Source organism: Trichosurus vulpecula, chromosome 3 (genome assembly GCF_011100635.1).
Source record: "Trichosurus vulpecula isolate mTriVul1 chromosome 3, mTriVul1.pri, whole genome shotgun sequence".
NCBI lineage: Eukaryota > Metazoa > Chordata > Mammalia > Diprotodontia > Phalangeridae > Trichosurus > Trichosurus vulpecula.
The window spans coordinates 103,685,613-103,757,701 of record NC_050575.1 but is presented as its reverse complement, the minus strand read 5'-3'; the positions used below and the strand labels follow the sequence as shown (position 1 = coordinate 103,757,701).

The 72,089-nt window shown below is 40.2% G+C and overlaps 1 protein-coding gene and 1 pseudogene across 1 annotated transcript; both read left to right on the top strand.

Annotated features, from left to right (window-relative positions):
- The first annotated feature begins 54,875 nt into the window (after positions 1-54,875).
- LOC118841915 (60S acidic ribosomal protein P1-like) lies at positions 54,876-55,307 on the top strand. Its single transcript, XM_036749611.1, has one exon. It carries the CDS (start codon positions 54,926-54,928, stop codon positions 55,271-55,273), a length of 348 nt encoding a protein of 115 aa, XP_036605506.1. The 5' UTR covers positions 54,876-54,925; the 3' UTR covers positions 55,274-55,307.
- Positions 55,308-61,465: 6,158 nt separating this feature from the next.
- LOC118841914 lies at positions 61,466-62,124 on the top strand (annotated as a pseudogene).
- Positions 62,125-72,089: the final 9,965 nt, after the last annotated feature.

Genomic DNA, 72,089 nt, shown 5'->3' with positions numbered 1-72,089 from the left:
ATGTAGGCATCTTATTCCCCTAAAAGAATTTCCCCTTGCTTAAGACCATAATTTCCTTATGGTCAAGAACAGTGTCTTTTTCCTGTCTGTATCCCCAATGCTACAAGCCTGCCTGCATAACCATCCTTAGCAATATCTTAATTAACTGATAACTAGTTACCATTCAGGGTAGAAGGGCAGATGCTTTTTGATCCTGATTTCTCTTGTCCTGCCTCTCTCTTCCCTTCTTGAGGATCAAAAGAATAGAATTCTCTCTGTTCTGTTCTTTTTTTCTTGGTAGGTCAAGAAATATCCCATGGACATTCTACTTTTCTCCAGTGAACGAATGTTAGGACAGTATTGGTTGACAATACGTTGCCATGCACTTTGCAGAAATAATTATTTTCTTAAGTATCCTATTTTTATTATATAGAAGTCAATTTTGATAGACTATAGTCTAGGAATTCCCTTTAATGATCCACATGCTTGATAGCTTTCAACTTACACTGGGTTAGTAGGATTGTCATTAAGCTAGAAAACGGATTATCAAGCTCAGTGGAGAGAGTCAGAAAGACCTGAGTCCAAATCCAGCCTGAGACACTTACTAGCTGTGTGACCCTGGGCAACTCACTTAACCTCTGTTAAGTGGAAAAGAATATGGCAAACCACTGCAGTTATCTTTTCCAAGAAAACCCCACGGACAGCGAGGTCCACAGGGTCGGGGTCATGAACAGCTGGACGCAACTGAAAAACTGAACAATTAACACTGAGCTAAGATTTCCTCTAGAGTCACACGCCCAAGAGTTTGTTTCCCTTAAACCCCTCTCTACCAAATATCTTACTTCGTTTTGTGGGATTCAACTCCGTGGAGACTCTACGGGCCAAAACCTATAAAATCCTGAGAGTCCTGGCTTTCATCATATTGGGGGTGTGTCTAGATCAGTAAAAGACACCGGAAAATAACCTTTAAGATAAAAAATAAACAACTCTGTATAGCTGTCAAAGCCTTTCACAAGCTAGACTGGCCAATCTTCCAAGCATCCTCATATCGTACGTCATTCCTCCTCCTGCGCATCCAGACAAACTCACATTATTTCTGCTCCTTCAACACGGCTCCCCTTCTCCTTCATTTGTTCTGATCATCACCCGTCATCCCTGGAGTGTGCTCCCTCTGCCCCTCTGCCTCATTTAAGCCAAAACTCCTGTGACACCTCTTAGACAGAGCCTTTTCTGATTCCCCCATCTGATAGAGAGTGGCCTCCCTCCCTCTTCTTTTTAATCTTTGTTCTCTTTATATTTATTCCCTATGTAATACGAATATAATAAACAAGACTGCTACGTGGCTCTGCGGATAGAGCACTGGGCCTAGAGTCAGGAAGGCCAGAACTCAAATTCAGCCTAAGACACTTGCTAGCTCTGTGACTCTAGGCAAGTCACTTAGCCTCAAACCTCAGTTTTCTCTTCTGAAAAATGGGAAAAAATAATAGCAGAGTTGCTGCAAGGATAAAAAGTTTGTAAAACTCTTTGCAATCCTCAAAGCACTATATAAATGCTAGTTATTATTATTATTATTATGAATATAATTACTGTATCTTCCATTAGAACCTAAGCTCTTGGAGAGGAAGTATTTATTATTTGTGTTTGTTTCTTTGTCTTTGTATTTATATCCCTTGCAAAGTGCCTTGCACATAGTAGGCCCTTAATGAATATTTCTTAAATAACTGAAGAGGAGCATGTAAAGTTTATTGAATAGTCTCTCCCTATGATCCTCCCCATGACCACAGCTAGTGGTAAAGACAGCATCTCCCTCAGAAGCCCCCTCTTCTTCTGGTCTTGATAACATTAGTACGGGTGCATAACAAATGTATGTTGAACTAAGTTGCCAGAATTGAATTTGATTTGTCTGTCTCTAGATCCAATGAATCTTCTACTGTACCGTGCGACCTCTGCACAGCAAAATCTTTTTCCTTCTAAAGGAATATGTGTATAAAATCTGCATTATATGCTTTTGTCTCTGTTACAGAATACCTATCACCATAGCGCCTAAATGCTTTGCGTTATTAAAACTATCATTCACTGAGTACCAAGGGAAAATGGGAGGTGAAGGAGACAAGTTCCCCCTTGGGACGCCATCTGAAATTTAACCAAGAACCCTGTCATTGGGCAGAAGCCAGGTCAGTCCCAGAGAGGCTTTCAGTACCAGGGGCCTGCCCGAGCAACCAACTGCTGGATGCTGCAAGAAGCTAAGAGTCAGGAAGAAACCACAAGAAGGTTGTTGCTGCACATATTTCTGCCATGCCTCTATTAGAATGAACCTTCCTACAGAAGGAATATTATGAATTTCCAGAGGACTCCAGAAGGACAACAGGAAATGCATTATTTGCATGTTTTGAAAAGTATGTTACTTTCTATACAGTCATGGGGGAAAAGGGGTATGTGTCAAATCTCTCTAGAAGAGTACAGAATTGGGGTTTTTAATCCTTTCCAGAGAAGAAGGCCATGTAGTCTCTGATACCCCGTGTGGTGACGAGGAAAGAGTTCTGAACTCTGAGTCAGAAGATCTGGGTTCAGGTCCTGTTACCCCTACTTACAAGTTCACTTCTCTTACACTCAGTTTCCAATATGAAAAAAAGAAGAAAAATGCACTCCCTACCCACAGGAGAAGATCAATTGAGATAATATGTGACAAGTACTTTATAATCATAACGTGCCATAGAAGTGTTCAATTGTCATAATTACCATCCTTAAGGGTAGGAACTCTATCTTACTTGTCTCTTGATCGTCCCTAATACCCAGCCTAAGTCTCTGTACATGGGAGGTGTTTGATTAATGTTTATTTAACATTCACAGATACAGACTTCAAACTTAAATAGCTTCCATATCCTCTTCTGACCAAACAACACAGCACGCTACACTGGACACATGCTAACCACCACTTTAAAAAAATTAATCAGAAAGAATCAGCCTGGCTAGGTAGAAAGATTACTCATTCCATAGTCAGGAAAACCTGAGGTCTAGTTCCTTCTTCTAACAGACACTTGCTGTGTGACCCTGGACAAAGACAAGCCCTTCAGTCTTTCAGCGGCCAGGACAGCTATTTAAGACTATGGGCTGCAAAGTAGTTACTCACTTGCATCAGTAAGGGTCAGGGTCCTTTACCTGGAGTTCCTTATACCAATGAAATCGAAAGACTGGACTAACCCCTAACCCTACCCATATGAAAGATCCGAAAGAACACTAGACTTGAGAATTAGACTGGGGTTCTAAACCAAGCAGGGTTCAAGACCCAACTCCAAGACTAAGAAGTGGTTTGATCCTAAAAAGGTCATTTAAATTCCCTAAGCTTCAGGTTTTTTATTTATCAAATGGATGGGAATAATAATTCTTGCACCATCTATCTCACAGGGTTGCTATGAGGAAAAGTGCTCTGGAAATCTTAAAGGACTGTAAAAATGGGAACAATTAATACTTTCAATCAGTGGCCCAAGGTAGAGCCCATTACCACCTCACTAGGGACTCCCAAACATTTATTTCCTCTCTTTATGCCTTGGTTTCCTGATAGGGAAAAAATTTCTAAATCCTATGATCTCATAATTTGAGTTACTTTTTTTTCTGAGCCAATAGCACTTTATTAAAGGCTTCCTCCAATGAAGTGGATCTTAGATCTTCCTCACAATCTGAAATGCCCCCTTCCTACAAGGCCTTAGTTTTACAGTGCTTGATGATACAGTACCCAGATGATACAGAAGAGGCACAGTAAAAAACAAAGTCTTATTGGTTGATATATCTTGGCCTTGACCCTCCAAGATGCTCTACACAAAGAACAGAATCCCATTGGTTGACAAGCAAGCCAATAAGCATACCTTAACAGACCTATCTTGAACTTTCAGGAGGTCCTGCAGAGCCATGGGCTGGGCTGATAAAGAGATATCAAAATATGTACATGTTTCAATGAGCTAAAAGACAGGCAGGCCACAGACCAGCAAACAGGGCTACTTGTTGATCAAGTGCTCATGAACATCACCCATCTTGGGCAACAGAGGGATGATAAGGTACAGAGGGGCAACAAAAAGAGCTGGAGGACTTTCCACTCTGCCATGCTGGACTCAGTCAACATAACAAGGCAAAACAAGGGTAGAAAGAGAAGTTAACTTCCTAAACTTAAGCAAAGGAACTTACAATCTGCAGTTCATAGCTCTGGGGTGTAATATACAGAACTTATAATCACTGTTCCTACGGAATCATATCAAACTGATTAATACTGATTGGAATAAAATAAAGGTCCAATTAATCATCCATCACAACTCATACTGAGCCTGTAGTACAATAAAAACTCTCGGGTATCTATCTCTCTTAATCGTACTTTCCCTGTTATGTACTTATGCAGTTATTTTTTTGAAACTAAGTGTAGGACTTCATTTTAGAATAAGTCCCTATTTAACTTCATTTTATGATAGCTGCCTCCTAGCTCCAACCTTTACATTTTTTAAAGATTATTATTTAATATTTTTAGTTTTCAGCATTGATTTCCATAAGAGTTTGAATTACAAATTTTCTCCCCATTTCTACCATCCCCCCCCAAGATGGCATATATTCTAATTGCCCCATTCCCCAGTTAGCCCTCCCTTCTGTTACCCCACTCCCCCCCCCATCCCCTTTTCCTTTACTTTCTTGTAGGGCAAGATAGATTTCTATGCCCTATTGCCTGTATATCTTATTTCCCAGTTGCATGCAGAAACTTTCCTTTGAACATCTGCTTTTAAAACTTTGAGTTCCAAATTCTCTCCCCTCTTCCTTCCCCACCCACCCTCCCTCAGAAGGCAAGCAACTGAACATAGGCCACATGTGTATCATTATGCAAAACCCTTCCACAATACTCACAAGACTAACTATATTTTGCTCCTTCCTATCCTATCCCCCTTTATTCAATTTTCTCCCTCAACCCTGTCCCTTTTCAAAAGTGTTTGCATTGGATTACCTCCCCCCCATCTGCCCTCCCTTCTATCATCTCCCCTTTTTATCTCCTTCCTCCTTCTTTCCTGTGGGGTAAGATATCCAATTGAGTGTATATGTTATTCCCTCCTCAGGTCAAATCTGGTGAGAGCAAGATTCACTCATTCCCCCCTCAACTCCCCCCTGTTCCCTTCCAACGGAACTGCTTTTCTTGCCACTTTTATGTGAGATAATTTACCCCATTCTATCTCTCCCTTTCTCCCTCTATAATATATTCCTCTCTCTTCCCTTAATTTGATTTCATTTTTTTAGGTCTCATCCCTTCATATTCAACTCACCCTGTGCCCTCTGTCTATACGTGTGTGTGTGTGTGTGTGTGTGTGCGCGCGCGCACATTCCCTTCAGCTACCCTAATACTGAGAAAGGTCTCATGGATTACACACATCATCTTTCCATGTAGGAACGTAAGCAAAACAGTTCAACTTTAGTAAGTCCCTTATGATTTCTCTTTCTTGTTTACCTTTTCATGCTTCTCTTGATTCTTGTGTTTGAAAGTCAAATTTTCTATTCAGCTCTGGTCTTTTCACTGAGAAACTTGAAAGTCCTCTATTTTATTGAAAATCCATATTTTGCCTTGGAGCATGATACTCAGTTTTGTTGGGTAGGTGATTCTTGGTTTTAATCCTAGCTCCATTGACCTCCAGAATATCATATTCCAAGCCCCTCAAATCCCTTAATGTAGAGGCTGCTAGATCTTGTGTTATCTTGATTGTATTTCTACAATACTCAAAATGTTTCTTTCTGGCTGCTTGCAGTATTTTCTCCTTGATCTGGGAGCTCTGGAATTTGATGACAATATTCCAAAGAGTTTTCTTTTTGGTATCTTTTTCAGGAGGAGATTGGTGGATTCTTTCAATTTCCATTTTACCTGCTGACTCTAGAATATCAGGGCAGTTCTCCCTGATAAATTCTTGAAAGATGATGTCTAGGCTCTTTTTTTTTGATCTGGCTTTCAGGTAGTCCAATAATTTTTAAATTCTCTCTCCTGGATCTATTTTCCAGGTCAGTGGTTTTTCCAATGAGATATTTCACATTGTCTTCCATTTTTTCATTCCTTTGGCTCTGTTTTATAATATCTTGATTTCTCATAAAGTCACTAGCTTCCACTTGCTCCAATCTAATTTTTAAGGTAGTATTTTCTTCAGAGGTCTGGTTGGTCCAGGCGCAGCCCACAATGGGCTCTGCGCAGCTCTGGTCCCAGCTCTGTGCAATAGACCTTACCCAGCGACCACCCAGGCTGTCCTGGGCTGGAGCCTTGCTTCCCTCTGCTATTGCGTGTGTTCTGAATTTCTAGAATTTGTTCAGAGCCATTTTTATAGTTGTTTGTAGGGTCCTGGGGGAGAGCTTTAGGCAAGTCCCTGCTTTCCAGTCACCATCTTGGCTCTGCCCCCTTGATTTACTTTTTAAAGAAAAAATTGGGGGTGTAATTAAAACCCCAAATGCAGAATTTTTAAAAAATTCTACACTGGAAAAGTACTTAGAGATCATCTAGGAAAGGAAAATACCAGAGCAGAAAGAACTCTGGACTTGTGTGTCAAGAAAACCTGGGCTCTAGTACTAACTCTAACCCATTCAAGCTGGGAAACCATAGACAAGTCATATAACTTCACTGAGCCCATCTCCTCTTCTGCGGCATGGGGCACTACTATTACTAACTACCTCTGTGCCAAGGAAAGTACTTTGCAAGCCTTAAAGTTCTATATAAATATGAATTATTATAAGTCACTGTAGAGAAAGGGAGGGACATGTAGAAGGTCATTCAGGAACCCAAGAGCCAAGTCCGGAGAAGACTCCACGACTCCCGACTTCCAGTTCAGTACCTCTACCCCAACGTGCGTTGATGCTATATGACGTCTACATCTTCTTCCATCCAGAACCCAAACATAGCAGGCAATCTCATCCATACACATTCACTTCATGGGTTGTAAGGACTTGGCAATGTGGAGTAGGCCACAGATGTTCAATGCTATTAGAACACTTCAGGGAAAGCTCATGAAACACAGGTCTGTCGAGTTCACAGCTGCTGCTCCCTAGAAGGCCCTGATGAGTCTGGCACACAGACTCTGCTTTCAATTTCAACTTTCAGGAAATTTGAAAACAAGGAAAGTATGCTGAACCCAAACCTACATTTCATCATTTGCTCTTAAATATTTCCTCCTACCATTCAGTCTAAGTGGAATCTCTCAGAAGGAACATAATAATAGTAGAATCAAAGCAAAAGGGCACTTGGATACAAAATAAAGTGAAGCAGATTTTAGCTTGATATAAAGATAAGCTTCCTCACGTTACACAACAACAGAAAGTGCTGCAACATGAGGTAACGAGTTCCACATTACTGAAGGTATGTAATAGAAGCTACTATTTGTTTAAGGAAACTGTCAGAGCAGTTCATGCTAGAGTAAGAAACGTGTCATTTCAGATGTGATAATGTTCTTCCTTTACTCAAAAGTCCTGAAAAATTTGCCATTTTCACTAAGCTAAAGTCCAAACTGCTTTATCTGGCATTCAAAGCCTTCCATAATCTGTGTCATACTTCCTTCTCTTTTCACGCACACCTTGCTTAAATTCAAATCGGCTCTCTCTTGCCTTAAATTCGATGCCCGCTTATGGTCTTGCCCTACCTGTACTCCTGCTCACATACTAGGGGACCTTCGAGGTACCTCTTGTATGTCCCATAAATACTCTTAAGTTCCCAATTCCTCAATCTTATAACAGTTCCCATAACCTACTCTCTATTCTACCTCAATTATGCTCAAAGATGGTTATACCCTTTATCTTGCCATCTTCCACAGGTGTTCTCTTTCCATGTTCATGAACTCTAAAATTCCTTTATTTGGTCAGAGCCTTATAAGCCCTAACTTTGTCCTTCATCTTCACCATGACCTCCATTCTCTCCACTCATCAATTCTTTCCTAGGCCATCAATCTAGCACTAACTATCCTCTTCTTCCTTGCCCTCCATCCTATCACTAGTCAAAACAAACTCCGACTTATTCCCACCATTACCTTCTTCCCTCCTGTTTATGAGCTGCTGAACTTCAATAGGGGAAAATAATGGAAACATGCTAAGTGGAACGACTACAAATGCATGCCACACCTACCTAACTGATTCACTATACTACTCACTAACTTGTTTTTTTCTTTCTCCTCCCTCCCTCCACTGCCTCAGCTTAGAACCTCATTTCATACTTCACCCCCCAAAAAATTTGAGGCCATTTACCAAGAACTCCCTCTCTTCTTCCTTCTCCTTTCACAACATTCGGACATCTTCCTCCACTATTGCCTCCATCCACCTTGTCTCACATGAAGTATTAGCCCTTCTCCTTGCCAAGGCTCTCCCCTAAAGGCACAACAGATCCCATGGTATCCCATCATGTCTTCTCTATCAAAATGTCCCCTTCTATCACCCTGACTCTCTTTCTATCTCTAATCTTCAATTTATCCACTGTCTCCTTCTGCTACCAACAAATATGACTGTCTCTCTGCCATCCTTAAAAGAGGGGAAAAAACCCTCACCTACTCCAATCATCTTTATTAGCTTGCAAGAATCTTCTCTCTCTCCATGGCTAAATTCATCAAGAAATCCATCTACGCTAAATGCCTCCACATCTTCTCCTCTCACCCCCAAATCTTCTGAAATCTAGCTGGCAATTTTCTAACTGCTAACTCCAAAGTGGCCAATGACCTCAGTTGTCAAATCTAATGGCTTTTGTTCAATCCTTCTTGGCTTTTCTTCAGGCTCTGGCATTGTCAATCATCTTCTTTTCCTGAATACTCTTTCTTCTCTGTGTTTTTGTGACATTATTATCTCCTCTTTCTCCTCTTACCTGTCTTATCATTCTTTCTCAACCTTTCTTTGCTAGATCTTCATCCAAGTTATTCGCACTAATTATGAGTATCCTCCAAGGTTCTATCCTGCAATCTTTTCTCTTCTCCTTCTATATTTTCTTGTTTGGTTATCTCTTCGGTTCTGACACATTTAATTATGCATATGATGCTCAGACATATTTATTTATCCCTAATCTCTCTCATGAACTCCAAGCAGTCCTGAATCACTTACTGCCTTTTGGATATTTCAAACTGGATATCCCATATGCACCTCAGACTCAATGTGTCCAAAACAGAAATCATTACCTTCCCTCCCTCCCAAGAAAATAACCTCCACCTTCATTTCTTACAACCTTCCCTCTTATTGTCAAGATCACCACAATCCTCTCACTCAACCAGGCTAATAACTTGTGTTATCATCAGCTGCTGACTTGCAGTTATTCCACATATCTAGTCTATTATCAAGTTCTTGCTTTCAAAACATTCCTTGTAAACACCCCCTTCTCTCCATTCACAAAACCACAATCCTGGTGCAGGCTGTCATCACCTTCAACCTAAATTATTGAAATAGCCTTCTACTTGGTCTCTCTGACTCATTTCTCTCCCTACCCTAATGCATCCTCCATTCTGCTGCCCAAGTCTGACCATGTCTCCTCCACCCTACTCAGGAAACTCTGGTTGCTCTCTATCACCTCCAGGCTCAAATATAAAATGCTCTGATTGGTATTTAAGGCCCTTCACTACCTTTCCAGTGTTCTTACCCTTTCTTTCCCCCTCCATTTACTCTGTCATCTAGAGACACTGACCTTCTTGCTATCTCTTTAACACAACATTCCACCTCCCATTCCTGTGTCTATTCATTGGCTACCCCTCTTGCCTATAATGTTATCCTTCTTCACCTCTGCCAAATTTCCTTGGCTTGCTTCAAGCTCTAGCTCAAATTCCACCTTTTAGAGAAGATTTCTCCTAATTGCCCCAGCTGCTAGTGCCTTCCCTCTCAGAATACCCCACCATCCGCTTGACATATATCTTGTATGTACATTGTTACTTGCAAGATGTCTCACCTATTAGAATGTAAGCTCCCTGAGGGCAGGAACTGTTTTTGACTTTTTCCTATATCCCTAGTGCTTAGCCCAGTGCCTGGTAAGTACTTAATACTTATGTAAGTACTTAATAAATGCTTGACTGTCTCCCTGCCACCTAATCACATACAGTGCTGTCTTGTCTTATTTGCTGTCCCTTTGCCTAGAATGTGCGCCCTCACCCTCTCAGTTGAATTCCCTTTAAATGCCAAGTAGATTGTCATGAAGTTTTCTTCGATTCCCACTGCTGGCAACAACCTTTTCCTTCAGGCATTCTAGACCCCTTTGCTGCATATCTCTAATGTACTTATGTAACTCTGTGAATTGCATGGAATGTACCCTGCTCCCTCAGTCTCATCAATTTCCTGAAGCACCAGCAAATGAAGACTTTCTTGATGCCCCTCCACTGCCAATGCCTTCTCTCCTATTTATTTCTGTAGTTACTTGCATTTATTCTCTTTGGATTTATTCTGTATATGTGCCTATCTGTACTTGTCTTCACTATCAGAATCTAAGCTCTTGTGAGTAGAGATTGGTGATATATATATATTGGTAGAGGGAGTCTGATCACCAGGAGTCCCCTAAATCAAAGAAATAATAGGTGTGGTGCAACCATGATAATAAATATTCATGTACGTGTAAAATTCTATGTGGGATAACAAAAAAATCTATTTTTTTTCTTTAAAATTATTTAAGAATCAGCATGCCATGATGAATAGAGGACTAGCCCTGGCACTGGGAAGATATGAGTTCAAGTCCTTCCTTTAGCACGTATTAGCTTCTTCCTGGACATTTCTTCACTAGGCTGTTTTCACTCCAGCCATAATCCTCATTTCCCCTTGTGATATTGGACTCTGCCTCTCAGGCGCCTAGCTCAGTTACAGCAGCTTTCAGGCCAGGTCTTCAAGCCACTTACTGGCCATCTCACTACATAGCTTTATCTCCCTCTCACCATGTTTCTCCTCTCCTTTGTGTGTTGTTTTCTCCTATTAGGATTGCAAGCTCCTGAAGGCAAAGGCTGTTTCATTTACCTTTATTTGCATCCCCACAATTAGCACAATGCCTGGCAAATAGTAGGTCCTTAATAAATGCTTTATCTAGCTAACTGGTTAATGATCTGTGTGACCATGGTCCTTTCAGAACATGACTCTAAGCTAGTGCAGACTAGCTCTATTGGTAGAAGAAGTTTTCTCACAGGAAGTCCCTCATACTTATGAAATTACAAGTCAAGACAAAAAAATACTCAAAATCAATACCCTAATATATAGGAGGTATTGCAATGGCATGGTTAACTTGGTCCAGGTAGCTTTTGTGAGCTCTTAGAAAATTACAAAGTAAACCGAAATATCTATGATGAATAGGCTGGTAGCTAGGGTGCTTTGGCAAAGCCTCCACCTTGAAGTGAGTCCACATCTTGTCTAATCTCAGAACAAACACCTGGAAGTTCTTCCACTTCGTGTCATGGTTGTTTGAACTTTGGTCCATATAACACCATGGTCTTCCAATAGATTATTCATTAGGTTTTTGATGGAGTAGAATTTAAGTTTCTTGAGGGTTGCAATGATTTTAATTGTTGTCTTTGTATCCCCAGAGGCTAGCACAGTTCTTGGTATATAACAGTTGCTTAATAAATGCTTGTTGAATTGAAATGAGTTCTTCATTGATCTAACAGGAATAATGATACATTAGAGAAGACAGGCATTTGCCAAAGAAAGATCATCTATCAAATGAGTAAAAAGTTGATTATTTGTAGCAGGACGTTATTTGGGGAAGCAAAGTAGAGGATATAGGAGACATGCAAGATGGCAAAAGCAAAGGGGGAAAGAAGAGAAGGCAAAGAAAAATACTGGCCTGCACAAAATAAAACTACTCAAAAAATGGCACTTTGGGAAACAGGAAAGAAAAACCAATTGGAGAATGCCCACGTTTCCAATAAACTTTAAGGAATTGTTTAAATCATTCACTTACTTCTTGGTTCTTTGTCCTACTGCCTTCACATCCCCCTTTGAAATACAGATTCAATTAAGAGAACTTTTGGCCAAAGGTTAAGATATTTCTTGAGAGAATACGTCCCTTTAAACATTCAAAATTATCCAAGCTAAAACTTCCCATGCTGGTCTAAACTTAGACTATTTCACACTAAAATCTGACCTGTGTAATAACCTAAGCCTACACTATTATCATGTTCTTGTAAGAGAGCCAAAAAAAGTGTTAGAAAGTGATAAAAATGAGTAAACCATCTTTATCTGAATGGAAAGGAACATACAATAAAACTCTCATGATGAATATTTCTAAATATTATAGTTTGCATAATTATCTCTCAGTGCATATTTTTCCCTTTCAAAGAAATCTCATTTTAGAGATATTTTATATTCAGGGAAACATGTACTCAACGTTAATATGACATACTGACTTTAAAGTGTATACTCTTCTCTTTAAAAGGATAAACATAACCCCAATACACACACCTGAATGTGTACTGAAATTATAACTGAGGCCATCAGTTCTTGGAGAAACAGGAGTCAAAAGAACATTTTTTCCTTAGGTTTCTAGATCTACAACCTTTAACTTTAACAGGCATGAACATTTCTAATTTCTACAGAAATGAACAATAGATAAGTAGCTATGAACTAGGTCACAGATCCAATATGAATTCTATGTTAGGAGCATGAAGGCTTACAATCATAAAACTTGGATCAACTCACAAAAGTTGGAAAAGGCATTTTGATCCAAACAAAATTCAGGTGGATTATTCAACTATAATACAACAGGCTGTCTTTGGTTACTTCCTGAAAAGATGTTAACCTCACCCATAATCAACTATGTTGACCAGGGCTATGGAATCTCTGCCCCATATAAGCAAGTACTAAAAGGAAATAATTATATTTTTTGCCTACAGTTGTCAAAAACATAACTAGATTTTATCATTTTTATAGCAATAGTATTCTATGAAGACAAAAGATGGAGATGTTATTCAGTTAAAGTAGATTTCTCTTGCTGTAAAATGAAGGCATTTCCCCTGAAATTGTGGAAAAGAAAGGCAATCAGTAGAAAGTAAAGATTCTAAAATGGTGCCCTGAAAAAATTTTAGCTTCAAATAACATACACAATAATTTCACTTATTTTGGAATATCCTGGCATGAGGATCAACACTCAAAGTGCATGTATAATACACCAACTGGAAGGTTTTCTCCATTGAAAAATAAAGAGATTTCAAAATTTGGACAAGACTTACCTTTTATAAAAATATTCTGGTAATCTTTATTCTTTTTTTCTATCAAAAGCAGAATCTCTCAACATTTTTTATGTCACAGTCCCCCCTTTGGAAGTCTAATAAACCTATGGACCCATCTCAGAATAGTATTTTTAAATGCAGGAAATAAAATATACAGAACTACAAAACAAACCATCTATACAGAAATACAAAATCAAAATATCTTTGTTTCAAATTAATTCATGGATCTTATGTTAAGAAGACTTGTCCTAAAATACTGCTTATTTCTTTCAAGTATAAAAATATTAGCAACATTTATTAAGTGCCTACTGTGTTCTAAGCACTGTGCTAAGTGCTAGATTGTAGTGAATATAAAAATTATGTAGTGATTACATAGGAATTACTGTAACCAATTTTCAAGTCCTATTTCTCCATTTAATGTAAGGTCCTTGTAGGTAGGGGCCCCTAGCACCTAGCTGAGCATATTACCTATAGGTAGGTCCTAAGTAAATGTTTGTGGAATAAATGAATCCTTTTCAGTCCAAAAGAAGATTAAATTTGAGAAAGCTAAATTTACCTCAATGATCCATCCAGGATGATAGCAATTCATAATTGTCAATAAGTGAAATAAGCATTGTAAAAACCATCCAAAGGAATTTTGGATTTGTTTGTCTTTCTGTTGTCATAGGATTCTGTCACACTTAAAAAAAGAGTCTGGGTGCAGACTCAGAAGACCAATGTCCTTTCTACCCTTGAAATACGGTAATCTGAGATGCATTTCAGCACAGGAGTAGTCAAATAGCCTGGGGGTGATTCAAGCATGAGAATCATCATATCAGGCATTAGGGATGTGAACATTTAATTCTTTTTTTAATCTACTGGAATTGGGTCCTAGTGAAGCTGAGAATATGTATGTGCACATAAAACCCTTCAGGGAAAAAATCTTGAGCTCCAATGAAATTAAACCCATTTCTTTCTAAAGGGTTTGTTCACTGAGGGCTTTCCCAGTCTGTCCTCTCTGCCCCTCACCTCAATACCCAACCCCTCCTACTAGCTTCATTAGGACCCAAATAGGCCTCAATTGAAATTTTTAGATATAAAAGAGAATCAGCCCAGGACAACAAACTATTCCAAAATTTTACTTTCTGATAGAACTGATGGTCTGGAATGGGTTCAAAGAATGGTGTAATACAGGTAATGTGAAAAGCAACCAAAGGAACTGAAGACATCTATCATGCAGAAATGAAGACTGAGGGGAAAGACAAAATATTCCAAGACTAGTTCATAGGAAACAGATTAGACTTTTTTGGATCGATCCTAGAAATAATGGGCGGAAACTGCAGAGTTAGATCTTGAATCAATTTAAGGAAAAACCCCAACAATTAGAGCTCCCTAGGAATGGGTTTCCTTAGGACGTAGAATGTAGGACCATGCGGTACAACAGGATTTAAAGTCAATCGTTGTTATTGAATCATTTTCAGTCACATCCAATTCCTTGTGACCCCTTTGGGGGTTTTCTTGGCAATGACATGGGAGTGCTTTCCCATTTCCTTCTCCAGCTCATTTGACAGATGAGGAAACTAAGGCAAACAGGGTTAAGTGACTTGCCCAAGGTCACACAGCTAGTGTCTGGGACTGGATTTGAACTCTGGACTTCCTGACTCCAGGCCCAGCCCTCTATCCTCTGTGCCACTGAGAGTCAAGAGACCAGAGTTTAAGCCCTAAGTCTTCTACTTACTACCTGGATTACCTCGGGCGAGTCAAGTCACTTTCCCTCCTCAGGCTTCAGTCAGTCAGTCAACAAGTATTTATTAAGTGCCTACTATGTGCCAGGCACAACACTAAGCCCAGGGAATACAAAAAGGGGCAAAAGACAGCCCATGCTCTCAAGGAGCACACAGTTTAATGGCAGGAAACAACAAGCAAACGAATATGGACAAACAAGCTATATAAAGGATGGATAGGGACAGGAAAGGCACTGGAATTGAAAGGTTGAGAAAGACCTTTTGTAGAAGATGGGATTTTAGTGGAGACTTGAAGGAGGCCAGGAGATGGAGATGGGGGTGAGGGTGAGGGTGGGGAGAATTTCAGGTATGGGGGACAGTCAGAGAAAATGTGTGGAGCTAAGAGATGGAGCATCTTGTTTGAGGAAAAGCAAGGAGGCGGCCAGAGTCACCAGACTGAAGAGTACGTGAAAGGGAGTAAGGTGTAAGAAGCCTGCAAAGGAGCTAGGTTAGAAAGGGCTTTGAATGCCTAACAAAGGATTTTGTATTTGATCCTGGAGATACTAGGGAGCCACTGAAGTTTATTGAGTAGGAGGGTAACATGAGCAGGTCTGTGCTTTAGGAAAATAACTTTTTGGCGGCTCAGTGGAAAATTAATTTTCTTCTTTTGCAACATGCAGTAACAACATGATTGCGAAGGTGCCTTCTGGCTTCTTCTATGATTTTTACTACTAAAGCTATTTACTGCTAGAAGTGTGATGACCACTTGTCTAAAACGTTGAAAAGAGAATTCCTATTGAAGTGAGAGTTTGACCAAATCAGGGGCTTTTCACTTGGTGTACCTGAACTTTTAAAAAAATATATTTTAATAATTATTTTAACATAATTGGTTTCCTTTGTATTTTATTATATGCCTTTAAAAAATATGGGAAGGAATTCATAGGCTTCTCCAGACTTCCAAAGTGGTCCAGGAATAAAAAAATGTCAAGAATACTAATCATTGTGTGCTAGATGATCTCTGTTGTCCCGACTGGTCCTGAGAGGGAAGTGATAAGTTTTCTTTAAGAAAAGCAATGGCCAGGACTTTCAGACAAAGTATGTTGAAAGTAATTTTTTAAATCTGAAGTCATCCAACACTTAGTTGTGTGACCTTGGGCAAGGCACTTAACCTCTGTTTGCCTCAACTTTCTCAACTGTAAAAATGGGGACAATGATAACACCTACCCCCCAAGGTAAAACATTTAGCACAGTGCCAGTACACAGTAGGTGAATGTTAACTAATATTTATTACTATTCCTTCTTAGGTAAAACCTTTAGGAGAACTTGGATTAAATCAACTTTTCAAAAAATAAACCTATATTTTTAAAATAAGCATAAAAGCAATTCCTTAGCATAGAGAAGATTATTTGAAATTGTTGGTGAAGTTACTAATTTTCAAAGGGCAGTAGCAACCTGTGACAACTGAAGTGAATCGCAGGGTGGGACACGAATACATGCAAAATAAACTCTACAGATGCTAACTATAATCATCACTTCTGTTCAGTTCTTGGTTTGTCTATCTCACTTTATCTCACTTATTGGCAGTGTGTGGTTGTCTCAGTCTATAAGTCTTCCATCCTGAGTGTTTCTGTGTATGTCTATTTCAGGCTCTCATTCTAAATATACGTATGTGTGTGTTTCTCTCTTGCCCTTTTTTATTTCATTCTACTTTTATTTCTCTTTTCTCTACGCACTCAAACCGTCTTCATCCCTTAATGGATCATAGAAAAAAATTGTCTCACACACACACACACACACACACACACACTCTTCCTCTCAATCCCAGCTTACCTCCTTAAAAAGTCCATTTGCCCTTGATACCTCCATTTGCTCTTCTCTCACTTTCCTCAAAACCCTGTTATCTGGCTCCTGACCTCATCACTTAAGTGAAACTGCCTTCTCCCCCAAATTAACAATGATCTCTTAATTACCAAGTTAAATGGTCATTTCTCAGTCCTCAACCATCTTGATGCCTCCACAGTGTTGGACACTGCTGACCACTTTTACCTCCTGGATACTCTGTCCTTTCTGGGTCTTTGTGGATCCTCTCTCTTGGATCGGACTACTCCTCAGTCTCCTTGCTGATTCATAATCCATGTCATGGCCCCTACCTGTGGATGTTCCTTGAGGCCCTGTCCCGAACCCTATTCTCTTTTCTCCCTACATTCTCCCGATTTCATCAGCTTTATGGGTTCAATGACTCTCTAAACTGATAACTCCTCGATCTATATATCCAGCCCTACTCTCCTAAGCTCCAGTCCCACATCATGTACAGGATATTGGACATTTCAACTTGGATATCCCTTAGGCATCTGAAACTCAATGTATTCAAAAACAGAGCAAATAACCCCCCAATAGACCTCTTTCACAGCATCCTTATTAAGGTCAAGAGCAACCTCAGTATCAACCTGAATTTCTCACTCATCATATCTGATCAGTTCCCATATCTTGTTTCCTTCTTCCCAAGATCTTTTTCATACATTTCTTCCCCACCTCTAATACAGCTACTACCCGGATTCTTGCAACAGCCTCTTAATGGTCTCCTTGCCTAAAGTTTCTCCCCACTCCAATCCATCCTCCATCTATCACCAAAGCGATTTTCTTAAAGTGCAGGTCTGATCATGACACCCACTTCCAAATTCAATTAACTCCAATGACTTCTTATTACCTCTAGAACCAAAGACAAATTGCCCCGTTGGCATTTAAATCTCTTCACAACCTCACGCCATCCTGTCTTTTGCATCTTCTTATACTTGACTCTCTTTCACACATGCCGAGATCCAGCCATACTAGTTACATGCAGCCTCACACACAAAAAACTCCCATCTTCTGTCTCTAGGCCTCTGCATTAGCTACCCTCCATGCTTAAAAAGCACACCTTCCTCACTTCCATCCCCTGGAATCCCTGATTTCCTCGAATACTCTATATGAAGCCTTTCAGAATTCCCCAGGGGCTACTGGCACTTTCTCCCCAAGCTGCATTTATTAGTTTTGTAAATATTTCCATATCCACATATTTTCTTTCTAGTCAGAATGTAAGTTCCTTGAGGACAAGGACTGTTTCAAAATTATCTTTGTATTGCTAGCACTTAGCCCAGTTCACACTATATTGTGTTTCATATGTGCTACCTGATTGATTTCTGATTCCCTCTATCTTTCTCGTTTTTTCTCCAGCCACTCCAATCCACTTTTTTCCTTAACTAGATATAATAGTTGTTGCTGTTCAGTTGTCTTGTTGTGCCCTGTCCCCCAGTTTACCCTCCATCTTGCCCCAACTCACCCCACAGTTTGTGCCCCCATCTCCATGGAAATAATCCTGCCCCAGCTTGCCCACAGTTTGTGCCCCTATCTCCACGGAAATCAGTTTGTGTTTTTTCCCTTCAAATAACCTGACCCTACCCCTGCTTGGAGCTGTTCTATTTGAGTCTTTACTCCAAACAGTCGTGCGCTTGAGTAAATCCACATCAAAATTTATATCCGGGTCTCCCTCGCTTTTTTTCGGCACAACGGTTTTTCAGTAATATCTGACTCTTCATGACCCCATTTGGGTTTTTTTTTTTTTGGGAAAAGATACTGGAGTGGTTTTGCCATTTCCTTCTCCAGCTCATTTTAAAATGACAGAACTAAGACAAACAGGGTTAACTGACTTGCCCAGGGTCACACAGATAGTAAGTGTCTGAGGGCAAATTTGAACTCAGGAAGATGAGTCTTCCTGACTCCAGGCTCAGCAGTCTAGCCAATGTATCACCTAGTTGCCCCTGACTACTCATAATGGAGAACTTTAAAATGAATAAGTGTGTGTATACATATACATACATAGATATATAATTAGGTATTTTATTGAATACTTTGCTACTACTTAAAGATCATTTCTGGTAAGTCAAATGTTCTATTTCTCTTTCTCTACAAATAAAATTAAAGTGAATTATGTAGCTTCTTGTGTACAACCCTCAATTGATTTTTCCTCCTATGGGTCAGTGGGTTTTGCTAGAACAGAAAAAATTCCCACATCTCTTTGGGAGAAGCACATGGGAAGGGGGACTCTTCCATCAAAGAACAATCCACTTCTGTTTCCTCGGGTTGGCAGGTACATTGATTGATAGTATCTTATGAAAACAAACTACCATTTCAGACATAGTTAACCAATTTAGAATTGCCAGAGAAGTGTCCAAACCGAAGAAACCGTAAACCTTCAAGGAGGTCACAGGAAAAGTATAAGAGCCCAATTAAAGAGGTAAACTCTCATCCATCAGCACAACCAAGCCTGAAAGAATCTCAAAAAGTCCACATCTGGCCTTGAATATGATAGGAAGAATAGATAGACGAATTTTATGAAATCTCTTTTTTTAAAATCTTTTTTGAAAATTTAATATATTTAGTTTTCAGCATTGATTTTCACAAGAGTTTGAATTACAAATTTTCTCCCCATTTGTACCCTCCCCCCACTTCAAGATGGCGTATATTCTGGTTGCCCTGTTCCCCAGTCAGTCCTCCCTTCTGTCACCCCACTCCTCTCCCATCTGTAGCCAGAATGGCCTTTGTTTTCTTTGAATGACTCAGCTTACCTCATTAAGCCTCTGGACACTGTGGCTTGCTCTTCCGGGGCAGGAAGCCCAAAGAGCATTCCAGGAAGCAGACAACTTCCTGTGTGATGAGTCATGGGGCTGGCTGAGGGGAGGTGTTAACGGCTACGCTAGGGGGAGGGGCCAAGTCAAGAACCAATCGGCCCTGGTCGTTCAGGCGGTGCTTGATGATGTCAAAAACTCTATAAGAGGGGAGAGGACAGCTTGAAGACTCTCTCTTCCTTTTCCGGTTGGAGCCAGGGACAGTTACAGCGACAGTTACAGCGACAGTTACAGCTACAGTTGGAGCCAGAGGCAGTTACAGAGGCAGTTACGACAGTTACGTCAGTTACAGCCACAGCCACAGACACAGCTGAAGCAGGAGCTGCCAGTAGCAGAGCTGACCTACGGGAGAAAGCTGAACAAAGACTTCAGGCCAGTGGGTAATCTTATTACCATAGAGGGGGAAACATGATTTTGCTTTACGCAATCATGCTTCTCTGTAGCCTCCTGGTTACTCTTTCAAGGCGTACTTATTGGGCCTGGAAGCTTTTGATCAATATATCAAAATGGGGTTGCTGGTTCATGGGTTGGTTACTGTGGAGCCTAAATAAATGTTTTGATTCTTCTGCCTTCTACTTTGAGAGTTTCTTATATCCGGCGGTTCCGAACGTTTCAGACATGTTTATGATCCTCTTTGAGATTATAAACTCTGCCCTCCTAATACATTTGGCGACGAGGATGGGATCGCTAGGTATAAGATCTCTATTTAGAAGCAGAACAATTCCAGAGGAAGAGATGAATATCCCAGGATGGGAGGATCCATTTTATTCCTCCCTAGCAAAAGAATTGGCTAAAAAAGCTGGACCCTGTGAAAACTGGGAACCAAGGCTACGGAGAGGAGATCCTAGGGATTTGGAAAAGTGTTTACGAGAAGTTGGGATTCAGTCAGGGGCATCACTATCTAGGCAAAGCTGGATAGTGTTATCAGCCTACCGGCTAGTATACGAAAGATTGAGATTAAGTGAAAGACATGGGGGCACTCCTACCCCACAGGAAGAAGGGGAATCTCAGATAGCAGGAGACCAAACTGACTCAAATGAGAACTTTTCTATTAATGTGGCTAAGAGCAACAGGAGACCAAAAAAGCCCAGAGTGCATTTCAACCCAGCCCAGAAAGAGCCTGACTGCCTGCTTCGTCCTAGCCATGGTGGCAGAGGAAGTGAGTGGGGAGAGAATGAGACAATGTTAGGGGCTGAGGCACAAAACACTACTGGGGTTCAGGATGTGCCTCACACAGAGCATAGGAGATGGTTAAATGATCAGACAAGGGCTCGACCCATACAAAGGAGGAAGACAGAAACCCGAGGTGAAGATTCAGTTACAAGGGAAATTCAGGAAGATTTCTCACCGCAAGAGGTCACAGATATTTTGAGTAGATTCAGCCAAAGAATAGGAGAACCATTGATATCTTGGATGGTAAGACTCAGTGATCAAGGGGCCAGTGGAATATCAGTAGATAGGACAGACTGCATGAGATTCATAGGTATCAGCCATGATCCTCTAGTTCAACAAGCTTTTAGGGAACATCATCAGCAAGGAGATGGTGATAGCAGGACTACTCTGTTGGCATTAGCCGCTGTGGGATGCAATAAGAGATATGCTACTGATTCTATGTGGCCCACTGAGCACAGACCCTGGTATTCACTTAGAGATTGTATCATGAGACTAAAGGAGGAGGTAATGAAGACTGCCATTATGATAGGAACCTCAGACAAATATTACAATGATCCAATGGAACTGCCTCATAGGAATTTAATAATTAGGACAGCTCCCCCTGCTTATAAACAACTAATTTTGAATTTATTACTTGGAGAAGTAGGGAGCCGTCTTACAACAGTGATAAATAAGATTTTACAGTTACATGACTTAGGTGACTGGGGAAGGGATAGATCTCCTCGAGAGAGAAGGGTGAATAACCAGCAAACTTGGCGCCAAAGGAGAGTAACAAGGAAAGAAATGTTTACTGCTTTATTGAGAGCAGGGGTAGGTTTTGAAATGATAGATGGAATTCCAACCAATGAATTATACAGAATGTATAGAGGACTTGATAACACAAGAGATAGGGAAATAAGAACTGCTCCTGCAAGCCCACAAGCCACTCAGACTGAAGGTGACCTTGTGTGATTAACGGATGAAAACTTGTACATCTGGGGAAAGGCTGGGAGGACAATCCTAGTCTCTGTCTAGAATGGGATCCTCTTGGCTTCCTCATTATGTTCCTTTTGAAAAGAAACATTTCCCACCTGAGTTTGGCTCTGATGTTGGATCTTTGCATAACTGAAATCTCAACCAAACTTGAGATGATTTTATTTGAAGAATTATAGTTCATACTTGTCTATTCTTTTTGTCCTTTGTTTTGGCTAACCTTGTTGCTAGTTTTGTTTCCTTCAGGCTTAAGCACCCTGCACTTTCCGGTGACTGCCTAAGCATGTAGCATTCTTGGAATTCCTGCCAGCTTGTTAAAGAAATGACTTCTGGAATGGGACTTTTTGGGGGCAGGGCCATCTCTACATCCAATTTCAGCATGAAGAAGCTATGGAAAATGAGACCTTCACCCCTCACCCCATGATTTTGAGCCCCAATCGTTCAAGGGGGGTGGAAATGATGATAGTGTTCTGTTTACTTATTTTGTGTTATCCTTGCTGTGTTGTTTTATTGTTATGATATTATTGATCCTATGTAATGGATACAAGGATTTAGGGGTGGACATTTGAATTATTAATAATTATTTTGGGGATGATTAATTGAAGAGATTATCTTGCTGGGACCTAGGGGTGGATCACATTTGAATCGTAAACCAATATTTAGGAATGTCACCAAATGATATGTTTTGCTTTATAATGAATGATATGTTTTAGTTTCCTTTGTAATTGGATCACAATGTATGTTCTAGGATACATGGCTGATTAGATTATGTATCCTATAACAAGGGGTGGAGTGTAGCCAGAATGGCCTTTGTTTTCTTTGAATGACTCAGCTTACCTCATTAAGCCTCTGGACACTGTGGCTTGCTCTTCCGGGGCAGGAAGCCCAAAGAGCATTCCAGGAAGCAGACAACTTCCTGTGTGATGAGTCATGGGGCTGGCTGAGGGGAGGTGTTAACGGCTACGCTAGGGGGAGGGGCCAAGTCAAGAACCAATCGGCCCTGGTCGTTCAGGCGGTGCTTGATGATGTCAAAAACTCTATAAGAGGGGAGAGGACAGCTTGAAGACTCTCTCTTCCTTTTCCGGTTGGAGCCAGGGACAGTTACAGCGACAGTTACAGCTACAGTTGGAGCCAGAGGCAGTTACAGAGGCAGTTACGACAGTTACGTCAGTTACAGCCACAGCCACAGACACAGCTGAAGCAGGAGCTGCCAGTAGCAGAGCTGACCTACGGGAGAAAGCTGAACAAAGACTTCAGGCCAGTGGGTAATCTTATTACCATAGAGGGGGAAACATGATTTTGCTTTACGCAATCATGCTTCTCTGTAGCCTCCTGGTTACTCTTTCAAGGCGTACTTATTGGGCCTGGAAGCTTTTGATCAATATATCAAAATGGGGTTGCTGGTTCATGGGTTGGTTACTGTGGAGCCTAAATAAATGTTTTGATTCTTCTGCCTTCTACTTTGAGAGTTTCTTATATCCGGCGGTTCCGAACGTTTCAGACATGTTTATGATCCTCTTTGAGATTATAAACTCTGCCCTCCTAATACACCATCCCCTTTTCCCTTCCTTTCTTGTAGGGCAAGATAAATTTCTATGCCCCATTGCCTGTGTATCTTATTTTCTAGTTGCATGCAAAAACTTTTTTTTTGTTTTGGAACATCTGTTTTTAAAACTTTGAATTCCAAATTCTCTCCCCTCTTCCCTTCCCACCCACCCTCCCTAAGAAGTCAAGCAATTCAACACAGGCCACATGCGTATCATTACGTATAACCCTTCCACAATACTCATGTTGTGAAAGACTCACTATATTTTGCTCCTTCCTAACTTATCCCCCTTTATTGAATTTTCTCCCTTGACCCTGTCCCCTTTTGAAAGTGTTTGTTTTTGATTACCTCCACCCCTATCTGCCCTCCCTTCTATCATCCCCCCTTTTTTATCTTCTTCCTCCTTTTTTCCTGTGGGGTAAGATACCCAGTTGAGTATGTATGGTATTCCCTCCTCAGGTCAAATCGGATGAGAGCACAATTCACTCATTTCCCCTCACCTGACTTCTCTTCCCTTCCAACAGAACTGCTTTTCTTGCCACTTTTATGTGAGATAATTTACCCCATTCTATCTCTCCCTTTCTCCCTCTATAATATATTCCTCTCTCATCCCTTAATTTGATTTCATTTTTTTAGGTCTCATCCCTTCATATTCGACTCACCCTGTGCCCTCTGTCTATACGTGTGTGTGTGTGTGTGTGTGTGTGTGTGTGTGTGTGTGTATTCCCTTCAGCTACCCTAATACTGAGAAGGGTCTCATGGATTACACACATCATCTTTCCATGCAAAACAGTTCAACTTTAGTAAGTCCCTTATGATTTCTCTTTCTTGTTTACCTTTTCATGCTTCTCTTGATTCTTGTGTTTGAAAGTCAAATTTTCTATTCAGCTCTGGTCTTTTCACTGAGAAAGCTTTAAAGTCCTCCATTTTATTGAAAGTCCATATTTTTCCTTGGAGCATGATACTCAGTTTTGTTGGGTAGGTGATTCTTGGTTTTAATCCTAGCTCCATTGACCTCCGGAATATCATATTCCAAGTCCCTTGAATCCCTTAATGTAGAAGCGGCTAGATCTTGTGTTATCCTGATTGTATTTCCACAATACTCAAAAAGTATCTTTCTGGCTGCTTGCAGTATTTTCTCCTTGATCTGGGAGCTCTGGAATTTGATGACAATATTCCCAAGAGTTTTCTTTTTGGTATCTTTTTCAGGAGGTGATCGGTGGATTCTTTCAATTTCTATTTTACCTGCTGACTCTAGAATATCAGGGCAGTTCTCCCTGATAATTTCTTGAAAGATGATATCTAGGCTCTTTTTTTTTGATCTGGCTTTCAGGTAGTCCAATAATTTTTAAATTCTCTCTCCTGGATCTATTTTCCAGGTCAGTGGTTTTTCCAATGAGATATTTTACATTGTCTTCCATGTTTCATTCCTTTGGTTCTGTTTTATAATATCTTGATTTCTCATAAAGTCACTAGCTTCCACTTGCTCCAATCTCATTTTTAAGGTAGTATTTTCTTCAGTGGTCTTTTGGACCACTGGTCATTGGCTTTTGGGAGCTCTTTTGCCATTTGAGTTAGTCTTTTTTTAAGGTGTTGTTTTCTTCAGTGTATTTTTCAGTATTTTTTTGGGTCTCCTTTAGCAAGTCATTGACTTGTTTTTTATGGTTTTCTCACATCCTTCTCATTTCTCTTCCCAATTTTTCCTCTACTTCTCTAACTTGCTTTTCTAAATCCTTTTTGAGCTCTTCCATGGCCTGAGACCAGTTCATGTTTTTCTTGGAGGCTTTTGTTGTAGGCTCTTTGACTTCGTTAACTTCTTCTGTCTGTATGTTTTGGTCTTTTTTGTCACCAAAGAAAGTTTCCCAAGTCTGAGACTGAATCTGGGTGCGTTTTCGCTGCCTGGCCATGTTCACAGACAACTAACTTGACCCTTGAGTTTTTCAGTGGGGTATGACTGCTTGTAGAGTTAAGAGAACTATGTTCCAAGCTTGGGGGGATGCGCCAGCTCTGCCACACCAGCACTCCTCCTTCCCCAAGAACCCCCAACCCGGACTGGATTTAGATTTTCAGCAGGCTCTGCACTGCTACTCTGATCTGCCACTTAATTCCTCCCACCAGGTGGGTCTGGGGCCAGAAGCAACTGCAGCTGTACTTCTGTAGCTGCCCCACCTCCCCTGTCCCAGGGCGGTAGCCGAACTGCGAACTCCTTCTACTCCCGCAGCTTTTCTCACTAACCTTCTCTGTTGTCTTTGGTGTTTGTGGGTTGAGAATTCTGGTAACTGCTGCAGCTCACTGATTCAGGGTGCTAGAGCCCGATCTGCCCGGCTCCTGGTCTGGTTGGTCTACGCCGCCCACACTGGGCTCTGCTCCACTCTGCTATGCTCCCAGCTCTGTGCAGGATAGACCTCACCCAGAGACCATCCAGGCTGTCCTGGGCTGGAGCCCTGTTTCCCTCTGCTATTTTGTGGGTTCTGCGGTTCTAGAATTGGTTCAGATCCATTTTTTATAGGTTTTTGGAGGGACTCGGCAGGGAGCTCACGCTAGTCCCTGCTTTCCAGCCACCATCTTGGCTCCACCCCCTGAATTCTATGAAATCTTGACCGAAGTATAAAGACATCTAGTAGAGAACCAAGAACAGACTCTTAAAAAACCCTGCTGATAATAAGGTTAAAAAGCAAAGATAATAGAAGATTCTGAGAATTCTTCACTTAACTAGAAAAATAAAAGCAAGCATTGTAGGCAGAAGAAGGAAAGCATTGTGATAATGAAGCAGTTCTAAGCTTTCTGTTTACATTTAAAGGGCTCAGGGGGAATATCAGAATCCCTATAGAAAACCTTGTTTTAGCTCTGTGTTTTCTAGTATAGAAACAAAAACAGAAATCTAATTTGAATAGTTCTTAGAGTTAAGGTATTTTCTTCCATGTTTCAATAAGCGAACAAAGAAGCCTTAGCATCCTGATACTGTTTTCTCCCTTTCATGTGTAGGGCTTTTCTTTTTTTGTTTTTTTTTCCCTTTGGTTTTTGTATTTCACTTTCAGTAACTCTGATATTTAAATAGAAGTCACTGGGCCAGGTGTGTGATGGGTTTTAATAAAGATCCAGAAATAAACATGAATATTGGTTATGAAAGGGCTCAGTTATTTAACTGGATACAGTCCATAAGAATCTATTTGTTTATCCCATAATGCAACTGAACTGTGAGAGTTTTACTTATAGACCCCAGTTAGTTATATTCTATTAAGACCAGTTAGTTATATATAGTCATAACTACATAAGGATACTACAGCACTTCTTGGCAAGCTCATGAGGTAGAGAGCAGAAATATGATTCTCCATCTTTTTACAGATGGAAAAACTGGGGCTTAAAAAAATAAAGTAACATGTTCAAGGTCACGCAGCAAAACCAGGACTTAAACCCAGAAATCCACTGTACCGGCTCTTCCCTTTTCCATAAAAGGGTGCTTCAACAGTTTGATTCTAAGCAAATCAGAAGGATCTTGATGAGATGGTGTGTGTCCAGAGGAAGGAAATAATGACAGAGAAGGGCTTGTAATTCACATCATTTGAGAGAACCGGGGAAGCTTAGCCTGGAGAACAGAAGACTCAGGGGACTGGCTGTTTGGTCCCTCCCATTGGACAGAACCAGAAGAAAAGCATGGAAGTTGCAAAGAGACAAGAGAGATTTACTGTCAGGAAAAATATCTCCTAACAACTAGAGCTGTCCAAAAGGATAAAGGGCCACCTCAAAAGGTAGCCTTGGAGGCTCTTCAAGCAGAGGCTAGATGACCACTTGTCTGATGTATTATGGTGGTAATTCCTTTAGAATGTAAACAATAGCTAGCATTTGTATAGCATTTTATGAATAATTTTATCCTCACAACAACTTTTGGAGGTAGGGGCTATCATTATTCCCATTTTGCAGATAAGGATAATGAAGCCAACAGGAGCTAAATCACTTGCCCAAGTCTGAGGCCAGACTTGAACTCAGATCTTCCTGACTATAAGTCCAATACTCTATATTCACCATGCCACCTGGATGCTTAGGTATTGGTTACCAACATGGTCACTGAGGTTCCTTCCAACCCTCAGATTCTTTTACTAATTGTTTGGAATCATAAGGTACTCTCTTCATTAAACCAATGTTATGCATTGTAATTGGGGTACACAACACTACTAAGAGTCTAGCTGCATTTGAAATTAAATAAACAGGCTCTTGTGGACTGACCTGGATATATTACTCTCATGGAGAACTATTCAAAAACTTATCTTAAATTCATAAAATCTCTGATTTGGAAAGACTTCAGAAACATTACAATCCAACCTATATCTGACTAGAAATCCCTTCTACAATATTCCCAACAAAAGGTCATTCAGACTGTGATAGAAAATCTCCAATGACATGAGATAAAAAATAGAGAAAATACACAAAGGACTTTGCAAACTTTAAAGACTATGAAAATGTCCTTTATGTAAACTATTGTAATTATGACTTCCTAAGACATCCTACTTTAAAAATAGTTACAACAGTCAAAAATGGCTGTCTTATCTCAAACTAGTTTGTCTCTCTGCAACTTCCAACCACAACTCATAATTTTTACTCTGGATAATAGACATTGAAAGCAATGACTTTCCTTGCCCTAGCCCTAACATCACCTATGGCAGTCATAATGGAACTCCTGAAGGTCCCAGAGGGTTAGAAGAGGATCCAGGTTTTCTTGGGTGGCAGCAAAGGTAGATAAAGCACAGGATGAGGAGCCAAAGGACTGTAGTGCTAATTCCAGCCTGGTTATTTTGTACAAGCAACTTTACCTCCTTGGGTCTTGGTTTCCTTATTTGTAAAATGAGGGGCTAGGACCAAGATGATCTTGAAAGGTGCTTCATAATGTATGAATCTAAGTCCAGGTCTTCAGAGGACACCTGCTAAACTTCTAAGCAGGCCCCTGGCCATGGTGCTGACAAAAGAGGAGCCTCAGATATTCTAAACCATAGGATTTAGGGCTGGACAGAATCTTAAAAATTGAGTCCAACATCTCTCTGCCACTACCATTTGGGAGGGGTGGGAATGAGACAGAAGGGTTACGCTATTTACTCAGGGCCACACAAGTATCACACATATCACCAATTTTAAATTTAGGAGGAACACTAGTGGTCACCTAGTCTAAACAAGACACCCAAAGATTCCCTTCCACAATATTCCTAACAAGTAATTATCCAGGATTTGCTTGAAGACTTCCAATGAAAGAAAACCCAACATCTCCAAAAGAAGACCATTCCACTTCTGGATAGCTTTCTATGTTAGCTCTCATCCTCAATACATAAAGCCTACATTTGGCACTATAATTTTCACTCTTTGCTTCTAGATTCAATCCATTGTCTTGGTCATATGGTAATTTTTCATATACTTAATGAGATCTATCATTCCTCTTCTATCCTACCCAACAAATAAGTCTTCATTTCTCCAGGCTAAACATCCCATCAGCATTTCTGTATATTATCAATAAAGTACAGCAGGAAGAGATACAAGGATAAATTCCATTTAAAAATAGTGGCAAACAATATAAGATACCAGGGAGTTCACCTTCCAAGAAAAATCCACGAACTATACAAACATAATTACAATACACTTTTCACACAAATAAAGACAAATCTAAACAACTGGAGAACCATTAATTGCTCATGGGTGGGCCAAGCCAATATAATAAAAATGACAATTCTACCTAAATTAACTTATTTAGTGCCATACCAATCAAACCACCAAAAATTATTTTATGGAGCTAGAAAATAAAATTCATTTAGAAGAACAAAAGGTCAAGAATATCAAGTGAATCAATGAAAAAAAATGTGAAGGATGGTGACCTAGCCATACCAGATCTCAAACTATATTACAGGAAGTAATCATTAAAACAATCTAATAACAGCTAAGAAACTGGGTGGTGGATCAGTGGAATAGATTAAATATACCTCTAGGGAAACAGATTAAGTGCAATCTAGTGCTTGGTAAACCCAAAGAAGTAAGCTTTTAGTACAAGAATTCACTATTCAACAAAAATTTCTAATCAAACTAGAAAACGGTTTGGCAGAAATGAGATATAGACCAACACTGCATACCATATGCCAAAATAAGGTCAAAATGGGTACATGACTTAGACAAAAAGGGTGACATTATAAACAAATTAAGGGAGCATGTAAATTTTACCTGTCAGATCTATGTATAAGTGAATAATTTATGACCAAACAAAAGATAGAGAGGATCACCGGATGTAAAATGGATAATTTTGATTACATTAAATTTAAAGATTTTACACAAACAAAACCAATAAAGCCAAGATTAGAAGGCAAGCAGGAAACTGGGGAAAACTTTTATAGCAAGTCTATCTGATAAAGGCCTCATTTATGAAATATGCAGATAACTGCATCAAATTCATAAGAATATGAGACATTCCCAGTTGATAAATGGTTAAAGAATATGAACAGGCAACTTTCAGAAGAAACCAAACCTAATTGTAGACATATGAAAAAGTGCTCTAAATCAATATTGATTAGAGAAACACAAATTAAAGCTCACACCTAACATGTTGCCTAATAAGACAGAAAAGGAAAATGACAAATGTTGGAGGGGATGTAGAAAAACAGGGACATTAATACACTGTTTGGTGGAGCTGTGAAATGGTGCATCCATTTTGGACAACAATTTGGAACTATATTCAAAAGGCTGTCAAACTGGGCATACCCTTTGACCCAGTAATATTACTACTAGGTCTGCATCCCAAAGGGATCAAATAAAAAGGGGAAGGGACCTATATGCACAAACATGTTTATATCAGCTCTTTTTTGTGGTAGCAAAGAATTAGAAACTGGGAGAGCCCATAAATTGGGGAATGGCTGAACAAGTTATGTGGTATGTGATTTTGATGGAATACTATTTTGCTGTAAGAAATGATGAGCAGGATGCTCTCAGAAAAACCTAGGAAGGCATATAAAAATTGATGCAAAATGAAATAAGCTGAACCAGAACATTGTACATAGCCACAGCAAAATTTTAAGGATGATCACCTGTGAATGACTTAGCTATTCTGATTAATACAATGACACAAGACAATTATGAAGGACTTATGATGAAAAATGCTATCCATCTCCGGAGAAAGATTTGATGGAGTTTGAATGCAGACTGAAACATAATTTTTTCACTTTATTTTTCTTGATTTTGGGGGCAATACGGCTAACATGGCTAATAAGGATGTTTAACATAATTTCACATTTGATATCACATTTCTTACCTTTACAATGGGCATGGGAGGGGTGGGAGGGAGAGAATTTGGAACTCAAAATAATTTTTCTAAAATAAAGAAAAATACATATGGGCCAGAGGAAAAAAATGTACTCCTTTTCTTCACACATATGCCCCACAACTGAATAGCTATTACTACTAGGAGTTACTAGAGCATATATCATTTCATTTCTTCCTCAGAGCAACCCTATGAAGCAGATACTATTATGGTTCCCATTTTACAGATTAGAAAATTGACAGTGAGAGTGGCTGAGTGGCATGCCCAGGCTCATGTACCTATTAAGTGTCTAAGAAAGGATTCAAATTCAGAACTTCCTGATTCCAAGTCTAGTAGCTGGAAAGGAAGAATGTTGCCTGTACAAGCTAGAACATGGTGAAATATTATTTTTATATGCCAGACAGAGAACTAACCCTAATCCCACTGAGAGGTGATTAATCCTCAAGGTGCTGTGAATGCTGACAGATGAGATGATCATAGGACTTCTCTGATACACTAATCATATTATTTTGTACTACAGAAAACTTTTGTATTCCATATAACCCTATTAAACCATAAACTCCATGAAAAGATACAAGATATTCTATCATTTTTTTCTCTCCTAGTAGTTAATAAACTATTTTCCATTCTGGATGGCTTACTATACACTGGTTTAAGTCAATGACCAGGACCATCAGGGCAGTCACAATCTTTGAAAATAATGACAAAGATTGAAATACAGGAGAGGAAAACAAAGAAGGACAGTTCCAAGAAGTACAAGTATAGTATAATAGAAAGAGGAGTGGATTTGGAATCAGAAAACTTGATTTAGAACCCCAAATTCCCCAGTCTCTTGGGCAAGGCTCTTCATCCTTCTCTCAGTCTTTGTTTCTCTGTCTTTAAAGTAAGAGTGTTAGACTGGATGAACTTGAAAGCATCCTAGTTCTCAATCTATGAGTCTATGAAATGATAGTCCTAGAGGGAATGATGCTAAGAGGGATGGAACCCAGAGCGTGGAACTGAGGGAGGAAGAGGGTGCTTAATAAATCCTTGATTTATTGAGTCTCACCAGGTAGTCACTAACCGATAAAGTGAATTCATCTGTCAGGTGCGTAGCAGTCACAGACTTCCTGGAACTCAAGTCTGAGGAGCTTAAGGAAATACTTCCTTACTGCCTCCATCACTTTTCCAGGCTGCTAAAGTAAACACAACATTTACAGCCCAAACCTGGCCAGCTCAGTCTCTCTTACCGGGAATATTTCTTAAACTTCCTGTTGCTTCCTCATTTTCCTTCCATTTCAGAAACATTGTTAAAGTTTCTATAAAATGCAACAAGCTGCTTTCCCTTGCCAATTTCGGAAGTGTTATGTCACACTCTCCCAATGTGTTTCACTGATAGCTTAGTCATCATTTAAAAAAAAAAATCTCCCTCACTTTAAATGTCACCAGTTGAGAGAACAGCTGAACTGGGTTTGAAGTCCCCTGAAGAGCATGCCCTCTTTCGTTAGGCCAGGATAGTCTGCCATAAGGGCTAAATTTAAATAGAAGTTTCAAGGCCAGCCACAGAATGACCTGTTGCCCTCTTCCGACCGAGATGTGTTCTCACTGAGTAGAGTCAGGTGCACTCAGCCTCTGAGGATTTGCAAACCCATCTCAGCAGACAGTTTGGGGGCACCTCTGTGCAGTGTCACAAATCAAGACTTCTGTTTGGAGACATTTTGGCACATCTCAATTCCCAGGGGACCCCAACTCAGTGGCAGCTCATTAGCAGCTCCATGGCCCTGGCTCTTTGGTGAGAAATCGACGAAGGCAGTAATTGGAAATGGCCTATGATAGGATTATGGATTCTAAGGGCAGGAAGAAAGACAGGAAAAATAACCAGCCCTCCCTGGACCCTTTTATAGGTTTGCTTCTTTTATTCCCCCAAAATTTAATAACAAATGCAACAGGAAACGTAAGGGCAGCTAGGTGGTGCAATGGATAGAGCACCAGGCTTGGAGCCAGTGGGATCGGAGTGTGAATTTGGCCTCCAATACTTACTAGCCGTGCAAACCCGGACAAGTCACTTAACCCCTATTTTCCTCAGTCCCTTGTCTGTAAAATGGGGACACACCGAAGACGGAAATGGCAAACTACTCCAGTATCTTTGCCAAGAAAATCCCACGGACTTGTCCATAGGGTCACATAGAGTCAGACACCACCGAACAATTGAACAACAAATAGTAAAGAGGAAAAAAAACAGGGAATTTGGAGTCAGAAGACTTGGGTTTGAATTCTGATTCTTTTACTTACTAGCCTTGAACAGGCTTCCTCAACTCTTTATGCTCAATTTCTATATCTTCATTTAGTCCTGTGCACACCCCACCCCCTACCCCCCACTTCACTTGCCCTTCCCCTGGGTCCAAGGAGATAATTCATGAAGAGAGAGACAAATTTCTCATGATCCTGAAACAGAAATTACTTCTTCCTCCTCCAATCTTGGGAAACGGTGAATCTCTTGTTTATGACAGACAAAGGTAGGTCTGGGGGAGAACATAAGTTGCATGATAGATCAAGGGACACCATCTCTACTTTGTGGTTCATTTCTCTCTGTCTTTCTCTCTATGTCCTTCTTTGTTTCTCTCTCTCTCTCTCTCTCTCTCTCTCTCTCTCTCTCTCTCTCTCTCTCTCTCTCCCTCCCTCCCTCCCTCCCTCTCCTTTTGAAGCTACTATTAAAAAGACTGAGGGAAGAGGGATTTTATTAACCAGCTGCTTTAAGTCTGTTTACATCTGAAATGTTAGGCACTAGAACTACTAGGATATTTCAGGCCTTATACACAGAAAAAAATGCCACAAAATCATCTTTCACAAGGGAAGAGATCAGTATTTAATGGAGAAGGTAAAGTATAAGTACAAGGTCCTAGGTTCATAGATCTAGAACTAGAAGGGACCTTAGAGTCCGTGTAATCCATATCTAGTACACAGTATCCTTAGGTGCTTCCTATGATTTGAACTTGTTAATTAAGGGTTTCTTCCTACTCCCCAGTCACATTTTCCAGTCGTGTCTGACTCTCTGTGACCCCATGTGGGGTTTTCTTGGCAAAGAAACTGGAGTAGTTGGCCATTTCCTTCTCCAGATCATTTTACAGGTGAGGAAACTGAGGCAGATACAGCCCAATATTTTATAGATGCAACAACTGTGTCCTAGGGAGGTTGTGACTTGTTTGTGGTCACACAGGTGGCAAATGCATCAGAAGTGGTAATACGAACCCAGGTTCTCTGACTCCAGAGCTAGTGCTTTTTCCACTATACCATGATGACAAAATAACAGATACATAAATAGACTTACAAATCTAGTATAAATTGGGCTCCTGAGCAAATGGAATCAGAATCACAGAATGTGAGAGTAAGAAGGGAATCTTAGCAGCCATCTAGTCCAATCTGTGTATGAAAGGATTCCTCACTATAATAAGCTGGACAAGTAGTCATCCAGCCACTGCTTCAAGACCTCCAAGGAGGCAGCCCATTCCACTTTTGGAGGACTCATTGTTAGGAAGCTTTTCCTGACATCAGGTCTCAATCGATCTCTTTGCAACTTTAACACATTCCTCTTGATTCCATCATCTGGGGCCACACAGAACATGTCCAGTCTCTCCTTCCATGAGACAGCCCTTCATGAACTTGAAGCCAGTTATGTCTTCAGTAATTTTTTTCTTCCCCTGGCTAAACCCCTCTAGGTCCTTCATTTGATCCTCATATGACAGCGATTCAAGGAATCTCACTATCTTGATTGCCTTGACATTCTGCAGCTTATCAATATTCTTTTGAAAATTTGGTGCCCAGAAGCAAACAGTATTTCAGATGAGGCGTGATCATCATCAGGTGTAGTCCCCAAGGAGAGTGGAATGATCACTTCTCTACTCCTGGAATCTATGCCAGGAATAATGTAGCCTAAGAAAGAATTAGCATTATATTTGCCATATCACAGCACTGACTCTTCTAAACAATTCTAGATTATTGCCTCATAGATCTTGGCCCCTCTGCCCTTTTTTTGTCATGCCTCACTCTTACAAGTAGCAATTCCTACAGGAGATAGAGTGGACAGAAGTGTTGCCCCACAGCAGAATTGTTCCTGTGTCCATGCAATCCACTTCGATCCCCTGACTTCCCCATGATAATCTCCTTTCCGTGCCTTTCCATCCTTCAGGGTACCCATTTCCCCAAGAATTCGAATTCCCCTTCTCTAGGAGCAGAATATTGCCACAGAAGCACAATACTTCCTCATAGGGAGTGTGGCATCTCTGAGTACCAAATCTTTGCAATCTATGCCAGCTGTATAATTCCTACATTTCTTTACAGAATATATCACCTCCCCTTCATGAGACTAATCTTCATCGAGACCACACACACACACCACTAAATCAAGATTTCTTCCTTTCTTTCCTCCAATTTCAGTCACTTACTTGCTAATACCTTGCCCATTTTCCCATAGGCCCTCTTAAATGGCTGACAGTGATCTTACTATCTACAAAAACCCTCAGTCCTTTTTTAAATAAACGCTTTCTAACCCCTCCCTCTCCATCTTATACTTCTGGAGCTGATTTTTTATCTAAGTTTAAGATTTTACACTGACCCCTATTGAACTTCATCTTATTAATTCAGCCCAATGCTTTACCCTGTCCTTTAGCCTCTTGGATCTTGACTTTGTCATCCAGTGTGAGAGCTATTTGTACCAGAATGGTATTATCTGGAAATCTGATGAGCATTCCATCTATGTCTTTTTCCAAATCATTTATGAAAATGGAAACAAAAGCACAGAACCAAATACATCTTCTTGGAGTACTCTACTGAAGACCTGCCACAGTATCATGGAACTATTAACAACTACTCTGAATCTGGTCATCCAATTAGCTCCAAACACATTTTATTTTATGCTAATCTAATACATATCTCTCTATATTCTCCACACAAATTATATTAGATAATTTGTCAAAAGTTTTGCTAACTTTACGTAAACTATATTCCTCTCATTTACTAGCTTAATAATAATGTGAACTATTAACAAAGAATTCATAAATCTCTCAAAATTATTCCTATCAAAAATGAAAATACAATAGTTAACAGTAATCTTTAAAAGTACAGAGCACAGTTACCTGTACCTTTGCTAGGCCTAATGAACCCTGCCTAAAGGTAAAGCCATATGTACTTTCCAACTCCCAGAAAGGAGGGGAAAAACATGAGAAGGGAACCAAGGCTCTGCACCTCTGCTCAACCCTAGGAAAAGAAGAGGAGAAAGCGAAAAAAACATAAAAAGCTTCTTTTGCTCAGCCTGGGACAACAGAAAAGAGGGAAGAGAGACAAGAGACATTTCCCTCATGGTTAGCCAGAGGAGGAGGGTGCAAGGAAGAAAGACACAGATTCAATAAGACCCATCCAAAGCCACATCTACCTCTTCTGATCTAATCAGGCCACATACTGAACCTTAGCTCTATCTCTGTTTCCTATAAGGGCAAGGCAACACTTATGGAAAGCTTTGTCAGAGAAAAAGTCGGTTTGAAACTGGCCCCACTATATGAAGAGAAAGTCACCTGTTCCAATATAGTCCACGTGATTCATTATAGACCACTGTACTGATCTAAAAGATTTTTAAAGAAAGTATATCACCAACTGCATTCAGGGTGCCCTAAGGATCACTGGGCTTTTCCCTGTGCCCTAACATTGCAGCCTCCTAGATTATTGTCTCCCCTATTAGGATGTAAGCTCCTTGAAAACAGAAGTTGTCTTGCTTTTTTCTATTTGTATTTCTAGCATTTAGCAGAATTATTTGCACATAACAAACATTCAATAAATGTTTTTATTAATTTCATTCATTCATTTTGCAATAGAAAGCTGCTTACCAATACCGTCACTACCTTGTTAAACTTAATTTGTATTTCTTAAAAAAAACAAATCACATTAACAAATAGAAGTTAATGGTTTTATATACAATCCTTTTCTGCATGAATCTATCTTGGGCCACTGCTATCACAGTGCCCTTAGTTTGATCTTCCCAATATTAACCCCCAAGTTTACCTGGCAAAGTACTCATCCAGCCCCACCCTAACCAGCTATCATCAAAACCTATGTAGTGAAACTAGCCACTAGCCTCATTTTTGCATGTTTATTACAAACTAAATGAAAATAGACTACAAAATAAAACCACAAAAACCATCAGCATTCCTACAAAGCAATAACAAAATTCCTGAGGACATAGTAGAGAGGGAAATTCCATTCAAAATAACTACAAAATGAATAAATATCTGGTAGTCAATTTACCTCAGCATAATCAATACTTGTATAGTTAAAATTACCAAACACACTTCAAAGAAAAAAAGTAATTGGAGGCATACTCAGTGTTCATGGCTAGGTCATGCCAGTATTATAAAAATCATGATACTAGCTAAATTAATTTACAAATTTTTTACTATTCCAAACTACCAAATAAGCTGAACAAAATAATAGCAAAATTCATCCAAAGACTTGGATGTCAGGGGAAACAGCTGAAAGAGAAAGTAAAAATGATGGGAGAGTAGGACATCCATTTAGAGAAACAGTGGCCCAATATTGCTTATTCCTGCACTACTGAGTAGTGTTTCCAGGGCATACCTCTGATAATCCTGGTCCATCGTGAGAGCATATGAATGATAGTATATTGTTATAGCTATATTATTGTACCATAATTTTTTTCTTCTTGATATTTGGAAGAACTAAAATAAACTGAATTTGTTTAGCTCTACAATATCCCTTTTTGAAAGCATTACGATGTTCAAGGCTGTCTCTTCTACTTCCAGTTGCCTTACAGCCACAGGAGGAGCTCACATATCAGGGCAACAGTGGCAGAATGTATGAACCTTTACCCACATCCTGTATCTTCTGCTGTGTTACAAAGGAGCTACCCTTCCCATCCAGAAGCAGCAGTTACAAAACCCAACACAGGAAGCTTTTTCTATTCTGTTTATCAAACCTAGTCACCTTCTAGATGAGCTGGAAGAGTTTATGTTCAGATCCTTATCCTTGAGGCACATGATCCATAAGGATCTTATTCCATATCTGATCTACTGAAGGACTCTAGCCCTGTAACATTCTATCTGTCTGTCTCTTCTCTGTCTCTCTCTAACACACACACACACACGCACGCACGCACGCACGCACGCACACACACATCCTACACGCCCTTTCCATTTCCCCAGTGTTCTGAGTATGCGTAGTTTACTCCAGCAGTAGTCCAGAAGAGATGAGGCCCATCATTTGTGTCCCCAGGGGAAAATTCCCTTAAGTGAGGCTACTTGTATATCTTTGTGAGACTAGAGAAATTTGGAAGTGGGTGAGTCCAAGGGGAGGTGGCTACTGATCGTAGTTAACTTGAAGCTTGTCTTGTGTAAGTTTGAGGCCCTATCTTTGCCTAAAAATAGAAAGAATTAGGTATGCATAATAATAATATTTAATACTTACATGGCACTTTAAGTTCATAAAAAATTTTATATACATTAATATTATCTCATTTTTATAATAGCCCTGTAAATTAACTAGCACAAACATTATTGTCCTCATTCTACTGGATATATGGAGAAACTAAGGCTCACCTTATCAGTGACATAGCTAGGTCTTGAGGTCTTCTGACTCCCGAGTGAAGTCCTCTTTCTCCTATGCTAGTCTGTCTTTAGGGTTAAAAACAGGATCCCCAAATACTTATTGATGGGTATGAACATCATTCCTGTTTTTTAAGGTGACTCAACAGCAGAAAGACATAGCTACACACAAGATTTGCAGTTGAATTATTATAAAATCCGAAAATGAAGGCTATGTGGGACCCACATTCTTCCCATTAAGCTAAAGGCTTCACTGTTTCACTTCAAAATAAATGAGACTTACAGATAACTTATTTTAACACTATCCAAATTAATCTTTGTTTTGTGGGAAGTCAAAGTATAGATTTTCAAAATGGTCCTTCCAACTAAAAATAACTAGAACCTTTATTTCTGCCCAAACAGGTGGGACTCTTCCAATAAATACTTTGTTTTTCTTCCATAGTAATTCATTAAATCAAGACATAAAGGGAGGAAAAGTCAACAGAATTTATAGAAACAATTCTAGTGAAGTCTAAATGAACACAACACTCACCAAAAAAATAAAAAGGAGAACAATTCCTGTCCATTGACAAGAACACCTTTGACCTATTTGCTAAACTCATAATGGCCCATAATCATGGGTACTCATTACAACACAAGCATAATAATGCCTTAAATGAGGATGCTGGTCTTGATTTTTGAGATGCGTTTTTCCTATCTGTGCTCCCTGAGTGGCAACACATATGAGTTAAAATTAGGGTTGGGAGAGTCTGGGGTCTATATTATGTGGCTTCAAAGCTATTAGATTATAATCATACAATTTGGATGGAGTCTAGATGATTTGTGGGAATAAATAATTTGCACCCATTACAAGGAAAGTGCTCCTAAATGCATTTCTTTGTCATTGCTGAATTTTATTCTTAATGGACAAACCACAAAAATGTGCAGAGAAAACCTAAAATTAGAAAGGCTTAGGCAAATTAAACCCCTGTAGAAGGGACTTTCCTTTCTGTGATGTTTGTGGCAATATTGGAAATTCTCACTCAGGGCATTTGAAAAGAATGGCCAGGAATATTTATACCTTTCTGCTTAAATCTACAAATCTGGGACGCCATGTATCTATCTACCCTTATTCCTTCAGCATCACAACCACACCTACACACAGGAGTCAAATCAACCTTATCCCAAACACTGACAGCACTTGCTCTCATGACACATGCTGCCTTGTATTAAAATTCTAGCCATCTTTCCAGGCCTGGATAAAATGCTTACTCCTCTGGGCATTCTTTTATAAATATACACACACACCATCACCACCACCACCACCACCACCACCACCACCCAACCTAGGGCTTGTGTGAAAAAAACATTTAATCAGGAATCGGACGGGCAGGGCTCAAATCCCAGCTCTTCTATTTGCTGCATATGTGATGCAGGTGACATCTACTCAACAATTAAGTGCCCACAATGTGCTAAGAACTGTGAGACACTGGACATACAAAGACAAAAAACAAAATAGTTCCCAACCTCGGGAAAGGTACATTCTACCAGAAAGAAAAATATGAAAGCTAAAACATGAATAAAAAATACATACTTAGTCACTGGAGTGTGACACTGGAGAAATCAAGAAAAGCGTCTTAGAGGAGACTCACGGGCTGAGTCCTGAAAGGAACTAGAGGATCCAAAAGGCAGAAGTGAAGAGAGAGAGCATTCAAAATATGGGAGATCAGCAGCCCATGCCAAAGCATGGTTGCAGGAGATGCTATGTGGTATATGGGGGACAGTAAGAAGCCAAGTTTTGTTGGTGTAGTATGTGGGGGGGGGCAATCTGGAAAGATAACTTGGAACTGGGATTATAAAAGGCTGTGAATTCCAAATGGGGAAGTCTGTATTTTATCTAAGAGGCCACAGGCAGACACTAAATTTTCCTGAACAGTAGAATGACCTGACCAGAGCAATGCTTTGGGAATATCAATTTAGCAGCCGTGTGGAAGATGCATTATAGAAGGGAAAGGCTGGATGAAGGAAACCATTAAGAAGCTATTGCAATAGTCCAGGAAAAAGCTGATGAGGGCCGAGACTGGGAGTGGGGTGTGGGTGGGGGTAGGGTTTGGCCATGTGAATTTAGAGAGAGTATAGATGCAAGAGATGTTGTGAAAGGAAAATCTATGAGACTTGGGAACTGACTGGACTTAATCTCTGTGAGCCTCAGTTTCCTTAACCATAAAATGAGAGGCTTGGATTAGGTGACCTCTAGTTCTAAATCCTATAAGCCTATGGATCTAACCTCACAACACTTTATACCTTCCTGGGTTCTTATCAAATTTTAATTTGTATTATGGTTAGGACCAGAACCATCACATAGTAATCTAACTGGGTTAAAATTCCTGGATCAATTTGCTTACCTTGGTCTTACAGATTCTGTGTCTGTGCATCACAGGCACAGTGAAATGCACACCTTATACTAAACAGGAAAGGGTAAGAAATCTGCTGAGACACAGCAACGCTTTATATGAAGATGATGATTGAATCCCATTGCTGTAAAACATCACGAGCAAACTCTGTTGCCCATCTTGTTGCTTAAAATGGCAAACACAGTCTTCCCTGAAGACACAATCTGCCTGGAAAGCTTACCTGGTATTACATTTTTGCCATTGGCTATGACTGCAGATGTATTACTATAAATATACCACTATTACCCATATATAATTAGATAAGCGTCCACTTTCCAGCTCGCTTGGCAAGGAAAACTACTGGTAACTCTTGCCTTGCAACTGTCACAGTTTAGTGAAAGACTAAGCAAACATGCTGTTTCTCCAAGTCCAGCTTCATGTTCCAAACTCAAGTTTCCTTCCTCCATCTTCGCACTGGAACATGCCTGCCAAATGAGCACTGGAAGACTAAAAAGATTAGATTTCCAGAAACAGACAGACCCACAGTGCCTAAGAGGAAGGACAGTCTTCACAGGACATGGGAGGGTAAAAGCCCAAACTCAACCATTCCATAGATACCCAAACTCTTAGCTCTAGTAGGTTAGTTATTTATCACCAGTAATAGCCCAAATGTATACAATACTCCAAAATCTGGCATACAAACTCAAACATCTTTGTAATCCCTGTTTACAAAGCACACAGAGATATTAAAGCAGGCTTAACAGAAGAGTGCTTGTGCATATTAATGAACCCAAATTCTAAATCTAGGCTTTAGAAACAAAAAGGGTAAAAGAAGGATCCTTTTGGACTAATTTGCTTTAAAACAAGATACTTTGCATGTCAAATAGTACAGGGGATGAAGAATATATTGGAGAGAGGAACACATACTGGCTTGGAGAGTTTCAATAAAAGTTATGGCGTGTAAGATCTTTTAAAATTCAAAGATGAAATTCCATTAAATGTCTAAGACTTTTAGGGAGCTATATCTCATTAGTCAACTGAGTTCACTCAGTGCAGCGAGAGATTCTGGTTCATCGAATCATAGTATGTCAGAGCTGAAAGACCATAAACAGCCCATTCAATCTAATCTCCCTTCATTCTCAGGTAGGGAAACTAAATCCCAGAGAGGATAAGAGACTTATCCAGATACTTGATGTGTGTTGATCCTTTACATGGACCCATTTAAATAAAACTGTTATTTTATCCCTTTCCCAAGATTATACCCAAACCTTTCTAAAAAACAGTTGAGAATTTGCAGTAAGTTTGTTCCATCTTGCAACATACACAATCAAATATTTTGTTAAGAAAGTGACAAGAATACATCCTTTCAAAGCTGTCTCAACAATTTAGGCCCCTCCCGCAGACCAGAGCCAGCATTATAGAAAGGTTATTTTGACCAGTCAGTTCAACAAGCAGTCACCAAGCCTACCATGCATGAACCACTGTGCAAAGTACTATGTGGGTTACAAAGAGGAATAAAACAACGTCTCTACCTTCTGAGTTTTTATAGTCTTGGCTGAAATGATAAGATAGGTACCCAGAAATACACTGAAGAGGAACAAAGTGATTGAGACTTCAGAGAACATTTCTGGCTAGAGGAGTTGACTGGATAGAGAATCTGAACAGAGTTCTTAGGGGAAATGGCACATGAGCTGGACCATGAGGGACAGGCAGCATCTCAACAGGCAGAAACAGTGGAACAGGCTGAAGACTATGTTGCAATTACTGAGACAGGAAAAGGAAGAGTGAGTTTGAGCAATGGCAGATAAGCCAGTTTTCCAGAGCACAGAGGACATAAAGCAGGGTAGTATAAAGTAAGACTGGAAAGACAGGTTGGAGTAAGGTGGTAAAAGACCTTGAATGCTAAGCTTGATAAATGGAATCTCAATTAGATAATGGGGAGCCATGGACAATTTCTGATGATTACAAGAACTGACCCCAATTCTGAAGCACCTTTCTGCTGAATAAGCTTTTCATTTAACATAAGCTACCTATGAAAATTCCTCTTTTTTGAGCATAAACGGAAGCAAGGACATAGGCTGCCCATTCCCATTAGAAACATATCCACTTTAAAGCGTATCCCATTCAGTCAACATGCACTGACATCTGAGAACATTTTCTCATGCTAGCATAAAATAGCTGGGATCATCTAAGCTGTGGATTAAAGAACTTGGAATAGATTTTAAATTCTGGGCAAGGAGAACTTATTTCTATTATCACCAATCTGTCAACATAAGAGATACAACCTCCATACTTTCCTATCCTGCTACCTATACTCTCCCAGCTACTTCTTAAGGCAAATAGTTTCCTCGCACCTAAAGGCAACAGAATTTTGTTCTGGCTGAACAAAATTCTCTTGTTTCTTCCTTCCTCTGAACACAAATGGCCACTCCAAGCAAAGAAAGATGCATGATGGGGAGAAACCGTAACAAGGAAGCAAAGAAAGTAGGTAGAAACTTCTTTCTGATTTATGCTCCTGGTTCTGTTCTTCTACACTCTCTTTCTCTGTTGTTGTCAAGAGCTCCAGCTCAGGAGACAGGAATAGCTAGGCATGAGAGTCTGTTGTCCCATTCAGTTGAATTGTACTAGACAAATAAATATTGGTTAAGCATAGGGACATTAGCTGAGAAGGAACCTAGACATCAGTTGGTCCAATCGGGACATCCACATAGTAAGAAGTAGATTCAAGATTCAAACCCATCCCCTCTGCACTCTAGGTCAGTGCACTTGACCCTATATCTTACTGCTTTCTTTTTTAAGCCCTTACTACATGTATTACAGCATTGTTCCCTGTAACGACAATGCTGCTTGCCACTAAGTCTGTGACTATGTAAGACCAACAACACCAGCACACAGAAGGGCTGCTAGCACAAGTTCTTTGATCTGCTTTTCTAAGGAAAGCAACTTTAAGGGGTTAACAAAATTACTTTAATTAAACATACATATATCATTCACTTAGTTCAGGGGAGAAAGTCAGCACCTGAACTTTTGGAGAAAATACAAACATGAATCACAAGCAGGAATTACAAGCAGAGAAGATAACAGAAGCCAACAGACAGGCTTCTATCTGTCTGACCAAATCACAACACACAGTTAACAGAGAGAGAAGCACCAATATCTGGGTTTTCAAAGCCAGGGGGCTCTTAACTGCTACCCAGAGTCTTGTCTGGCCAAATCATATGACCATTCTTCCAATGAGTGAAACCCCCAAAAGCAAAATGCTAACTTCTGAGTATATATAAACTTCTTCAGGGTCAGAGGGCGCCACAACCATGCTATTCAAACCCACGTGACCTAGGTCTTCCTGTGACTTAACTGAGTCATCAAAGATTCCTAATTTAATCAAAGACTCTTGATTGAAACAAAGGCAAAACTCAATTAAAGGCACTGGATAGCCTTAGTTCTGAGAAGCACTCAAACAAAAATAACAAAAAAATCCCACTTTTCTTGCCATTACATTTGAAAGGCAAGATTCATCAAAGGCACTTGATTGCCTTAGTGCTGAGAAGCACTGCAGAACAAAAACCAAGTCCACACATTTGAAAGGCAAGACTCATCAAAGGTACTTGACTGCCTTAGTGCTGAGAAGCACTCCTAAACAAAAAATAAAGGCAAAAAGTCCCACTCTGATTGCCATCACATTCCCTCAAATCGGGCCATCCCCAGTTTTCCAGACATGTCCAAATTATCCAGCTATGCCTATAGAAATCTTCCCTGTCTTCCAAGATCCATTTCAAATTTTACCTTCATCAGGAAGCCTTCCTTCATCACCTATCCAAGAGTGATCTTTCCCTCCACTGGACTCCTATTATGTTTTGTACAACTCATGTGGCACTTATTTATACAAACAATAGGAATGTGTGTTGCATTAATACTACTGCCTACCCTCTCTCCTCTAAGACAACAAGCTGCTCAAGGGCCAGTAGTGAGTCTTATACATATATCAATCTCCTACAGTACCCTGTACATAGAAATAGATGTTCAGTAAATGTTTCTATCTTCACACCTCTCATGTGTGAACCCCCTTTCTCCACTCAAACAGCTACTGCCTTAGTCCAGGATCTCATTATCTCTCACCAAGATTATTGCAACAGTCTCCTAATTCATCTCCCTATTTCAAGACTCTCCCTACATTTGTATTGCTGCTCAAATAGTTTCCCCTAAGTGCAGATCAGATCATGGGACTCCTCTATCCTAGACAACTAGGCAGTACAGTGGATAGAGCTCTGGGCCTGCAGCCAGGAAGAGCTGAGTTCAAATTTAGCCTCAGACACTTATTAATTGTATGACCCTGGACAAGTTGCTTAATTTCTGTTTGTCTCAGTTTCCTCAACCGTAAAATGAGGATAATACCAGCACCTATCTCACAGAGTGGTTGTGAGGATCAAATGGGGTAGTATTTGTAAAGCAATGAGCAGAGGGCCTGACACTTAGTAGGCCCTATACTCATTCTTTCCCTCTTATCCAATCAATTCCTACTGTAAATAGGATTTTAAAAAAATAAACCATCTGTTAAATCCCTATATTACCTGGCCTCAAATTATCTTGCCAACCTCACTGGATGTTACTCTCCTTGCCATGCTCTGCAATCCAGCCAAACTGGCCTTCTCTCTGTTTCTCACACATGACATCATACTCCATCTCTTTTTTTGCCTTTACCTTTGCAGTAGCCATCCCTAAAGCCTGGTCTGCACCAACTCCTTACCTCTCCTTCATTGAGTCCCTCTCTTTCTTTAAGACAAAGGTGAAATACTATTTTCTGCATGAAGTTTTTCCTGATCTTCCTAATTGCTGGTATACTCTCTCTCAAAATACTTTGCATTTAACTACTTTCTATATATTTATATTTATTCACTTCATGTTAATGCTGTGTATATTTATATACGTACTTGTCTGCCTCACCAGAAGTGAGCTCTTTGCATGTAGAGATTGTTTCATTCTTTACATTCCTAGAGCCTAGCAGAGTGGCTAAAAACATAGCAGATACTAAATAAATGCCTGTTGATTAGTAAAACACATTACTCACTTCTGAGGGAGGCAGTGTAGTATAAAAGAAAGAAAACAGGATCAGCTCAGGGAGAAAACTTCAGACAAAATATCAGAAATGGGTCTGATAGTCAAGATACACAGGGAAGTTACAAATACATAAGGCCAACAACCATTCCTCGAGAGATAAGCGATCAAAGGATATGAGAGGGAGTTTTCAAAAGGATTACAAGCTATTAGCAGCCATATGAATATTCCAAATCACTAAATAAGAGAAATGGAAATTAAAGCAAACCAAGGTTTCACCTCACATCAAGCAAATTGGCAAAGATGACAAAAGATGAGAATAATTAACATTGGAAGAGTTGTAGAAAGGCAGATATACTAATGCACTGTTGGTGGAGCTATGAACTGATCTAACCAATCTGGAACACAATTTAGAATTATGCTAAAAAAGCAATTAATATGTCTATTTCTTTTGATCCAGAGATTTTGCTTCTAGGTATATCCCCCAAAGAGGCTAATCATAAAAAGAATGGGCCTATATACAGCTAAATATTTATAGCAATGCTTTTTGTAGTAGGAGAGATCTGGAAAGAAAGTAGATGCCCGTCAGTTGTAGAACAGCTTGGCACATGAATGCGCTCTGAGAAACAATCCCATGAATACATAAAATCATAGGAAGACTTGTATGAACTAATACAAAGTGAATTAAGCAGAAACAGGAAAACACATAATTATTAAAATGCAAATGGAAAGAACAATGCTATTAAAAGCGGATGCTATGCAATTATAATGACCAGAACTAATAACAATGCAATGACCCAGTCACCACTCCAGAGAATCTGTGATGAATCATGCTGTGCATCTCCTGACAAAGCGGTGATGGGATGCAGAGTGTGGATTGAGAACAACAGAATTTTTGGACATGGCCAAAATGACAAGCTTTGCTTGACTATACAGGTTTTTAGCTGAGGTTTTGAGCTGGGTTTTTCTTTCTCAGTAAGGGAAGGGAAGAGGAAGGGAGAGAAGGTAGCCTTTCACTGATCAAAAAAAATCAGGGGGAGGGGAATGGGGGGATAAGTGTATCTCTGGGTTAGAAACACTGCATACTACAATACTAGGCTTGACTGATGTGCTGGTTAGGTTTGCTTAACTTAAAAATTCCTTGCTATAAGGGATGACTTTTGGGGAGGGAATGGGGAGAGGTAGAGATATATTGGGAAATGACAAAAGATTCCAAAAAAATTTTTTAAAGAAAACTGGAATTGGGGTCAAAGTCAGCTTGGTGTGGTGGAAACAGCAGGAACTCATATGTGAGAGAACCTAGGTTCACATCCTGCCTCTCATGTTTGGTACCCGTGTGACCTTGGGCAAATCATTTGCCCATCCTGGGCATCAAATTTCCTCATCTTTAAAATGAAGTATGTGTCCATACATTGCCTCTGACCAAATCTACAATTCTAAGAGTCCCGGCTTTGACTTTCATGATCTACATGAACTTCTCAGAAACTCAATTCCCTCGTCTATAAAATGTAGGTATTAATACTTGGACCATTTCCATCACATGACTATAGTAAGGAAAGCATTCTGTGAACCTGAAGGTACTGTAGGAATGACAAAATAATCCAACTGGTCTGTTTCTGTGAACTTGACATCTCTCTATTCCCTCCTATATTTCTTATCCACTCCACCCACCCTACTGGCTGCCTTAGTATTCTCAAATCACAATCTGTCCTCCTTTGCTCTAATTACAGGATCACAGACAGCTGTGGTCTACATTATTCAGCTTGTGGCTCCTGAAAGACAAACACTTCATTGGCTTGTCATGCATGGGGGCTCCAGAGAGGAGGAAGCAGGGTGTAATAAGGAACAAAGAGAGAAGCCATGGGCCACTCACATGGGCCATGTGGACAGCAGGTTTACAGAGCTCTAAGAATCTTAACATGAGAAAAGGAAAAGGGTGTGTTAATGGGGAAAGAGGAGCATCCTTTCCCTCCTCCCCTTACAGAATACATGAGTTAAAGCCAGAGAGGATAGTCCTAGCTGTCCCATGGGTACTAGCAAGGGAGCCTCCACCTGGCAGAATGCACAGTTGAGCTAATAGTTCATTTTAAAGGCCAGATCCCAGATGCCCAAAATCCAAGCCCCACATGCCCTCAGGACCCTCCACAGCATTGCACACAAAGCCAACACCGGAGTCCCTCAACAACATTATTTTTTCTGAGAGCCACACACAGCTTGTAGCCAGAGGGAAAAGGTGACATTGCCATGCTTGACTGTTTTTTTCTCTGCCATTTAAGTTTTTTGAGAACACATGCCCCTACCTCTGTATCACTCATTGACTCTGCACCTGCTGCCACAACACTGACATGATGACAGCAAATGCCAAGAGCGGATGGGAAGGTCAGACGCATTTTCTCCCAGAAGCAGTGTTTGAGGGGACAAGCTCTGTCCTCTTTCCTAGGCATGCCCAAATCAGCCATTCCGGCTAAAGTTTTCACCTCATTCATCACATTCCTAAAAGCCTTGGCTCCCAGAGGCAAACCCAGATGCCCAGTGAGGGAAAGGTGTGCTCAGTCCCAGGATGTGTAGGTTAATGGCAAAGTTTCTGAGACTGTTTCATTCATTAAACTAGTTCCTGAACTCATGCCAAGGGCCCAAGATGAAGGCCAAATGGCAGCATTCCCCAGGGTTCAGGCAGCATGGATATACTACCTACTCTTGCTTCCAAAAGGAAGCAGGAGTTAAAGAAAATGATTCCAATAAATGGGAAGGGCCCGTGTTGGTCCCATAGTAGTTCAGAGAGGAGCTTCTTGGTTTAAGAAAATGAAATGTAAATGCTACCTTGAAAGCAAGCAGACCCCTCTGGGGGGAGCAAGAAAGTTAACTACAAAGGGATTCTCAGCCACCTTCAATCCATTTCACACGATCATAGATTTAGAGTTGGAACTAGACCAACTCCCTCATTTTACAGAGGAAGAATCTGAGGCTAAGTGACTTATCAAGGTCAGATGGGCAGTATGTGGCAGAGTCCTCTGAATCCTAAACCAGCCCTTTTTCACTCCATCACTCTGATAACTAATATTCAACAAGTATTTATTAAGTACCTATTACGTATTAGCCCTGGAGGTACAAACAAAAACAAAAGAGTCTTTGCTTTAAAGAAGCTTACATTCTACAAGGGGGAAATATTATATTATACATTATTATTATACTTATTATGCATAATACATTATATATAATGAGTACATATGCCAAATAAACACAAAATAATTTTGAGGAGATTGCTAACAACTGGGGGAGTTGGGAAAGACTTTTTGTAGGAGATAGCCTTTCAAAGCTATCTTGAAATGAATTAAGGATCCCAACAGTCAAAAGTGCAGAGGTAGAGTATTCAGACATGGTACACAGAGCCTGTGCAAAGACACAGTGGCTGTGTCTACAGCACTTCTTGAAGGAGATGAGCAATGATGAGAGGAGAAGACCAACCCTCCTTGCCTAGCTTATAAGAAGGCATGGACCTCCAGGGAAATAGTGCCGCCTATGGAGAAGGTGAGATGCCTCTTCAACAGTTCAACAAATTGCTTCATGTTCTGATAGTTTAAGTATAAACCACCTGGGAGAATATAATATTTATTTATAAGTTACTGTATCAGGTTTATGTCTTTGTCAATGCATGCTTGTGAGTCTTTAGTGTTTTAAGCACTTCTCCTGTAGGGAGGAAATAAATGTCTGTGATATACCTGCAAAATAAAAAAAAGCAGAGGCAGGAAATGGAATGTCAAGTTCAGGGAATACCAAGTTGGACAATTTGGTGGGACATTTTCATCTCCTAAAAAGAACTAGCCAGTACAAGCATGTCCCTATAATTAAATGGAATTCAAATTATTTTATTGTGGATCCTAGAATGACTCTTGAGAATACTGGACTGACAGTGAGAGGGAAAAGCTATAAAACCTCAAATCAAGATGATTTATTTCTGTTGAGGAATAAAGGGGGTGCTTTCTTACTCAGGCTTTAAGCAGGAGCAAGTTAAAACCAATATTTTAATTCAATTCAGCTGACAACATTTTAGCTATGGATACAAGTGAAATATGAAAAAACCCCTGCTCTCAAGAAGTTTACGTTGAATGGGAGAAAGGTCAAATATATGCATAAACTGTAATTCAAAGACTAGTGTGGAAGAAGCAAAGGAAAGAATAAAAGAAAATACAACAAGAAAATTGAGGAAGGAAGCATTGCTGTCACCTGAAAGTGGGGTGGGGGAGGGAGGACTGGAAGATGTTATGAAGAAAGGACTTTGAAGAAGACAGGATACAAAAGATAGAGATGGGCAGGAGTCACCTGTTTCAGGCAAGAGAGACAATGTAAACTAAAGACATGGAAGATGGGAAAGAACCAGACAAAAAAAGAGCAGGAGGGAAAGAGGGAGGGAGGGGGAGAGAGAGAGAGAGACAGAGAGACAGAGAGAGAGACAGAGAGAGAGATGGAGGGATGGAGGGACAGAGAGAGAGAGAGAGGGAAAAAAAGGAGAGAGGGAGAGAGACAGAGAGAGGGGGTGGGGAGAGGGAGAGAGAGAAAGAGACAGAGAGAGAGAGAGAGAGAGAGGGAGAGAGAGGGTGGGGGGGAGAGGGAGCGAGGGAGGGAGGGGGGGAGAGAGAGAGGGGGAGGGGGGGAGAGGAGGGGAGAGAGAGAGAGAGAGAGAGAGAGAACCACAAGTAGAATAAGAGATCCAAAAAGTTAGAAGTTAGTCTGAACTGAGTCATGGAGGATTTTCAATGCCAATCCAAGAAGTTTAGGACAGAAATATGCTTGATGTGTTTAGAGGTAATGAAGGGCAGTTAATGATGTAATTCTTAATTTGGGTCTTTACCAATGGAAATGTTTCCCACACCACTCATGGGACAAAGAAAATTACAGATCAAACAACTTTTTTGTTCATTAGTTTTAGACCTGTGACTTCTTTAGGGAGGGGAACTTTTAGCACATTAACTCCCTTTCACTAAATGGTAATTCATCTAAAAAATTCATCTTAGAAAGTTGCCCGGAACACTAAAGTAAATTAACAACTACAGTTATAAAACTAGTTTGTTTCAGAGGCAGGATTTGAACTCAAATAAACAAACAAATTATTGTTGGAGAGGTGGATAAAAAAGGCATTTATTAAGCACCATGTGACAGACACTACGCTAATGCTATAAATATAAAATTTGAGGCAGTGCCTACCCTCAAGATGCTGACATTCTAACGGGGAAGGAAAAACTTATAGGGATTGGAGGCCAGGGGAGAGTCACCAGGATTGTGAGTGAAGCCATAGGGTCAATCCTAAAACCATGATCCACCTCCTCTATCTACCACCCCATGCTGACTTTTACCCCTGTTTGTTGGTGTTACTGCTGAGCCGAATTCATGAGGGGAAGGATCCTGAAGGATCAATATGAGGACATCACAGCTAGTCAATCTCTCTATGTTGATTATAATGCTAATACTGGGTGTAGTCAGACTGGAAGGTTCCAGGCATCCAGATCACCACTAACTTCCTTCTCCCAGCTCACCAAAATAAGGTGGGTTCAGAGGTGAATGTGATGGTGACTAGTATACAGATAATGAGATATAGATAGAATCAATTCCTTCCCCTCTACACATACATGGCCAACTTCTTCAGTGGGCAAGTTAGAGAGGGCCACCTTTTTAAGAGTGGGCAGTTAGGTGGCACAGTGAATTGAGCTCTGACCCTACCATAAGGATGACCCAAGTTCAGATCTGGTCCCAGACACTTACTAGCTCTATGACCCTGGGCAAGTAACCTAATCTCTGTTTGCCTCGGCTTCCTCAACTATAAAATGAGGATGATAATAGCACCAACCTGAGTTATTGTGAGGAACAAATGAGATGTTTGTAACGTGCTCAGCACAGTGTAGACACATAGTAGGTGTTATATAAATGCCTATTTCTTTTCCTTTCCCTTCAAATCAGGTGTGATCTCAAAGGCCAGTTATCTGACAGAATGCTGAAGTTGATGGTGAAAACTCTAGGTTATATCTCAGATGAATTGGAAAATAATAGACCACGCCACTGAAATGAACCAGATATAAAAATATAGTTTATTTCACAGTTTCTGTTACTTGAATAGCTGTGGCCTATTTTATATCACGACTTTGAAATAGCTATTAATGGCCTGAATAAGCTTCCCAAGTGAATATCCACTGTATGTTCCAGATGGAAAAACATAATCAGCAGCAGGCCAATAAGACCCTTGCATTAATATACAGCTCAGTGCTAAACCAATTTACCTGGGACTTTCCAAGACATAGACTAGCCACAGCTCTGCAACATGGTGAAAAGATCTTACAACAAGCAGGCATAGGGTACAATTCTTTCTGGTTGACACAGTCCCAAACAGGCACCCAGTATTCTAACTATTTATGTTACCTACCTTCCTATCAACTAGCATGAAGGCAGTAGGGGGAAAACAGCCATCTTATCAACAGAATTCAATTTAATTCAATAAGTATTTAATAAGCATCTACTATGTGCCAAGCTCTGTGGAAATATCTTCCTTAAGAAACAGAAACAGAATAGTTCTTGCCTTCAAGGAGCTTTTTTATATTCTTGTGGAGAAAGACCTATGATTGAATCCTGGTTCTCTCACTGACTGGTTGGGTAAGTCACTTCAAGCAGGTGGTGCAGATGAATATAGTGCTGGACTTGGAATCAGAAAAACCTGAGTTTGAATCCTGCTTCAGACGCTTACTGACCGAGTGACCTTGAGCAAGTTGTTTAATTCTCTGAGTTTCAGTTAATTCATCTGCAAAAATTAAAGGAATTGACTCTGGTCTCTAAGGTGTCTTCCAATTCTAAACTGATGGGCCCATGACCCTATAATCTTCTTCATCTTTATTCTTTGACCCTCAGTTTTTTTATCCATAAAATGGAGGATAATAATATTTGACCTATCTATTCCACTAGGCAGCTGTGGGAAGTATATCAGGAGAAGCATGCAAAAAGGTTTCTAACTGTAAAGACCTACTACGAGTATTCATTCCTCTGGATAAGAGAAGCACCCAGGGCCTTTACCACTCCAACACAGTGACTTTCAATGAGCTCTCTGCTATGTTAATACTTGGATAAAAAGAACAATCAAGAAATCTCAAGTGGAGTAAGTAACATTGAGAATAGGAACTTGGACTAGAATTACAAATTAGTTATAGTGATTATACATATATATCCCACCTATATATCATAATCTAACCACCTCATTTAATAACTGGGAAAATTGAAACAATCAGTGTCTTACCTAAGGTCATACATGGTTTGCAATGTTGATATCATTCTCAACTCTTCTCTGTCTCGTCTCACCCGGTCTTTTTGATTCTACCTCCTCAACATTTCTCTCACCTTGCACCCTTCCTCCCTACAGTCACACCACCTCCATACCTTAGGTCTGGTCCTCATTACTCACCTCTCTCTTGAACTACTTCAACAGCCTCCTAATTGGACTCCTGGCTTCCCCACCTCTCCATCTTCCAAATCTTCCACACAGTTGCCTAAACAAGCTTCCTAAAGTACAAGTCTGCCCAAGTCACTCAAGGGAGGAATAGTAAATTACAGAATAGAAGTTTCTATTGTTTCCACGTGCCAGAGCTGGAGATCTCAAAGAGACATAGAGATTGGGAGATTAGGGAGGCAGCTCTTGGCGTAACCAATAAATGTGGAAGGAACATGAAGAACATCAGGGAGGAAGGCCTTGAGACACCTCCCCTTCCATGAAATCTCCTGAGGCCACAAGGTGAAAATGATCTCTCCCTCCTAACGTTTCTCGGAGCATTTTGTCTGAATGTCTCCTTTGTCTTTACATCACACATCATTTGTATGTAAGTCCTCTCTCTTTCTCCTCCCATTAAACTATAGTTTCCTTGAGAGCAGGACCTGGGTCATATCCATCTTTGTATGCACAGGGCCCAGCACAAAGTAGATAATATATCACAGTTAATAAAACTTGATTTGACTCAGAAAGACCTGGAAATGAACTCCACTTCTGAGACTTAATTGTTATGTGTTCATGAGCAAACTATTTAACCTCTCTAAGCCTCAATGTACTCATGTGTTAAATGGGGTTAAGCATACCTGCACTTGCTAGAAGAATCAAATGAGTCAAAGTGCTTTGCAAACTTTAAAGTGCAATACAAATGTCAGATATTGTTATTACTACGTACCTAATAAATGTTTGTTGAATTGAACTCAACACAGGTTTCCTGACTACCGCTCTATATACTCTTCATTACACTACATTCATTCATAATAACATACAAAGTGATCGTGTCCAAAAGAAAGGGAAAGGCTATTTGAATACAAGCATCTGTGTTTGAGATGAGAGCATGAGAAGTACATAATGGAGTAATAACTCCTGACAAAATCAAAAGGCCTGGGTCCCAGCTCCACCACTGAGTACCTGTAGCCTCTGTAGCACTCAGTTTCCTCCTTGCAAAAATGAAGAGGTTGGACTAAATCATTTCTAAGACCTCTTTCATCTCTTACATTCTGTGGCCTTGGAAAGGGATAAAGGTGTAAAAATCCTTGGCTCACTCAGCTGCAAATTTCTCTCCCTTCACCCAAGATGAAGTTGGTTTTATCCCCATCCCTAGAACTTCATCACCTTAAGATCAGAGTCTACTGCACTTTTGGTTTTGCAACCCCAGTGCTTAGAGCAATGCCTAGCACATAGTAGGCTCTTAATAAATGTATACTGATTGAAAAAAATGCCAGATGATTTCTTTTCTAAGAGATGAGATCAATCTTCATAGTTTTTCCACTCACATCACATTTTATTCCAGCTTATAACTGGTTGGAACCAGTCTCCAAAAGGACATTTTTCAAAGCCCCATCCAGCAGTCATGCTGTCTAGTCCCAGAGGCACAAAACAAGTGACATGCCCAGAAATTACACTAAGCAGCTATCCATCACACCTCTCCACGGCATTCCAACTCCGAGTGAATGATTACTAAGCTCTGCATGCAGTCCACTGAGTGGCTTAATAGCCACTACCCTGTTATTACAATCCAGAAGCAATGTATGGTATTATTACTTACACCTGCAGAACAGGCTTTGAAATAACATAGCAAGAACCACATTCTTCAGAAAGGGACTTGACTGCATCAATATGGCACTTAACTCTCTCTACTTCCCATTTCTATGTACTCTAACCAGGGGTCATCTGGAAGTGGTCCTCAATGTTACATGAGTGCCAGTAGAGCATCACTTTAGAGGATGCTGGATCAGGTGTCAGGTTCATAGGGTTTATTTTTTTTATATATCTCTTTAAAATGTTCCCTGTTGCTCTCTTCAGTTGTCTGTAAGGTGCTCGGTTCTTCTTCGGAAGCTAAGGCCGCGTTGGGGTGACCCCTCGCTTCATCTGGCGACTAGCACCACTACAAACAAGTCTCCTCGTCCATCCGCTGAAATGGCCGTCTCCGAGCTCGCTTGCATCTACTCCGCCCTCATCCTTCACGACGATGAGGTTACGGTCACGGAGGATAAAATCAATGCCCTCATTAAAGCAGCAGGTGTAAATGTTGAACCATTCTGGCCTGGATTATTTGCAAAGGCCCTGTCCAATGTAAACATTGCAAACCTCATCTGCAATGTAGGAGTTGGTGGACCTGCCCCAGCAGCTGGTGGTGCTGCCCCTGCTGGAGGGGCTGCTCCTGCTAGCACAGCTGCCCCAGCTGAGGAGAAGAAGAAAGAGGAAGCAAAAAAGGAAGAATCCGAGGAGTCCGATGATGACATGGGCTTTGGTCTGTTTGACTAGATAATTTTTTGTAACATTAAATAAAAAGCTTGACTCAAAAAAAAAATGTTCCCTGTTACATTTGAGTTACAAGCTGTTTCCCTCCCTCCCTACCAACCCTGCACTAGAGAAGGCCAACATTTGACACAGATATTTGTGTGAAACTACACAACACCTTGTTCTATATATCAATTCTTTCTCTGGAGGTGAACAGCATCTTCCTTCGTACGTCTTTTGTTGTTGATTTGAATATTCATATAACTCAGAATAGCTTAGTCATTTACATTTACTCTTTAAACAATATTGTTTTTACTGTATACAACATTCTCTTAGTTCTGTTCATTTCACTCTTCATTATTTCATTCAAGGCTTTTAATGTTTTCCTAAAAATCAACCTACTCATCATTTCTTACAGCACAGTAGTACTCCATCAGGTTCACAGGGTTTAGAGCCCAGAGCAAGTTCAATCAATCAATAAACATTTATTAAGTTCTTAGAGTATGCTAGGAACTATGCTAAGAACTGGGGATCCAAAGAAAAGGCAAAAAGAGGCCCAGCCCTCGAGGAGGGTATTCTAATGGGGAACACAGCGCATACATAAATAGGCACATACAAGATACTTTCAGAGTAGAAGGAAAGCCACTGACAACGAGGAAGACCATAAAAGTCCAGAGAGAAAAGTGGCCAAAGGATCACGGTGCTAGGAGCTGGAAGGGATTTGCCTAAGGTCATATTTTAGATTTGAACAAATATCCTCTGAGTCCACTCTACCACTCAGAACCTGAGGGCATATAAAGGAGATAACTTACTCAAAGTCACACAGTAAGAAAAAGATTTTGTTGTTTAGTCATTTCAGTCCAGTCCGACTCTTCCTGATCCCATTTGGGGTTTTCTTGGCAAAGACACAGGAGTGGTTTGCCATTTCCTTCTCCAGCTCATTTTACAGATGAGGGAACTGAGGCAGACAGGGTTAAGTGATTTGCCCAGGGTCACACAGCTGGTAAATGTCTGAGGTCACATTTGAACTCGGGTCTTCCTGACTATCCACTGTGCCATGATTTCAACCCCGGGTCTTCAGCTTCCAAATCCAACATTCTTTCCAGTATACTGTTCTGTATCTTGAGCATCAGTAACTTGCTCTATGATTTCTGACACATGTACCAAACTGAACTCATCATCTTTCTCTCCAAACCCTCCCCTCTTCCTGACTGCCCTATGACGATGGATAGTATAACTATCTCCCCCCTGCCCAAGTCCCCCGCTAGCATCCCAGGCTTGCAGGTAGGTGTCATCCTCAATGCCTCACTCTCTCTCACCTCCCATATCCAATCAGTGGTCAAGTCTGGTTATTGCTACCTTTGTAAGATCTCTTGTACATGCTCCCTTCACTGCTTTGACATTGCTATCACCTTGTTTCAGGCCCTTCTCACTTCACAGCTGGACTATTACAATAGTGTCTCCATTTCAGTCCATCCTGCGCTCAGCTCTCAAACTGATCTTCCTAAGTAGGACCCTCTCCCTCCCTCCTTCTCCCTCCCTCCCTCTCTCTCTCTCTCTCTCTCTCTCTCTCTCTCTCTCTCTCTCTCTCTCTCTCTCTCTCTCCCTCCCTCCCTCCCCACACTCTTCAATGAAGTCCAGTGGCTCCCTATCATCTCCAAGATTAAACAGAAAAATCTCTATTTGTCTTTTGAAACCCTCAATAACTTAGGTCCCTCCTACCTTTCTAGTCTACTTACACCTTACATCTCCACCACCACTACCATGTACTATGCAATTCAATGATACTGTTCTTACTGTTCCTTACACAATCTTCTCCCAACTCTGGGCATTTTCATTGACTGTCCCCATGCCTGGAATGCTCTCCCTGCTATCAGCCTCCTCATTTCCTTCAAGTCTCTAGTTAACTAAAGTCCCATCTTGTGCAAGAAGCCTTTCTACATCTTCTGAATCTTAGCATTTTCCCTCTGAGAATATCCCCAGTTTATCCAGTACATATATATATATAGCTTGTTTACGCATAGTTTGGTTTTTCTTTGGTTTTACATGTTGTCTTCCCTGCTAGAATCTGAGCTCCTTGAGAACACAGACTGTTTTTTGCCTTTCTTCCTATCCCCATAGCTTAGCACAGTGCCTAATACATAGGAGGCACTTAATAAATGCTAGTTAACTAAATGAAGTTGTTCATGCTCACTGAGCCTCAGTTTCCTCATCTGTCAAGAAGATAACATTACTTGTTCTACACATTTCATAGAGTTTAATATGAGGATCCAATGAAATCATGATAATAGTTTGTTTCTTAGTAACATCTTGTGCTTCTCATGCCTTATTTCACCTGATCCTAACAATCATTCTGTGAGTTAAATACAACAATAGCTCAGTAAGTCAAAAGGCAACCTACCATGTTCCAGGCACTGTGCTCAACTATGCGGAGAAAAAGAAAAATGATTCAGTCCCTGTCCTCAAAGAACTTATTTTTATTAAGGGAAATAACATGTGCATGTAAAAGTATACGCAAAGCAAATACAAGTAAACATGAGGTCATTTTGAGGGGGAAACCAGCAGTTGAGGGGGATCAGGAAAAGCTGCACCAAGGAGGTGGTATTTGATCCTAGTTTTGAAGCCAACTAGATATTCTAAGAAATAGAGGTGAGTTATCCCTACTTTACAAGGTGAGAAAACTGAGGGACAAAGAAATGAGGTGGCTTGCTAGGGGTCATACTTAGCAGAATTAAGTATCAAAGCCAGGACTGGTTTTTCAGAATTGAAATCTGGACATTCACTAGCTGTGTGACTCTCAGCAAGTCATTTCTCCCTGTTTGCCTCAGTTTCCTCATCTGTAAAATGAGCTGGGGAAGGAAATGGCAAACCATTCCAGTATCTCTTCCAAGAAAACCCCAAATTGTGGCATGAAGAGTCAGACACAATGGAAAAACAACTCAACGTTCTCTGCTGTTACATACGACACTTGTAAGGACTAAGACTCTCAATCCCCATGGCAAGGGAAGGTCTTTCCAAACTTAAATCACAATATAAATGTATGTTTCCCTTTTCATTATGGCCACTATAGCATAACTGCTTCCAATAACGAATATTTCCATAGGATTTTTTAACACTTTCATTACAGCTACTTCATAATGTAACTAGTTCAGATAGTACCCCCATTTTACCAACAGGGAGCATCAGGCTTGGAGGTAAAGTGATTTTTCCATGGTCACCCAGCTACTGAATGCCAGATCTGAGACAACTCCAGGTCTCTGGACTCTCGGGGCTCCTATCACTATGGCAGCTGCCTCTTAAACCTTTGTAACCAGAAGGCACCACATATATTAAATGATACAATAAGTTTGTGCTTTCTCTGCTCTATACTCTCATGTATTTTTGGTCAAGGCACATCCATTCATTCTGTAAAATGAGGAGAGACAATAAGATGAGCACTAAGGTCCCTTTCAGTTCTGAAGAACGATGGATGTAGAGTCAGAACCTAGATTCAAATCCCAGTTCTGTACTACCTATGTGACTTTAGACAATTCACTGAACCTCTATGGACCTCAGTTCCTTCATCTATAAAATGCTGGGTGTGTACCAGATGTCTAAAAGATCCTTTCTAGTTCTTGATTTTTCTGCGCTCTTCTCTTCCCAATAGCTGTTTTCCTTTCCCAGCAAAATATTACAAGCCCTGCTGTCAATGTAGCTATATTCTTCTCAAACCTTCCCTGTGATACTTCAGTGCAGTATGTGGTTGGATCTTTGAATACAGAACATTTTGGAGTGATTAGAAAACCTACAGGTTTCATCCTACAATGACTTGCTCATTGATTTTGTTCACTGTAACCTTTACTACAGATTCCTATAGACACAGTACTCAGATTCAGTCCTGAAGACAGCTTATTTGAATGAATTGTAGGATCATAGATGTCAAACTAGAAAGAACCTCAGAAAATCATCTAGGCTAGGACTTATTAGCTTAGCATCCACAGACTCCCCTAAGAGGGCCACAGATGGATTTCAGAGAGTCTGTTAACTTAGATGAGGGAATGAGAGGGAAATGGATCTCTTTTTATTAACCTTTAAAAGAAAGTTAGCATTTCCTTCAATCATTTAAAGATACTAATTATTCAAAGAAGTACACTGGCTTTACCAAACATAGTGCAACTAGCCCTTTCCACACCCCTATGCTCCCTTCTCCATGAATCAATACATGTATGAAACACATAGAAATATCCAATAAGGGGACACTTCCAGGATCTCTATGCAGCTACAGTAATGTGCTTCCACAAAATGAATGCTTACTTGGACCAATATTTTTTTCTGCTAAAGTTAATACTGCAAAAAAGCAACATGGCCCTGTCCAGTCTAACATAAGCCCGCAATAGTCACCATCTTTCCTTTTCCTTAAATGTCTCCAATTAAATGGCATTTCTATACCTTGAAGGAAGGATGGCACAATTATTTGTTTATATATGTGTATGTTCATAACATATTATATGTAACATAATATGTGATATAATAACATAGTATATAATATGTGCAATATATATTACATGTAATATATGTAATGTTTTCTGTATGTTTATACATATATGTCACCTCTACTGGAATACCCTAGTCATAGTCCTAATAGGGCTCTTAGAACAGTACTCTGAGAATAGGTGGTTTAGCTGTTCAGTAGTTTTCAGTCATATTCAACTTTTCCATTTGGGTTTTATTGGCAGAAATTCTAGAGTAGGTTGCTTTTTCCTTCTTTAACAACAGGTGGTTGAAAGTATACAATTTTATCATTTTCATTCATGGGTTCAATAGTTCCAGCTTCTAAACAGAACCAGAGAATCTGAGAACCACAGAAGGATGTAGACCAGTGTCCTAATCAACACCATGAAACACTGTGATAGTTGTGATGACCTCAGTCTGAATGTTTTCAGGGATAAGGAACTCACAATGACCTGTGTGATTTCTCTAGTCCTGGGACTTATGACTTATCTTGGGCAAAACACTCCCCTCTCTAGATCTCTCTTATCCTCTGTAAAACCAAAAGGTTTGATCAGCTATGATCCTACCCATGGATAGCTTTTCAAAGTCTAAATTGTTCTTCTTTCCATTCATCCATTCACCCAAATATCTTCATGGAAAACAGTGGCAGACAAGTCTAATTAACCCAAGAGGGAGAAAAGTCTGTAATTAATCCAGAAGGGAAATAGGAAACCAGTTTTTGTACCTGTTTATGCTCACTTTATAAACAGGCAAAAGCTAATTACTTTGTAGTGCCAGTAAAGTTCACAGAGGGAATTTGAAGCTCTTATCTAATGCCACCTGCAGAGGGGGGGGACTTGACTGCTTTGAATTACACCCAAGATCAAAGAGCATCTGTGCATATCATTATCATATTTTTCCCCTCCTTCCTTCTCTCCCTCCCTCCTCCTCCTCATTTATTTCATTTCAGGAAAATGACCTATACTAAGCTAACTACCAGACCTAAGGATTCCATAAACAATTCCTATTCTCTCATTCTTCTTCTTCAATCACAGAGACATGTTGTTTAATATCCACGGGGGCTAAGGCAAGTCACAAACAAATATCACAGGATTTGGTTAGTGCTCAAAGGCTCTTCAAAGATCACCTAGAGGAAACTGGGGCCCACAGGGGAGAGATGAGCTGCCTAAAGCCATACAGTTACTAAACAGGAGAGCTTCAAGCTCAGGTTATCTGACTCAATCCATTGTTCTCTCCACTGTACCTTGTTGCTACTGACATCAGTTTCTCAACAAGGTGCTTTTAGAAGCAGTACCTAACAGCTCATCTTTGAACACAGTAGCCAACTGCAGCCTTCTCTTCATTCCATAATTCCACCTTGGTTTCTGCTCACAAGGTGTGGGTTAGGTATAGAGCAGCATTAATTAGTTATAAATTGAAAGTCATTACCATAATAATGAGATGTGTGAATGTAAGATGTACTTCTTTCATACTGGTATTTACAAAAGGAAGATGAATAAGGTAATTTGTGTTAAATTTTACTAACAGACCTAGGAGTCATTCACCATATGTAGTATATGGAAGGGGAAGACACAGAAACATGTTAATATTAGAAGTGAATCTTGCGTAAATTCTTCCCCTGCTTTAAAGAGGCAGGAAAGAACCACAGAAAAGTAGCATTAAGCTCTCTCGCTTTGGCCTCTTCCGGTCAGTGGAGTGCCTGTTAACGCAGGCTGCAGTGTAAAAATGGCTAAGTCTAAGAACCATACCACCCACAACCAATCAAGAAAATGGCACAGAAACGGCATCAAGAAGCCTAGGTCACAGAGATATGAGTCTCTGAAAGGAGTTGACCCCAGTTTCTGAGAAACATGCGCTTTGCCAAGAAACACAACAAGAAGGGGTTGAAGAAGATGCAGGCCAACAACGCCAAAGCCATCAAGGCTGGAGCAGAGGCCATCGAGACCCTGAGCACGAAGGCCTCCAAGGCCAAGCTCCTCAGGCCCAAGACCCCCAAGACCAGTGCCCGGAGTGCTGGCCACAAGATGGCCAGCAAGCATCCAGGCCCTAGGGTCGGCATCAAACGTCCAGGCTCCAGGATCACAAAGCCTGACTCTAAGGTTGCCAGAACCACTGACCCCAAGGCTGCCAAGCCCACTGACCCCAAGGCTACCAAGTCTGCCGCCAAGGTCAGTAAGTCTGATCCCAAGGCTACCAAATCTGGCCCCAAGGCCACCAAATCTGACACTAAGGCCTCCAAGTCCAGTCCCAAGGTAGCCAAGTCTGATTCTAAGGCCACAAAGCCCAGTGATTCCAAGGCTGTTAAGCCTACTGACCCCAAGGCCGCCGAGTCCAAACCCAAAGATGCTGAGGCTAAAGCTGCTAGTCCCAAGCCTTCAAAATAGATGCTTCAGGACAGAAGGACTTGTTTAAACCCTAAACCACCGTTTTTTCCTAGCCAGGGTATGAGTATTCACTGTTTTGTACAAATAAAGGAAATGGTGAATCATAAAAAAAAGAAAAGTAGCATTAAGTCATCTTTCGGTTAGGGCAGGAATATGAGCCCTTCCATATAAGCCAGCTCACCTCCCTACTAAAAGCCAAATAATGGTCTATGGTGATACAAAAACAAGCAAAAACTGTGGTGTATGGAATATAAAGCAGATTTGGTTAAAAGGTGCAAAAACTCAGCTATATTTGAAATTCATTTGTAATGATGTGGTTAATTTGGGAGGAGAGATGGTACTTGCTGAAATAAAGCTTTTGAAAGCCAAGGAAAGAAAGGAAAGGATGCTGAAATCTGACTCTCCTTTAAAACAAAACAAAAGAGTAGTGTATGTAACCAGAAGGCAAGATATTCAGAATTCATAATACTAGGCTACACTTACCTTTTAGCTAATTGGCACAGTAGAAAGAACACTGGGACTAGATGCAGCAAAATTTGAGTTCAAATCCAACCTCAGACACTTATTACTTGTGTCACTTAATCTGTCTGTCTCAGGTTCCTCATCTGTAAATGGAGGTAATAATAGAACCCATCTCACAAAATTGTGGTTAGGATCAAATTAGATACTATTTGTAAAGAACTTAGAACAGTGCCTAACACATAGCAAGTACTCTATAAATGCAAACCAATATTATTTTTTCAACATACCTAGTTCCTCCCCCTTTTACTTGGAGAGGTGCAATACTATAGGTACAGAATGTTTCACATATTCTAAGAAAATTACTCCACTGGTTGGTTTCACTTAAATATGTTTCTTTTCTTTTTTTAACAAAGGAAGGCTCATTTGGTGGACATGGGTATTGTTTGGTGGGAGGAGGAATGAGTTGTGGAATAGAAGAAAAAACTATCATATATGATGTCAGGCAGGTCACTTAGCCTCCCTGGTCCCCAATTTCCTAATCTATAAAATGAGAAGGATTGAACTGGATGGTTTCTGAGATCCCTCTAGTTCTAGTTCTTTAATCCTATACAAAAACAAAAGGCATAAATAAAATATATATTTAAAAATATTTTATGCTCCTGAAACAACTGCAACCCAAGACTAGCACTACACAGTCTAACAAAGACTGTTCTCAGTGACTATGTTCAGTTTGCTATAACCAATCAAGGAGAATTTACTGGGTATCATCCATGTACCCAGATTTAGCACAAACTAAGATTATGCCCTCAAGGAGATTATAATCTGCAATGATGCCAACTGATTATTTATTGGGATAGGAGAGTATTACAGTGGCAGTGGCCTGAGCATGATGCCTTTTGCCAGGCTGAGTTTGAGAAGCAATCTCCACCCCACCTGGGGGTAGGTAGGATGGGAATATACATACAATAGCCACAAAATCATGGGACAAAGGGTAGGCAAGTGAGGGAATGAGCCAGTAGGTGGCCAGCATTCTACAGCAGGTACAGGGTAACAGACTCAAAGTACGTTCTCCCTTGGAGAAAGCAGCTTTCTGAACTAGATATCAGCACCTGGGACAAAGCCCCAATCACCCCCATACTACTTCAAATCACTTTACTTTATGACAGATAAACTGATTGCTATAGGGGGAGCCTGTTCTTTTAGGGGTGTACATGCATGTGTGCATGTGTTTACATGCACGCGCACACACATGCATATACACACACACAAAGGGATTCCTGAGAGAAGTAGACATACAGACAGATATGTAGACACAGGCACACAAGAAGGGACCAAGTTAACAAAGAGGGGTGTTGAAGATTTACAAAAAGCTTGGCTCACTAGCAGCTCATTCATACAATCCACACCAAGGCAAATTCTGAGAAATTTTCCAGATGTAATGGTAGAAAGAGCACTGGACTTAGAGACAAATTATCTGGCTTTGAATCTAACCTCTGGCACTTACCTGTGTGATCTCAGAATGGTCCAATAACATTTCTAAGCCTCAGTTTCCCCATTTGTATTAGGACGATAATACTTCTAACTCGTATAACCTGTTTCACAAATTGTGAAGAAAGTAATCTATAGATTGGAAAGTGCTGCTTAATATGAGTTTTAAGTCATATAATCATCATCATTATCAATATAGCAGGTGAGCTCACATCTTTTTACTGAGGGGAGCTCCTTAGTAGGTGCGGTTCCACCACTTAAATGCAGTGTAGTAGAAAGAGAACCAAATTTAGAGTCAAAGAACCTAGGTTCGAATCCTGTCTCTGCTAATTACTAGTCTTGTGACTCTGGGAAAATTTCATCTGGAATATTGTGTTCAATCTGAGACACAGTGGTTTAATAATATCCATAAACCGAGGAATGTTCAAAGAAGGATAATAAAGATGCAGAAAGACCTCAAACTGATGTCATGTGATGATCAGGGAAGGAGCTAGGCTTGTTTAGCCTAGGAGAGAGAGGCCTTAGAGAAGTGAGGGTCATAATAATTGTCCTCAAGTATTTGAAGTGCTGTCACAGGGAGGAGGGATCATATTTATTCTGATGGCCTCAGAGAGCAGAACCAGGAACAATGGAAGTTACAAAGAGAACGATTTAGGCTAGATGTCAGGAAAAATTTCCCTAACGATTGATAAAAAAAATCATTTATTAAATTCTTACCATGTGGTAGGGTATGTGCTAGTTCTTACCATGCTAAGTGCCGGGGATACAAAGAAAAAGTAAAAACAGCCCTCCACCCTCTAGAATTTATCTTTTGATAGGGAAACAAGGTGTACATAAATAAAAACATAAAGTATATGAAAGGTAACCTGAAAGGAGAAGGCTCAAGAATCTGGGGAGAGGTGAGGAGAGTGGGAACAACTTTCCGCAAAAGGTGGTATTTGCGCTAAGTATTAAAGCAAGTTAAGAATTAGAGCTATGAACAATTGAAATTGGCTGCCTTAAGATGGGATGGAGTCTCCTTGCAAGTCTTCAAACAAAGACTGGGCAGCCATTTGTGTACATTATAACAGGGATTCCTTTCATGTATAGATTTGACTAGATAACATTTGAGGTCCTTTCCAATTCTCAAATTCTGTGATTCGGTTACATTGCTTCTCTGAACCTCAGTTTTCTCTTCTGAAAAAAATAAGAGGGATGAACTAAATGACCTCTAAAATCTCTTCTAGCTCTAATTCTGTTATCTATGATTCAACCTCAGATAGAGAGCACAGCTAATTGTTTACCTGCTGGAGACAGAGTTCCTGGACCCCTGTGCTCTTGGTTCAGGACCAAAGACAGCTCCTAGTTGCTTGCAGAAATTCAGAGAAAGCCCTCCCATGCTGCACCTCATAGTTACATGGAAAGGAGCCCCAGTGGACAAAAGAAACCAGGAGGTTCAGCTTCAGCTCATGATTGCCAATGCACTTCAATCCAGCCCCTACCAGCTGTCACACTTGGCTTCATCTGAAACCTAGGCAGGCAGCTAGCACAGAAAATTAATCGGAATGTAAGTCTGGCAGGATTGCCTAGTAAAGAGGCCTGATTCAAGGAGAGAATTTTTTCCCCTCACCAATCAATGCTTACCAGAGGCAAGCTTTCTTCTATAAGTTTAATTAAATAAAACTAAGAAGTGACATCTTGGCTGTTACTGATTATAACTTCTCAACTGTCAACCTAAGTGACTGACTCAGCCTTTCCCCTGTAGAAGTAGAAATGATCCATGCAGACAAAGGGGGATAATTTAACAATGTTCCCTAAATCGAAGAAAGTAAATTAATTGGTAAGGTTTTGATGTTGTTTAAGCCAAAGTTAAAAGATACTGTCCATGGACTCATACATGGATTATGAAGCCAAAAGTTAGAAAGCAACTGAACCTACAAGAACTCAAGAGAGCAGAAGGAAAGGGGTTATTCATACATACATACATACATACATACATACATACATACGCACACAGCAGTTTAACCCATACAGTGGCATTTCAAATAATAAGTGATTACAATAACAGACTTCTTGCTTTATCCCAGTTCAGTACAAAAAAGGGTAAAAACCTAACCTGTTCTGTACCAGGACTTTGCTATAGCCATCATCATCGGAAACATCACGACTCAGAGATTCACTCTGACATACATGGGAAAGGCAGTCACTATCAGGAGCAGTGTGATGTGGTGTATAGGATTCTCAGCATGGGGTCAGGAACACTCGGGTTTTAAAACCTGTTTCAAACACTAATTAGCTATGTGACACTAGGCAAGTCACTTAACCTTTCTGAGCACTGTAGTTTCCTCATCTGTAAATTGGAGATAATGATGCCTGTGGTATCTATGTCATAGGATTGGGATGAGGTAAAAATAAAATAATGTGTGTGTTGGGTCCCAATTCGAGAAAAGCCGTAATACACAGTAAGAAGTAGAAAGCCATTAACTTAAAACTCTGTGAAAGGTGGAAGCCCAGACACGGTGACCTGTTAAAAATCATACTTTAGACACTGAGTCATGACTTAGATACTGCAACGACGAAAGCCATAATATGGACACAGTGACCAGTTCATGTCGAGTACATGACCAGTACACAGTCTTGTGTTTGGCCATTTACCCATCAAAATTGGCTTAATGGCCAAGCTTGGAAATTAGCTCAATACTAAGCAGAAACCCAAATATCCACTGATTTACAGTGAAGTACCCTATGGCTCCTCTCTTTGTCTTGATTTCTATAAATTACCATGCGAATTTTGGGAGGTCTTTTGAGGGATCTACCATTGGTCTGGCTGCTGCCCCAAACAGCTGATTATCTGAACTCTTGACAGGGATCCATCATACCAGCCCCAAAGTAAGTAACCCAAGTGATTAAACTACTACTTATAAGCAATCTGGAGCTCTTTGGCCTCTTTGGTATCAAAACTGCCCCACAGTTTGAGGTACAGGGTTCCCCAGCCAGGGGAATTCCAGACCTCACAGTACATAAAGTGCTGCAGCTTGTAGCATAGGTCAAAGGAAAAGCCAAGAAAATACCAGTGACAAGAAGCGTGACACAAATGTAAAGTATCTTTGATTCTGACTCAGGATTCAAATCAATTTGATACAACAAACATTAAATTCCCTACTATGTGCAAGGTACTAGGAATAAAAAGACAAAAATAAAACAACCACAAGGAGCTTATGTTATATGGGTGGATACAACCTGTAAATAGGCAAGTATATAAAAGATAACTTGATGAGGGAAAAAGCACTAATAACAAGGGGAAGTGGAAGGGGGGAAAAGCTTCTAATAGGAGATAAAAACCAAACTGATCTTGGAAAGGAGCTAAGAACGTTCCAAAAGTGAGAAGGAATTAAATTCAAGGAATGGTGGGGGGAACAGACAGAGAGAAGGGGAGGAGATACATAAATGTGGAAGACTGAATGCCAAGTTCAGAGAACAGCAAATAGGCCAGTCTGGCTCAGACTGAGAACACACAAGACCTCAGAGACCTGGATTTGGTCCTTGGCTCCAATGCTTACAAACAGGGTGACCTTAGGAAAGGCTCTCTGAGCCTCCATTTTCTCAGATTTGTAAAAGCTTTCAATGTAGTCTCAACAATTATTAGGTTGCCCACAGGGCAATGAACTGTTTGGCCACAGCAAATCTCAAAGGCTGCCTTGAAGTGTAGAGGACTTGTCTGTATCAGTGGGAGAAACATCTCCACTGAGAAAATTACAATCCTTTGGATCTTTGAAATGATAAGGATCAGAGAATTCTCTTTTGTGGAAAATCAATGAATCCTGGTGTATCTTAGAAATTTAAGAGTGGTATTCAATTTAACAAGCATTTATTAAGCACTTACTATATTCCTGGCACTGTGCTAAGGGCCGGGGATATTAATGGAAGCAAAAAGAAAGACAGTCCCTTCCCTTGAACAGCTTACATTCTAATGGGAGAAGACAATACATAAAATGAAGCTGAAAAGGTAGAAGGTTGGGGAGGAGTAGAGAAAGAAGTCTAGAGACTTAGGGGTGGAAGCCAGAGAGTAATAAGAGTGAATAGCTCTGGGTATATTCAAAATTACTTGGAGATATTAACATTTGACATGGTCTGATAACAAAACTTTGCCTCAAGATGTAAAGATGAGCTTGATATAGACTGTTTCCTGTCTTTATCCAAAGAATACAGTAGTATAGGCAAAATATGAGGAAAAATAGTAGAAATAAATATGGTAGAAACATAGTAGAAAAAGCCCTGGGACAAGTATCAGGAGACATGAGTTCTAGTCTAGACTTCATCATTAACTAGTTGTGTGATTTTGGTCAAGTCACTTAAGCTTTCTTAGCCTCAGCTTCCTTATTTCTATAACTGAAATAATTCTCGCCCCACCTATGCTTGCAATGAAGAATGAATGAGATTGATAAACCTGAAAGTTCTTTGGTAAATAATCTCAGCAGATCACAAGCTCTTTAGGGCTTTAAGGTTACAAAGTGCTTTGTCCATAGCAACCCTAGAGAGTAGGGAGTGCAAGAATTATTATCCATTTTATAGATGAGGAAACTGGAGGTCAACTAATTTGTCCATGGTCAAATGGATAATAAATAGCAGAGCTTAGGTCTTGACATCACATCCAGGGCTCTTTCTTCTAACACCACATATTTTAAAAATTATGAGTGGTTTAAGGGGGGAATCTATATTGAGACTTCCGCTTCCCCCTCAGCTGCTTTTTTTTTAAAGTTCTTGGAGAATCTGCCCTTGTCCACAAATTTGATTCCAAGGACAATTAAAAATGCAACTTTTATCAATAAATTTCTATGTTGTCTGTGTTTTAGTCCTTTCACCTTCATGTGAGTAGCTGTTAAGTTCTGATTAAAGAATTCCAGCTAAATACAATGAAGCCAGAGGCAGTATTCATCCTATACCTTGGGGATTCTCTGTATCATGAAACTACAGGTTTAAGATCTCTTGAACCTTGCTTAGTTTTCCATTTAAATTCCTGTTTTAAAGTGATTAAGGACACAAGCTCTTTTAAAAATTAATTCTGAGACTCTTAGTGCCCCCAGGCAACTCTCTGAGATTAAGTTGTTGAACAGCTTCTGACCTACATTGATAGAGGGAGTTTCCTCACCAGGAGTTCCCTACACCAAAGAAATCAATGAGAGGTCCAGAAAAGTTAGGTCAGGAAGGGAAGAAAAGAAAGATCAAGTGAGAGGATCTCTTCTTCTTTTTTTATTATAATAAATTTATTTTTTATTTTTAGCTTACAACACTCAGTTACACAAGTTTTTGAGTTCCAAATTTCCTCTCCCTTCCTCTCCCCCACCCCAAGATGGCACGTAATCCAATGTAGGTTCTACATATACCTTTACATTGAATTTATTTACATCAAAGTCCAGTTGTAAAGAGGAATTACAAGCAATGGAATCAATCATGAGAAAGGAGAAACGAAACCAAAAAAGAAGAAAAAAGAGAGAGAGCAAAAAGTTTGCCTGAATCTGCATTCAGACTCCGTAATTCTTTTTCTGGATGTGCATAGCTTTTTCCATCATGAGTCTTTTGGAGCTGTCTTTGAACTTTGCATTGATGAGAGGAGTCAAGTCTATCAAAGTTAGTCCTTATCTGTAAGTCCTTATCTGTGTGTCCGTAATCATTTATAATGATCTCCTGGTTCTGCTCCCCTCACTCAGCATCAGCTCATGTAAGTCTTTCTAGGTTATAATGAAGTCTGCCTGTTCCTCATTTCTTAAAGCACAATAGTATTCCATTACATTCACATACCACAATTTGTTTAGCCATTCCCCAATTGACAGGCATCCCCTTGATTTCCAATTCTTTGACACCACGAAAAGAACTGCTATAAATATTTTTGTACATATGGTTCCCTTTCCCACTTGTATGATGTCTTTGGGATACAGTCCTAGAAGTGGTATTGCTGGGTCAAAGGGTATCCACATTTTTATAGCCCTTTGGGCATAGTTCCAAAGTGCTCTCCAGAATGGCTGGATCAGTTCACAACTCCACCAACGATGTAACAATGTTCCAATACCTCTTTTACATTTATCATTTTCCTGTTTTGTCATGTTAGCCAATCTGACAGGAGAGATGTGGTACTTAAAAGTTGTTTTGATTTGCATTTCTCTAATCAATACTGATCTAGAGCATTTTTCATATGACTATAGATATCTTTAATTTCTTCCTCTGAAAACTTCCTGTTCGTATCTTTTGACCATTTCTCAATTGGGGAATGACTTGTATTCCTGTAAATTTGGTTCGTTCCCTGTATGTTTCAGATATGAGGCCTTTATCAGAGACACTAGTTGTACAGATTTTCTCCCAATTTTCTGCTTCCCTCCTACTCTTTGTTGCATTGGCTTTGTTTATACAAAAGCTCTTCAATTTAACATAATCAAAATTGGAGGATCTCTTCTTCTGAAACCACCTTTCCTTTAAAAAAATCTCTGTAAACGTTTTATTGATGCTCACTTCCCAATGAGAGGCAGCCTCCCGTAACAAATAGAGTTGCTCAAAGTCCGGAATGCTAGGGTTTGAATCCCACCTCTTACACATGCTGGCTGGGTGAGCCACTGTGCTTTGACCTGACAGCATCCCAAGGACCTTTCTCTCTCAGCTGATCAATTGCAGAGCATCAAAATGCAGAGCAACTGCACTGGTCATTTCCTATGCTGAAGAAATCATGGGCCCCGTTTAAAAAAAAAAAAAGATTGGGACATAGCCTCAATTCTGAGCCAGAAATGAAGATATGTAATTCCCTGAAAGTAAAAAGACAAAAAGTAGGATACAGCCCTGCAGGGCACTTACAAATACAGGGCAGGACATAAATTATGATACTGCCCATCATTTTACATGTAAGAACAGTGAGGCCCAGAAATACTAGGTGATCTGCCACACAGGTAGTAAAATACTACACCACTACTCCCTGAACTAAAGGTGGAGAATTTTAAAAGCTTTCCCAGTGCTATCAAAGCACAGTGAAATAGGAATGAAAGGAAGTCATCCATTTAATTAACTCCCATTTAGATCTGGGTTGAGTTTATGGAAAGGGCTTCAAGCAGTATTCCTTTTTCCAATCCAGCCAACCTAATTTCTGTCTTTATTTGAAATTCACAAGTGCTAGTAATGTATTCATGTCTTTTAAAAATCTGACGGTAATTGGGTGGCAAATATATACACATAGTTTGACCAGCAGTGGAACACACAGATTTCCCCTCTTCATAAGCATTTCCTGTTTTAAGGGCCTAGATGCACATTGAGATGGACAGCATCCTTTCAGCGAAGGGACCTCTCTCTTAGTTGATGGGTCACCTTCTGCCCTTAAGCCTTCACTCCTGTTATGGAGAAGGCACCTCTTCTCCCTGTTCATCCCTTGAAATGCCCCCCTGTCTGACTTGAAGCCATGATGTGAATATGGGATGAATCTATAAGCATCAATAAATGATGCCTAAACAAGACACCTGAAACAAGATTTACAAGATTTGAATATTCAACAAGTAGGTTTTCCTTTGAGGTGACTACCCCTATTTGCCCTCTTCTACCCTCCTTTCTTTTTATTTCCCATTCAAGTAAGCCAGAGAAGATCATTCTCCTTCTTGGACACAGAGCTCTTGACTCACAAAGTTCACAGCAGCAAAACAGACCATGATGTTTCATGTCTAAATTGTCTCAGTGTGGCAGATTTCTAGATCTCTGCCTCTAAATACTCTCTGGGAAGAGAAGAGGATTCATAGACCTAATCTATAATCCTCCCCCACCTCAAATCCACAGAAAGCAGAACTAGAGAAAGAGATGAAAAGATATCACCAAACGCAAACCATCATCTCTCTAACTCACCCACTAAAAAACTTCTCTTTGCCGCATTTCTCAAGAGAGCTATGAGGTTGTTAATAAACAGGCACAAAGTATGGAGCCTGGTTATCATCTTTCATCGAAATGCCTCAGAGCACTTCACAAGCACAGGTAAACCCAGAGCTATAAACACAATTGTTCCCCTATGTATA

Bases quoted from the DNA above. Each gene is read 5' to 3' on its own strand.
- LOC118841915 (XM_036749611.1), top strand. From the start codon at position 54,926: ATGGCCGTCTCCGAGCTCGCTTGCATCTACTCCGCCCTCATCCTTCAC.